The 71,214-nt window shown below is 41.5% G+C and overlaps 3 protein-coding genes across 4 annotated transcripts; 2 read left to right on the top strand and 1 right to left on the bottom strand.

Moving 5' to 3' along the window:
- Positions 1 to 26,112: 26,112 nt before the first annotated feature.
- LOC116334678 (uncharacterized protein C2orf72) lies at positions 26,113 to 28,437 on the top strand. Its single transcript, XM_031758164.2, has 3 exons — positions 26,113 to 26,995; positions 27,540 to 27,653; positions 27,752 to 28,437. Exons 1-3 carry the CDS (start codon positions 26,230 to 26,232, stop codon positions 27,847 to 27,849), a joined length of 978 nt encoding a protein of 325 aa, XP_031614024.1. The 5' UTR covers positions 26,113 to 26,229; the 3' UTR covers positions 27,850 to 28,437.
- A 446-nt stretch (positions 28,438 to 28,883) lies between these two features.
- psmd1 (proteasome 26S subunit, non-ATPase 1) lies at positions 28,884 to 65,975 on the top strand. Its single transcript, XM_031758161.2, has 25 exons — positions 28,884 to 29,076; positions 29,671 to 29,714; positions 29,982 to 30,055; positions 30,357 to 30,526; positions 30,691 to 30,899; positions 31,048 to 31,191; positions 32,096 to 32,322; positions 32,642 to 32,702; positions 33,407 to 33,535; positions 33,679 to 33,767; positions 33,874 to 33,952; positions 34,093 to 34,266; positions 34,426 to 34,537; positions 35,350 to 35,546; positions 35,937 to 36,032; positions 36,484 to 36,548; positions 49,946 to 50,060; positions 52,974 to 53,090; positions 53,960 to 54,062; positions 57,779 to 57,948; positions 59,166 to 59,258; positions 59,667 to 59,753; positions 62,279 to 62,434; positions 64,071 to 64,236; positions 65,771 to 65,975. Exons 1-24 carry the CDS (start codon positions 29,061 to 29,063, stop codon positions 64,215 to 64,217), a joined length of 2,874 nt encoding a protein of 957 aa, XP_031614021.1. The 5' UTR covers positions 28,884 to 29,060; the 3' UTR covers positions 64,218 to 64,236; positions 65,771 to 65,975.
- On the bottom strand, positions 38,580 to 46,793 carry htr2b (5-hydroxytryptamine (serotonin) receptor 2B, G protein-coupled). 2 transcript variants are annotated; one of them, XM_039598872.1, is made up of 5 exons: positions 46,348 to 46,793; positions 45,408 to 45,985; positions 41,439 to 41,639; positions 40,277 to 40,737; positions 39,918 to 40,049 (listed from the first exon to the last, which is right to left on the bottom strand). In XM_039598872.1, the coding sequence occupies exons 2-5, from the start codon at positions 45,682 to 45,684 to the stop codon at positions 40,035 to 40,037; spliced, it is 954 nt and encodes a 317-aa protein (XP_039454806.1). In that variant the 5' UTR covers positions 45,685 to 45,985; positions 46,348 to 46,793; the 3' UTR covers positions 39,918 to 40,034. The 2 variants fall into 2 exon arrangements, with proteins under 2 accessions (XP_031614022.1, XP_039454806.1); XM_031758162.2 differs by having other exon boundaries at positions 38,580 to 40,737.
- Positions 65,976 to 71,214: the final 5,239 nt, after the last annotated feature.

Raw genomic sequence — 71,214 nt, 5'->3', positions numbered from 1 at the left:
CCCCTTGTGACACTCCCGGAATGCTAGAGCCTTTTTTTTCACCAATTTAGATAATTACCGCAGCGGTCACGGTGCTCAGAACAGAGACCGTGACCCTGGGCGGTGCAAAGTGACAGGCTGTGTAGCCGAGGCGGCGCTCTGCTTTGTGCTGCTGAAACCAGACCTGCCGACAAATTCATCACTGACTTCTCTGCGGCAGCCCCTATCTTGTGGGTATAATGCCTCCCGACTGGTGTATTGTGTCGCATCGAGAATACCTAACATTCCCATGGAATGCTGGGTGGATGTGCATTGTGTTAAATGTGAAATATTTCGGCCAGCTTTTTATTCACTGTCTTCTGCTTGGTGTATATTTCTATGACGGGAAGTTTGGAACATTTAATCCTTAATTTGCTCTTTTGGGTTGCTGGGTGGTTCTGATGTTTGTCACACAGTGTCTGACAGTGAAACGTGTTGTGCGTGATTCACAAAGCTGTGAGGACAGCACCAATGACGTCAAACTTGGAAAACCACATATTTATAAAAATATAGGCCGATATATCATTGTTTTCTTCGTGAAGAGCAAAAAATATAAGGTAATTTCAAAATAAAAGCACTGTGCATTGCATTACCAAAATTTTCTTTCCACAACTTTCTGTCAAAATCTCTGAAAATGACTTAATACTCACATGCTAGCAAATGCTGTCTTGTGAGTCCCTCAGAAACAGTTTGTCTATTCAGTCAGTTGTGTGCGGCCCTTGTATTATTCCTACACAGTGCTACGCTGTACAATATGTGGTTGAACAGTTCTGTGTGGTTTTTTCCTCCAGCTATAAACCCCCATAGTAGTTAGATGTATCTTTCACATCTTTGCTGGCTCATCAAGTTCTAAATAAGGCAAGTCTGTTATTTGTTTGTACTTTTTACAGACAGCTGATGTCTTGTTTTTCTGCCCGCTGAAACCAGTTTTAATAAAGGTTGTATAAAATGGAGCAGACTTCATTGACTCCAAGGTGAATGTAGTCTGGATTTGGAGCTTGGACACTACAACAAAAAGAGAAAATTGATTAATATTGTGTGTTTTATAGAGCCGTCCATGGATTAGCACGGTGCTCACTCTCACAGACACTTTGATCAGACTCTAGACAGAGAGGCAGATAAAATTCAGGGTAGATCTAAACCCAGATAAAGGCTGCGGTACACAGGAGGGCTGTGCACTGTGTCAGTGATATCACCCCTACATCCATTGGCACTGACGTTAACCTTATATTAGTCTTGACAACAGCCACCTGTAATAATCTTCAAAGCCGGTGGTGCTGGTATGTCTGGCGTCCAACCGACAGCCTTGCCTCCGACTCCGCGGCGGGTTCTTCAACCCGCCATCTGTGTGAGGTTCAGGTTGCAGTCTGTCCAGTAAAGATCCCATTTCACTGCAGGTGTTCCTTCAAAGTGCTGGCTGGTGCACTTCTGGACTCAGACCCTGGCTCCTTTAAATGCCTGACTGGCTGCAAAGAGCCAGCCAGTGATTAAACTGCACGCGTGTGCCAGGGCATGATGGCGGGGCCTTTTCTGAAGCACATCTGAGCCTCGTGGCCAGAGGTGTCATCTAGGGGATTCACCGAAACTTCCCCGAGGGGCCTCCTCCTTCCTCTTCTCCTCCTTCTCTTCCTTTTTTTTGTTCCCCACTGCTTGTAATTGAAAATGTATTTATTGCAGGGCCAGAGGCTGGACTGGGGAGAGGGAGGCGCTGCAGCTTATGAAGATGTGGCTGAGGTGAGGGCCGCAGGGTTTGGCTCCTCTTCAGCACCACCAACTCACTCACACAGTCAATTTTTTCTTTTCCCTTTCTCTTTTTTGGGCCGCTCTCTTTGTTTACAGCTCTCTCACGTACTTCTCCCCTCTCTGTTTGCTCGTCTTTTCTTTCTGTATTATGCCTTTCATTTTTGCCCTCCTGCCTCTTTTATCTTTTGTCTCTTTTTATCGTCCTTGATTGGGCATGTATGAGGTCCATTTCAAATGCAAATGGTGCTGCTTGGATTGATACAAGTTTTGTGCTGCCTGTAGCAATTTGTTCAAAGGAAAGTTGTTGTTTTTTTCTGTTTTAAATCACATTCTGTCTCGCTGCTGAGTGTCTGTGAAGTTTTTCCTTACTGAAATAGACGAACTCCAATAAAAATGAGATTTAGGTGATTAAGAAGAAACTGAAACCTATTTCATATTATGCACTGCTTTATAATTGCTATGAGGATATCTAGGTTTAATTTCTGTTTATTTGTACTTCTGATTTTGCCTGATTAACCTTATTTTTGCATAAACATGAAATAAACCAGAGGCATGACTTTGTATGCCACCTAGTTTTTATCTTGATTCCAAGAAAACTGCTTATTAAGAGCTCAACAACCCAACACAGAAGCCAGGAGAAATGATTAGGGGGGTTTTAAAGTGTAGGAATTAATGTCATCTGTAAAAACTTTACTCAACATCTATCAGTATTTTCTGGGGGAAACAATATAAAAGCTGCAAATTCAAATCTCTTAATTCGCCTTCTTGTCACTTGGCTCGTGCCTTTGCGTCTCGTATGATATGATATGATACAAAATACTTTGTTTATCCATAATCCTTTTATCACAGCGTTATGTGGATCGGGGTTGTTTAAAACACCTTATGGACTGGTGCAAATAAATATCCAAGATGTTTATATGAAAGACTTTGTCCCTGGTGGCTTGTGTGTAGCAATACTGTGATCTTTGGTAGCCCGAGCACTCCAGTCTCCTGCTCCAAATTACACCAGAGAATAGCTGCAAGACAGAAATGACCTTTCCCTAAGCAGACCACTTGAGGGGCCCTCATAAAGCGTGATTATGTTTTACGAGTTCCTCTCTCATTCCCAGGTCTGGTTCAGTGGGGAGAAAGCAGTGCAGCCACTGGGCCTCCCTGCTTTATCGGAGCTGTGGATGGGGAAGAAGGAGGGGAGTGAGAAGTAAATGAGGTGCTGGGAACTTTCTCTCCCAAATCCTTTTGGTATTTAGGCAGGCTCTAGGTAAAAAACATAATCTGAAGCATATGTCATATGGGCTCTGGTTTAGTGTGCGTCTTATAGATTATGCCCACTGCAGTGTTTCCTTCCTGAATTTGATATTTGCCAAGCTGGAAAACAGCATTTTACATTTGCAGTTCCTTCATTGTGTTTCCACCTCCTCCTGTTCAATGCTGCAGTAAACTCTGACTCATAGATATCCGCTGTTTTATATTTGGCTTTTGATTTTGAGTGCTGTGTTTCTGTGACTGTTATCGTATTGTGTGTAAAGAGTGAAACAGCGGGTGGGCAGACTGCTGCGGCATCATCGGTAATGTGAGCTGACGTGGTCAAGACGGAGCTGAGCTGGAATTTGAAGTGTCTGATTTGCCAGTCGCTCTACGTTCTAACCCACACCTGTGGTCACGAGAACTGGGTAATGGCTGAAAGAGTAAGGTGGCGAATATATGTTGCATATATAATATATGTTTCCTCTAGTGGGTGAAGAGTCAGTTGAGGTGGTACAGACTTCTGCTTCTGGAGGCACATCCACCAAGGGGGAGTCCAAGTATTCACTGGTGAGATTATATATCTCATCTTGCCTAAGAGCTCCTTGGGATCCTTAAGCAGGAACTGGAAAGCGTTGCTGGAGAGAAGGATATTTGTAACGCCTGCTTAGTCTGCTGCCACTGTGATGCCATACCGGTTAAGCTTCAGATGGATGGATGGGTCAAAAGAAATCAAGCAAGGTCATTTTGTTCTTACTTTACAGATTCCAGATATAGATTTAAAATGTACCCTCTTCTGGCAGAAGGTATCCTCTAGGTTTTTTACTTGTGTTGTTGCTACTGGGCCTCATTTTCTCTCCTTCTCTATATCTTTCTATTCTTTCACCTTATCAACAAAACACTGACCAGTTTTTTTCTAAACAAAATTATAGCAAGGTTTTCAGGAGAGGGACTTGGAGGGCTAATGTTGCGTGATGGCCAGAGCGTAACTTGAAATCACCCACACAGAGTTTCAGTAGCCCTTGGCTGTGAACAGCTATCACTGCCTCCAAGATACAAAGGCTTAAGAAAGAGCACTGCTGAAATGAGCAGTCTGGCCCTTGATATGCTGATGAAATTACATTTTAGTACAGCACCTTGAAAGCACAATGGCCACCTAAAAAAATTAAAAAAAAATCCCCCCTGCAGGCACGTGATTGGTAGCTCGCCGCAGCATGACCATGGCGTTTCTAAAATAAGATAGAGAGCCAGCACTACGATGAAATGATGGCCACTAGCATTGTCTGCATAGCAATTCTTTGACTTCCCTATGACGAATCCCAGTAACACAGACACTTGGCAGACCAAAGTGGGACGCTTTGCGCTATAGAGGGCTCCTGCACATGAGAAGCCAAAGGGAACCTTTAAAACGAAGCAAGATGTAATGCAGCTTTTTTATGCTCATTCTGGGCCTGTGATAGCTGCAGCGGCATGGATTTGTATCCCAGCTACACTGAAAGGACCGCTGAACTGGATGAAGCTTTAAAGTGAAGCAAGAAAGCTCTGGAAAATCGGCCCTCAAAGGCACATTTCAACTGGAAAGCATTTCTTTTAAGCTGTCACTCCTTGGTAGTTGACAATCCTATTATGGCACCAACTTATTGTAATTAAGAAGGAGAGGAGATATATGGGCACAAACACATTCATCGCACCATCTAAGATACAAAGAACCTTGTTGTTGCGCCGTGTTTGGGGGGCAAACGAAGTGCTAAGCGGCCAGATCACCTTATTTGCATTGACATTTGAGTGATGTAAACAGTATCCAGAAGCCAAATTTCTTTTCTCTCTCTCATGCGCCGTCCTCCATCCCTTCACTCACGGGCACCACTTTAAAGAGACGTAATGGAAAATAGGTTTTATGGCTTTTCTTCTCTCCCATTTTCAGAGGTCAGAGAAATGGGAGCTTCAAAAGAAAAATCCTGAGGTGGTAACTATCCCTCACCTCATCAACCCCTCTGCTGAAGTCTAAACACATTTTGCAATGAATTGATGGCCAAAGCTCAATATAAAGCAGCTAGGAAAGGATTGTGAGTGGCAAGTCCTTATGCTGCTATTTATTTGTGTGATAATAAGAGGATTGTGTTCCTTTCTTCTCCGCTCGCTCCACAAAGAGCAGCTTTTGAAGCAGGGACAGATGATAGCCGGAGCCATCTAGGGAGTGCCGTTGGCTGCCCTTGTGGTAACTGAGAGATACCCAAAAATGTATGACTGATGACAGAAATACAAAGCCCCATGTGCCCTGTGGGTAAAAAAAAACACAAACGTGCTCATGTGGTTATTCTGCAGATGTTCTCCCTGGGTGCAATGAAGCCTGATCTTTGAACTCGCCACTTCTGTGTTTCTTTGAAACAATAAGAATAATTTTTGAATGAGAATGAAATAAACCAACTTTCAAAACGGGTGTTATCTTTTTATTTCATGTGTAAAAATAAGAGCACAGTGAGGTCACGAGTCACGGTCTTCTAACATGCGTATCTTTGAGCATGATCTCCTTTACTTCTCTGATCTCCATCAGCAGCCCCTCCTGTCTGTGGTGTTGTCTTGTGTTACAAATGGAGGCGCTGAGAGGGTCATCATATCAAGGGCCAGACCGCTGACATACAAATACATATACTCCTTCAGTGATTCTCCACAGGTCCATCCGCTGTGCATCAGGGTTTTCAATCATCATCCAAGAGCCTCTCTGCACAGCTGTGTCACAAAACCCCCTAACATCATCACTTGTCAGCGATGGGTTGTCTGTGCTGTCTTTATTCATTCATATAAATATAAATCACTTTTCTGTGATTTTTCTTTTTTTGGCAATTACACACAAAGAGTTTTTGGACCTGGTTGTTTTTCACCTCATTCATTGTCCTGTTGACATCATTATATGATGTGTGTTGATGTGTATTTTTATTTGGCCAGTCTCACATTTCACAGTTCGAAAGTGATCTCGGACAAGATCTGAGAGGCAGCACAGTTTGCACTTTAAATATTTACAATAATTTATCAGTTTTTCTTATAGGAACCCCAAATTTTTGTTAATCATCAAAAGCTTCACATGTTTATTTTATTAGACTAGCTTTGCATGACTGAGTGTTCAAAATAATCCATATTTGTCTGATACAGTGTCTTGTGCCGGATGCTCACCGCAGCCATCTTGACTTGTTAACTTAGGATTAGTGGGGCTGCTCCAACTTTCCAAGTGGGAAATCTGAGTTGATGGGGTGTTCCAGATGAAAATTTCAACTAGGAACTCGGAAATTCCAGCTTGCGACTTTCTGTGGAATGCGCCATAAGCATAGGTCGAATGCTGATTGGTTGAAAAGTGGGCCAGAACAGAAAAGGGAGCCACAGTGGAGGTCACCACATAGTGTGAATTACCAAAAAAACCCAGAAAAACAACACTTTTGGTTTCAGTATTCAGTTTCATTTCAACTCTTTTTATGTTACAACTTTGCATGTTCTCACTGCTAAACCGTGGGCTCAAAGTGACCATGATAGCATCCTGAGACCCAAGCTCCCGGGAGAGATTCTTCATTTTGTTTTGATTAGATGGACCTGATAAGCATAAAAAGCATCACTTTTGAACAGAAAGGAATATGAGGACACTGTGTTTATTTTACAGCTTCATAGAATAAAGTCAAAGAGCTGAATGAAGTATACAGTGCAGAAAAGCCAAAATGTAATGTCCCCATATGAGCTAGGGTCTGAGGAGGTCAGAGATACCCTTTCTCTATAATGGCACACAGATCCAGTCTGAACCTTGAGCTTCAGGTCCCCCAGGGTTTCCTTTACATGCGCTGACCTTGTTATTTGAAACTTTAGTAATTATTCTGAGCATTAATATGAACGTGTACACCTTTGTAAGGGTAAATATGACTTTAAAAAATGGCAAGCATGATAGGTAAAGCTTAAGCTTGGAACCTCTCCAGAAGCGGAGCACACCCTGCACAGTCGGCGGTCTATCACAGGACTAACACAGAGAGACAGACAAGCACATTCTCACATCCACACCTACAGCCAATTCTTCTGGTTTGTTGAGCCAATGATAGCTCTTTAGCCAATAAGCCTCAAGTGTCCTAAGGGTCCTGCTGTCAGGAGGCTGGAATTTGTAGCAGTGCCTCTACACATGTGCATGAACACGCACTCAAAAAAACAAACACACAGGTAGTATTTCTCACCGGGAGGCTGCGTATCTGGCCCAGCTCCCCCTCTGTCTTGGAGACTTTGGTCTCAGTGATTTACACTGTGTGTGAAAGAGGGGCGGCTGGCTGTGCCTTATTGCAGAGCACCACGAGGGAAGTAGAAGTGGCCCGTAATGAATTGGTGTTAATGAGCTGTTAACTCAGCTCCAACCCAAAGCGCGGCAGTAACCCCTGCCTCCTGGCTTCCAACACTACACAAACATATATATACAGTCTCACACCTTCACACAAAGTGGAATTCATATGTTTGCCTAGAAAGAAAGTAGTCGCATCATCTCGCCCCCCCCTCCACCGCCCCTTGCCATCATAGAAAAACTCACATGCACAAATGCTCACGTTCACACAATTCCAGCACGTACTCAGTCAATCAGCATCTCACTCCTTAGCTAAACGGGCCCCTGGCTCAGAGGCAGTAAATCTTCCTCACGCTGACATGTTCTTGCGGATGGCGTACACCCAGCTGGGTTGCTGAGCAGATCAGAGTCAAATAACATTTGCAAATAATTCTCACTGTTTGTTTTTCCCTAATGGAGTGCCAGGTGCGGGGCTTTACCACATTTCACATAAGGTCAAGTGTCAGACACAAGCAGAAAAGTATTTAAACTTATTTTTTGAAGTCGTATCCTGTGTTCTCTGTAAATCTCCAGTTCGCTTTGGTTCTGTGCAAGTCCAGCACGTATCTCATGCTATAACGATCATCTTCATTTTGTGACATTTACTTGAGAATATTTTGGTTTTATCATACATTTACTTAAGAATCACCTTTTTAGCTGTTTTGCATTTTCGTCATCACGCGTGTCTATTTACTCAATCTATGACCAGCACTGATATATATTCGTACCAATACCTGATGGCATGCCATCTCGTGAAGGCTTAGGTACTTTGGTGGCATTGTTAAAACATTTTGCCTCCCACATTTTCCAGAAAGAGGATAGCAGCGCATCTACTCTGTGTTCATAAGACTTTACAAATGATGTAACCAGGCCTGAAAAGAACAGTGTGCGCCATTCGTTGTCTGTTTATGTCTGCACTAACACAATCGAGATGGATTCCTTTAAATTTTACATGGTAATTAAATGATTTTGACTCTGGGAGCTGGTGGCTGTTGAGACAGGATCCCGGCCTGCCCTCTGCCAGGAGGACAAAGGCTCTCTCTCTGCACCAGCACAACGCTGACTGTGTGCAAATCATCGCAGTGCTGATGCTGAGCCAGATAAGCCTGCTCTACACTTCCTCACACTGTGTCTGCACACACATGCACGCTCATCGTTCTGCCACCCGCTGCCTGCTTCTGCTGTGAAAAGTATGAGGGGGAAGAAAAGGAGATCTGTCTTTGCAGTTTCACTCACCTGAGGGTGTTTGTATGTTTGCAGCTTAATGTGTGAGTGTGAGAGCATTCTGCAGCTCTGAGTTTGCATGTGTACGTTAAATGCGTGCCCCCGCTTTCAGCCTGTTGGAGGCCTATTAATGGAGGATGCTGTTAAGTGATTTTGGAGGCTTCGCTGGAGATTAAGGGGAAGGAAGAAAGATGGCTGCCCGCAAGGTGCTTTAATAGTCCCTAACAGCGTTAGTGCTTTATAGCTAGCAGCTGGTCCAGGTGTTATCCTCTGCCTGAGCGCACATGCATACATGTGCGCATACACACCTCCTGCCTCATTAAGGTCTGTCCTAACAGGAGGGCTCTGCGGTTTAGGACCGAGTCTGACGCAGTGTGTATTTCCAGCCCATGTGAACACACTTTAAACTGCTAGCTGCTTGCCTGGAAGGGAAGGAAGAGAGGAAAGGAGGCGCTGATTGGGTTGGTTGTCATGTTCAGGCATTTAAATTGCCATTTGTTGTGGCATATAAAATAGCCCCAGAAACAACTGCTACATTTGTAGTTTCTCTTCTCAGCATTAGACAGAGTTTTACAGCCCAGTGTTTACAGTCATCACAAACAACAAATTTGTGCTCCTTGTGAAAGTGACCTTTAACTGTATTGGCTCCTTTTCCCCCCTACCTTTGTTCTAAAATTGGATGTAATGCATTAGCAGGAGTATTTGATCAAACAGTACTGGGGACTGTTTCGGGGTAAGTACCCACGAAGAGGCTCTATAAAACCTGAACTTCAGGGGTTATGCTATGTTGTTTACACTTTTTATGATTTGAGTAAATAAATATGCACTTACATCTGGACCAATCACAGCACACCTACAAGACTGCAATAACCTCATTGAACCTAAGTTAACCTAAGCTCCCTTTATCCTAAGAAGGAGCTTACTCCATAATAAGAGCCTATAAAATGAGTTTGAAGAACAGCACTTGACTCCAGTTATTGCAGTGTGGACAAAGAAAAAAGGGATGCTGCACCCACAGTTACTAGAACTGTGAAAAAATTCTCGTTCTGTGAATTTGTTTATGATTTTTACACCATTTACGCGTCACAACTGGAAGTTCACACTCAATAAAAGTTGGACTCGACTGTTGCTCTGCCAAACAAAAAAAAATTCTCTTTAAATAATCTCCTATGAAGTGAAAAAAATCCTGGTGAGTCAGTGTAATTGGTGCAGTTCAAAGAAGCACTGAGTGGATGTGTATTACAGGCGAGCTTTTTTCTAACTGGACCCTAAGATGGTAGGAACACTGGGGGGAGATCTCCACATGCAATAATTGTAATTTGGCTATAAGTAGCTTAACCAACGAGGGTAAGGAAAGGGGGCGGCGTGCTGGAAATAAGGAGCACCGAGGGGGAAGAAATACAAGAGATTATTGGTCTGCAGGGCACATTCTGTCCTACTCTCTTCACCCCCCGCTATGACGTCCGCCTCCACTCACCAAAGCCAACATTCACCTCAGGTCAGCCATATGTAATGTTACCGGACCTTTACTGGCACAGAATTACAGAACAAAGCTGCACTTCCCATTCATGTCTCACGCTCTCTCCCTAGGTGTACTAATGAACATTACAGACTGGTTCACTGAGAAGCTAAAGACGCTATCCACCGGGATTCACACTCCCACCCCCTGCTGTCTCCAAACAGAGTGGCGAACCTCAGAGAAAGTGTTTTCTTTTTGAAATCCTTTCACTTTTTGGAGTGTCCATCCTGTTGTTGCCCATGCCACAGGAAATGGGATGCCTCATTCAAGCGCACATTCCCTTTTTTCATCCCATATGCCACTGATCTGGTGTTTTTTCAATGTGAATTGGGAAATAATGAAGCAGCATTTTCTCAATTTTGACTTCAATTATGTGTTAGCAATCCAGACAGCAATGCATGTTGTATCAGCTTGGAAACCATGTTATGGTCTCTCATTCACTGCAGCTTGTCTTCTGTTATCCAGTCAAGCGTCTTTCAGTAGGAAGGTAACGGAGATAGGATGGCAAAGGGAATAATGTGCCATATATGGAATAAAAAGTGCATGCACATATATGTAGACTTTTGCATTCAGTAAACTAATAGATCTTAATAGAAATAATTATAATAATCTTCATTTATGGAACTCACTTTTTCTTATAATGCAAAATTCTTTACACAAGGAATAGAACAAGAAGCTCATACAGTTTAAAATAAATGAAAGAATAACACAATAATATAACACCAAGGCAATGTGAAATGAAGACATTTGGAGTTGTGTGCTTCCAACAGTTTTGAGCATCTTAATTGATTATTTTTTTATGAATAATTTATTCCCTGAGTGAAAAAAAAATGCTGAGTGTGAACTATGAGCGCTCTGTCTGCTCAGACAGTCTCAGAACTTGGGCTTTGATCTCGGCTTGACTGCGTCTGTTTGTGTCACTTCTAAAACTTATGACAGGAAGTCTAACCAGGGTTATACATATGAGTGAGTTTTCAGGATGTGGGTTTTCTGGGGGAATTAGATCTCAGATGATACAGTTAGCCACAGTCTGTCTTTGTTTGTCGGTAGCCTCGTCTCCTTTGATGGTTTGCAAATGTGTCTTCGCATTCAGACGTGAAACTATACGCTCATCCTGCCGAAGTTGAAAGCCGTTGATGAAATCACAATATTAGTGTAAGATGACCAAAACCATGTGTCGATGAAGAAACAGAAGTCTGGCAGGTCTGCATGCAGTGGCGGTGCAATATAAGCACTTGAGAGCTATTTATGTGTTACTGTACATTGTGATTTGACGAAGAGTCTGCAAAAGAGTATGCGCCCCACACACACACACACACACACACACACAAACACATATACATATATATATGCTTATGCGCTTGTGTGGGCGTGTGTGTATGGAGGAGACGCATGGTTTGGTGAAGCCCTTGCAGACGTGCAGGAACATGACATAGTTGCTCCCTCATATTCTCACAGACCACAAAGAGGCAGCATTAATGATAAGCACCTGGATTACCACAAGCTCCTAGTTAGGTCCAATTGGCAGTAACAGATAAATTGAGATGAGCGGGAGTTAGACGCAGGGGCCTCGGTGAATAAACCCTTTTTACATCGGGATGCAAAAGAGAGCCCAAAAAGAAAGATGAAGAGATCCTTTATGCTGGCAGTGTGTTCACATGAGAGGAGACCACACGCTTCGGAGAGAATGAGACAGAAAAAGAGAGAGAAGGACAGTGTCTTTCCCAGACAACCCACGAGGATCCAATACACTCCCACGCGTCTGGGCTTGTGTGTGGCCTCCGCAAACACACACACACACGCTACATGGGTCCATGTTCATCCCCTCCTTGTAACATCAACCCTTCGCTTTTTCAATCCGGGCCACACTCTCCGCCGACTTTGATGCATTTTTTTGCTTGATGTGTACGACAATAATCTTTTTCACCCCTCCAAAGGAGCGGGCCATGTGAAGAAAGGCCCTTCTCTCGAAGCTTTGCTTCATCTTTTGCCCCGGCTCTCCAGCGAGACAAAATCGTTTCACCGGGACCACAGTGTGGTTCAACTGCAGCTGAAAAGAGAAGGGGACCAAATCCCTCTCATGCACAACAAAACAACACTGTAGCCTTTTCAGTGTGACTGCCCACAAGGAAAGGACCCTTTCTGTCTGTGGCCGACACTGTGTCTGTCTATCCGTTGCCTCCTCACAGATGTTGACACTGTTTGTTGCGGGTTAAGATACTCTGTAAAGACTATTGTGTCTCTTGTATCTTCTCTGTTATTGAGTTTTTCCACTCTTTCCAGGCGAAGGCCGGACATAGATGGGGGGGAAAGCCATGAAAGACCTCCGGATGGCAGTCAGCGCTCCAGGGGGCCTTTCTGCCCAGAGAGACCCCACCAAAGGGCTTCTTTGTGGGTAGCAGCAGGCAGCCACCGCGGGCTGTATGCTGGAAGTATTGTGTTGCTTGATAGACCCAAGTCCCTCTCCAGATCAGGGTCAAAGGTTAGCCCCCCTGTGGGCTGCTCCATACCTGCCCTGTCCCCCCAACCCCTCCACTCTCACAGGCCTCTAGAGACACAGCCACATACAATGGAAACTAGTCAGCACGCTACTAAGGAGACTCTTAAGATTGAGAGGTAACAGAGCGGAGAGACTAATTCAGTCCACTCTCCACTTTTCGATGAATAGGTAATTCGATTAACGGGCTCATGAGAGGGAATAACGAGCAAAGCAGGTCAGAGGCTCCGCTCTGTGATTTACAAGGCCACATCTCAGCACCTCGGCAGGATAAAAATCTTATCGCGGGCTCACAACAAAAGCCCTTTGATGACATCTCAGCTTTCAGCATTGTTGATGGGGGTGTGAGTCATAAGAAGGTGTGTGCATATGCACGGATATGTAAGTAAGCATGCCTTTGGAGGCAAACATTTGGATCTGTGCTGAGCCAGATATCACCCCTATCACCTTATTTTGACACCCCTGTGCATCCAGGGAATGTTTGCTTTCAGGCCTCTGCTCTGTCAGCACCTCAAACTAATCATGAGATGTGAAACTCGAGTTTCTGACAAGCTCATCTTGTTTTTGACATTGATTCATGGGCCTGACTCACGTGCTCAACCTTATTGAATAAAATTATTAATTACTTGAGTATATTTCTACTAATTTACTCAAACTTAGCGAGTTATGTGCGAAACACAGAATTAGCATTAAAATCAATACAAACAGAAGACATTCAGATAATTATCATCCATAAACCTAATCACAGCTGATCAAAGCCACCTGAAATGCCTTTAATGTTATCGTTTTCTTCTCAGCTGTTATCACTTAACACACTTGAGTCAATCAGGGAAGCTGCTGAATAGAGATTGGGTTTTTTTGTTCGTTTACGGAGGTTTTTCTTCTGGACAGAGACCTTAATTCAGCTGTATAGCACCAATGTATGACTTGGTGCTGTCAGTAGTGATGTATGACCGTGAAGGGGCATCTCTGACCCCAGATTAACAGTACATTAACCCTCTCCCTAGGCGAGGCCAGTACGTCTCTTAAAAATCTGACCCGGTCCCTTCAAACTACTGCAGGGGCCCACAGTCACCACTCTCCCCTCTAAACTCTGAAAGATGCCACATTCCCATATTCTGTGCTGCACTATTGTGAGTGGCATTACATATTGTGCATTCTAAGCACACACATTGACTTTCACTACATGCCCAAGGCTGCAGGATCTGTGCTTTAGTGTCTCATTTAAGTGTCATCCCAGAGGGGAGGTTGACCAGCAGCTGCAGGTAGCTTTCATGGTCCCCGGGCAGGCAGGCTGTTTCTCCTGGTGCCCTGCTGCTAGAAATTTGTCGTCCCCCTCTGAGCGTCTCTTTGGGAGTGTCAACCCCGGGCCCCTGATGGGAGATTTGTTGATATGATAACTCGATTAGGCTCCAGGATTGATGACATTTTGGCAGAGAGCCAGTCAGCAGCACCCAGGGAGGCACTGCGTCATCTCTTTAACCTTTATTCACGAGGCAGCAATTAGGAGGTAGTAATTGGAGAATTAGCTATGTTGCTACATGTAGTCCTCACTTCCTAGTCAAGCAGCTGAATACTTGTGCAACAGGCACTTTTACATGAAATATTTTTGTGTCACTCCTTTTAATTCATTGTGCTGTGCGTCATTTCTCCCAACCGTGGGCCTTCTGAAAATACAAAGTGACTGCCCAGATATTTAGTTACTAAAGGGGAAGGTTGGCCATGGTCACTGCCTTTTCTTATTCCTCGCTGACGCCTTTCTTTATGTGACTCTGTGCCGCCAGCTCAGTAGAGATAATTCAATTAACGCGGCCAAGGCCTGCATTTCAAAACCTTTTCATCGGAGAGATTTGCATCATAAAACTCTGTGGCACAGCTGAAGGTCCTGTGACATTTTTTATGCTTTTAAAACTGCAAAATAAAATATATATGTTCTTTTCAGACAAGGCCTTTACCTCAAAAATGACATGTCCTCTTTGTTTTATTATGTAAATTCTTCATAACTGTACAATGTCAGAGTCTGATGGGATTGAAAAGGTGTGCATGTGTGTGTCACCTTTACCTAAAGTTTGTTGAAATCACAGCCGACAGGTAAGAAAGAATGTTTCACATTTAAACAGCTGATAAAAACTCATGTTCAGCGCTGAAATTAAAGCCAATCTGAACCTGGTTCTTGCACTGTTACACCAAGTCTAACTGAATATAAAAATAAGCTTATCTAATCGGTCATTGCAAAGCTGATTGTGTGCAGTTATGTAGTGAAATGTGTGTTTTTATTTCCTGTTCTCGTCCAGCAGCTTCTTTAAGGTTTTTCCAGTGTTTTCCAGTTACAGGAGCAGCATCTCAGAGGTTGGGCTCAGGAAGATCATGCAGACCCTTTCTCTTCTCATTCAATCGGGTTTGTGTGGCTAGTCAACTTTGCTGACCCCCTGACCTGTCACGCACCGTGGGTTTAGTCTGACGTATTCAAGGTGTAGCCATCTGTGCTCCCACCCCCAACCTCTGGTTTCTGTGTGGACAAGTCCTCTGTGTCCAGGCCCACTGGACTGGAAAAGTTGCTTACAGTGGACTGTTTGTTTGGCTAAGCCCAGGAGAAAGGTTGGACGGAGGAGTAGCAGGGCTCCTGGAGGACACTTGCGTTTTCTCTTTTTTTCTTTTCCTTGGTTAACCGAGCTCCAGAGGGCACCTACGATTTAACTTGTAACACAATGACCTTTGACCTCTTTGTGTGTGTTTCTGATTGTTTGATTGGTTTTGTGCAGCGCTAACTCTTTATTTATTTTTTTACTGCAACAGATATTCAGATCTCAAGTGTCAACATATAGTTCACAGGTCAAAAAAGACCCAACAAAGGGTCCAACCAGCAAATGGGCTCCAACCCGCTTGCGGGCATTTGCAAATCTTAAAATTGTGTATTTCTATTTATTTACTTTTTTACTGACTTTTTGTGGCCATATTGACACAGTTACAGTTAAGAACTGACTGCATTATCAGTTCTCGTGGTCCAAACTGTGTAATTTAATCCAAACTAGAGATCTCAGTTGTTGTTAGTTTTATAGCCTTTATACCAACATGCTGCCATACCAGCCTTCGTAACACTCCAAGTAAGGTGGCTAAGACGAGGGGCGATACCAACGGCAGCAGACTGGCTTAATATGGAAATGCTGAGATAGATTTTTGAAAGTGCAGTCATCATTTTGCCGGTTTCAAAATTTCCTTAACTCACTTTTGTGATTTGATTGACATTTAAATGTATTTTCATGGTGGCGTATGGGAATCATTTAAAGAACAAAATGTGATGGCAACATCTGGTAACCAAGACATTTCAAGAGGTTACAACACATTCACAACGATAATGACACGTGTCTGCGCAATAAACCATCCAAAATACACCAATCAGCCACAACTTTAAAACAACCCAATGCTGCGAAAATCCTCCTCATCTCACCATAGAGCTCTGATTTCTTGGTCGTCTTGGGATCAAACTTGTTCTGGTTCATCTCGTGGATGCTAGATAAGATTGCGGATACTCTAGGGGCCATTGGAACGCCTTTGACTCTGTCACTGAGCAGTTTTTGCCATGCAGCGTGGCACAATACTCTGCTGGCAGCAGCCGTTGGGGAGCACTGTTACCAAGGTGTGTACAAATGAAAGTAATATCCACAAAAATGCTACTACCCAAAGTTTTGGGGCAGAGCATCGCAATGTAATGAAATGATAAATATTCACTTCATCTGTCAGTTCTCAGCTTTGTGTTGTAGTAGAATAAGTATTCAGGGCCTTTTAGCAAGTAAAGTAAAAGTTAATAGCATAATTTACACGCAAGTTATCAAAAAGGAAAACGCACTTGTTAAGCACACCACCTGCAATAACATGTCATTATGATGACCAGTGCATTAATGTGTAAGCTATATATTTATGTTGTATTTGGCTGAAGAGTAACTACTTACTTCTTCCTGTCTTGTTGGAAGGTTTAATCCTTAAATATTGTGACATAAGAGACACAGATCAAAAGTTTGCTACGTAAAATCTTAATCTGCAACTGTAAGAATAATGCCAAATAGCACAAATACTTCATGCAGTACAAAAATATTGCACTTTACCCCTGCACCAAGCACTGGGGTGTTTGGTGTCGGGGTGCAGCCTGTAGTTGTTTACGTGTTTTCGTTTTTCCAAAGGACCAAACCAGCTATATGAGCGCAGAGGTGATGTATGATTACCTTTGACAATGCAACTTCTGAGCACAACTCGCAGAAAACGTAAGAGTGCACATCCGCCAGACTCTTTCATTTTTTCAGTCATACGCATGCCTGAAGTTCCCCCCAAACAGCCGCAGCGTTTACTGTCAGCCCGCTGACATGTGAATGACACTTGAGGTAGACCATGAAATTGACAAACGACGTTTGCAGGGAAATCAGTGACGTCTGCGTGGTTTGAATCATATCTGACAATCAGTGTACAAATCAACAGCTTAACCAGCTAAACCGAGTACCAAAGCCCTAACAGATGGTGCGCCGGTGTCCACACACATACACAGCCGGGGTGTTCTCAAAGAGTGATGTGTCATCCTGTAGTAATGACACCGCAAATAAGACGACATGGCTCAGACGCTGAATGTGCATCCCATTTACTCATTCGTTGTATTCATTATTCCTCTACTCCACACAGCTTGTTTTGAGTGACTGAATATTTTGTTCCGCTCTGACATTCATTGAGCAAAACAGCGCGCAATGGTGCTGGTGATATATTTAATGAAATGCAGTACATGATGCTTCTTGGGTGGTAGTTGGCTACCAGAGACTTGGCCAGGCTGTGTATAAAAATATCACCCTTAGTTGTAAAATACTGCCATCTAGTGGACATAAAAAATCCATCCAAAGGCTTTTATTTTTATTTTATTGCCTTCTGCAATTCATCACTGTAACGCTGAAACTGAAACTTGCTCACTGCTGCAGTAAAAATATGCAAAGGTTTCCTCCTTAATTCTGGATAGAAATGCATAAAAGTCATGCTTGTTTTTAAGGTCTAAATTTAGACATATACACATTTTGCCTACAGAGCTGCCCATTACTCTTCATGAAACAGATTCAACAAGGTGCTGGAAACATTCCTCAGAAATTCAGGTCCATAACGACATGATAGCGTCACACAGTTGTTGCCAATTTGTCAGCTGCACATCCATGAGGTAAAATGCCCATTCTATGATGGCTATGAAGGCCGCAGAAGATCACGGTGTTTATGTTCAAGAAACCAGTTGAGATTAAATGATGCTTACTTGGTAATAATGGGCCCAAAGTGTGCCAAGAAAATATCCCCCACATATTACACCACTATACCAACAGGCAGGATTAATCCATGCGTCTATGTTGCTCACATGAAATTCTGATCCTGCCGTTCAAATGTCCTGCTGAAATCAAGACTTGTCAGACAAGGCAGCATTTTTCCACACTTCTAGTGTCCAATTCTGGTGTGATAAATTCTTTAATTAAAAATTATCAGCTATGAATATAAAATTATAAAATTATACCAGTTGGAGGGAGAGGGGTTGAGTTGGACATCAGTGAGCACCTTACGAAAGCTGAAAAAAAGATGATTTGTGCCGCAAAAAAGTATATAGTGGCTATATTCAGTTTGGATTCTTGCCCTATGGTTATGTGATGCGCTGGGGGTGAAGGAAGCCTGAAAATTTTTAGAGCCACTGTATTATATGGGACACTTAAAACACATAACAAGTGACAGATTTTCTTTCTGGCTTTTGATTTTGTCTTTGTAAATGTGAGTATATCCAACTTAGATGTTCACCTGATGGAAAGGCTCATAGGAATCCTGCATCTCTGTCTCTCATGCTCACTGGTCAAATTCTTCATTTTTTTTTCGTTATCCATCCATATCGATGCCATTCAATGTTCAAAGTCACTTAAGGAGAACAGCATCAGTCTGCCAGCAGCATAATAACAATAATGTCAGAGTGTCTTACACTGTCCTTTGGCCTACATTTTGGGGTTCCTGGAGTGCAGTTAGATAAACCAGTTGCTGAAGCAGAAAGAAAGCGGATCTGCGTGCCTGTGTGCATGGCCTGTCGGCTTGTGGACCAAAATGAAACATGAAATCCACCAGGGGGCAGTGAAGCCCAATGTCCAAGTAAAACTGTATGCACTGGAAGTGACAGTTGATGAATAGATGGTAACCACATAGTGTGGTGTGAGAAACACATGTGTATATGTATATATTAAATGTGTCATTTTTGAGCACATTACTACTAGTTACTAGTACCAATAATTCCTTAAAAGGCTGATCATGAGTTCATCATAAATTTGCAGTTTTACAGATTTAAATTTCGTAGATTTGATTCACTAGCCACAATGTGTCAACTCAACCGTCCACATGTTGTAAATGTATTGCTTTTTGATGGCCGAGGCACTGTGACATAAAAGTAGGACTTTTCTTCTTCGTCTTCTTTACCTCTTTTGATTTCAGGCTTTGACAGTGATACTCTTGCCTCCTCAAGAGTGACTTGTTAGATGTTTTAAAGTTTTTTATCTTAATCATGGAAATAATTCTGTCATCATCCATCTGTGGTCTTTTGGGATTTTTGGTGTTACTGAGCTAGTCAGTGCACAATTTTCTACACTCACCAGACTTTTTGCCATATTTCTTTTTGTTTTGTTTTTTAGCCTAACTCTCCTTCACTTGCATTAGCTTATGTTTGCACCTCATATTGAAAGTTTTGGTGAAAAGATACCAAATAACTCACCTGCCCGTTGCGCTGCTTGTCAGTACCCTTGTACCCTGAAAAACAGCCTCTAAAAATGGGGAACTATCTAGAACGAATGGCTGTTAATCCTAAACAGTTAATGCAATAATTTTGTTAATATCTTTGAATTAAAGTTGAAGTTTTCACTTCAATCATATACTGACTGTTTAAAATCCACCGTGGTGGTGCACAGAGAGATGAAAGATGTAAACCTACCACAGTTCAGCTTCATTTAGTTCAGGACTTGCCTATTCAATGAAACCAGATACACACTCACATGTTTAGTACATTGTTATTTTATATTTTGGCTAATAATATCAATAGAAAAAATTTTTTCCCATGCATGGGATCACCACTCCCTCACCTCGCCAGCTTTGTTAAAAACATTGATCAAATCCTCCTTGACATCTAATACCCATTATACCAGATCTGGTCTATTCTGCATTGTTTAAAACTGGGGCAATATAATGTTACTTCCCTGAAACATCTCTCCAGTTCTGCCTTTGCTTTTCAGACAGCTATGACAAAGAGCAAAGTCTGTATTAAAGCTCTGCACTGCAGAGCCTGGACCATTTTTGGTTTGGGTCAGTTGCTGCTGTTGTCAGCAACTGACCCAAAAACTCAAACCACAGTTCTGTGTGACTTTATCAGTTTCTCTCATCCTTGTGGAGTCATTTTGACCCATTCTTCTTATATTGTTTCTTTGGTTCACTGAGGCTTGCAGACGTTTGTTTACAGACAGCTTTCATAAGGTCCTAGAACCAGATTTCAGTCCGGGTGAGGTTTGGATTTTGTCAGGGCCATTGCAACACCCTGATTCTTTTTTATTTTTCAGCCATTCTGTTGTAGATTTTCTGCTGTGCTTGGTATCATTGTTGTGTTGCAAGATACAGTTTCAGCCAAGCTTTATCTGTCAGACAGATGGACTCCAGAATACTTTTGCATACAGAGGAGTTCATCATGGTAGGTGCAAAACAAGCCCAAATCATCACCCCTCCAGCACCGTACTTGACAATTAATATGAGGCATTTGTGCTGATAGGCTGTGTTTGGTTTTCGCCGAACATGCCACTGTGCATTATATAGCTCAACTTTGGTCTCGTCTGTCTAAAGGACATTGTTCCAGAAGTCTTGTGGTTTGTTCAGGTGTAATATTGCTAACCTAAGATGTGCTGCCATGTTCTTTTCAGAGAGGAGAGGCTTTCTCCTGGCAACCCCTCCAAACAGATCATACGTGATTCTAACTGTCATGCACTTTAACATTTAACATGTTAACTGAAGCTTGAGGAATGTGAGATGTAGCTCTTGGGTATTTTGCACTTTCTGACCTTGAGATGAATTTGCTGATGATCAGTTAATCAGGTACATTTAATTAGCAGCACATAGCTTCACTCTTTGCCTTAATTCCTATGGAAACAGTAAGGGTGTACTTAGTTTTTACATGACTGTATTTCTAATTGAAGGGTCAAACAAGATGAGCTGTTTGATAATTAATGTTTCCTAAACCACAAAATAAACTGTAAGTACCTTACTTAAAATGAGAAAAGCTGGAAAAAGAAAGGAAATTATGCAGTTTTTTAAAATTTAAATTCCTGGAATTATTCAGTAACTGTCTCCTAAAACAAAATGCGTCATTGTCATGCTATTCTTCTTATCTGTGTTTTTCTTTCTCCCATTTTAATCTGAAATGTTAAAATTCATACTGTGTTAATTGTAATATGCCTAGTTTGTGGCTAACATTAAACATTTGTCGAGTAACAGGATCAGAGAAGTTTGTAAGTGATATTCTGCTGATTTAAAGTGCATTAAAACAGATTTTGTCATGTGTGGAAATCAGGGCCACGGAGAGGAGCTGCCTCCACATCACTGGATGACTCAACACTCCTGCAGAATTCTTCTTCAACAGGTTATCAGTCTGTCCTTACTTACCTCAAGGAAAACATAGGTCCATATTAGTTAGTATTAGCAAATATTTACAGTTTAGAGTAAGAGCTTGTTTTCTAAAAGTGTTAAAATTGCAACGAAATCTTTTGTCTTCTCTGAAATGTGTCCACAGTATTGCTGGCACCATTGCAGAGTCAATATGAAACCAATGTGACAGAGAATGAAGTCCACAGAGCAAGAAGAAGCTCTACACCTGCTGATGACTCAGTTTTGCCTCCACACATCCTGAACGGCTCTCATCTGTCTTCTCTCAAAGCTTTGGTGTCGGACAAGAAAATCACAGGTTCAAAACAGCACCACACCTCCTCCCAAAACTCATCACAGCATGATTTATTAAATATATAATATAACATCTCCCTCTTGCCCCCTGGGGTGCCGTGTGTGTTCCTCAAGCTTCAATTTCTTGATGTCAGCACCTTCCTCTATCTGTTGAGGGTACGTCCACGCAGGGGCTTGGTCGTCCATGATAGGTCCTCTTCCTGTTCAGCTGCCTGAGGCTTTCTTGAGCAGCTCATCTTGGGCAGGCGTCTTGATGTATTCACAGATGCTTTTTGTTACATCCTGGATTGTGGCTCCGTCTTTCCACTGCTTATAGATCCTAGTACCTGGCTGTGACTCATTGTGCGTCTTTATCACAGTTCCCACTGGCTTGTGGGATACTCAGTTACTTGTAGTTGCCCTGTATATTCTGGCTCCTATCAACAGCTTCAGTCCGGATCATCTTCCCTCTCTTTGCAACCATTCAGCCACACCTAACTTATGTGGATGACATCACATTATCCTCACTTCAAATCTTTGTCAGGTGGATCAGTAAGTTCTCATTCGTGCCATACTTGAGAAACTGACAATCAATTTCTTCAGTTCAATGAATAGTTTAAAATCATTTTTAGCAAATTCACCTGTGACATTCCTCTCTGCTTACTTTGACATTGTTTTTTTAAGAAAATTTTTTAAAGAAAAATTATGCACTGATTATGTTTGTTCTCAAATTCCTGTTAGTGTTATTTTAAGATAAAATTCATACAGCCAAAAAAACCCAAAAAACTCATGAGCACAAACTTTGCACCAAGTAAAACATTTATCCACAAGATGGCGGCAAAAGAAAGACTGTCTTGACTGACCGAAGTAGCATGTCCCCTTTACTGCAAGTCATTAGCCTGCTCACATTCAACTCATATTCTGTCTCTATTGAATAAATCCACTCCAACCCCCATAAAAAAATTCAATTTTCATATTGTGTTTGGAAGAAGAGAAATAAGAAAAACTCCAAAGTTTCTAATTACATGATTAAAAAATAATTAAAAAAAAAATCACAAGAAGAAATGTTGCAGGATAAGTGTGTTCTTTCAGAGGAAAAATGCTTTCAAAGAGCAGCTGTGGTCAGAGTGCAGAAAGAGTGAAGTCTTAGTCATTGTTTATCACTGGTTTATTATTACTAGAAAAAGCATCATGTTCTTGTGAAATGAGTGACCTGACTTGAGTCAGTAAGCTGGAATGAAAAGCTGTTGATTTTTTTCATTTTTAAGAAAATGTGTTGAAGAGTTACAGTGAGGCATGTAAAAAGAAGAGTAAATAAACAGGCTTATTTTTAATATCTAATAACCAGATGCACTCATTTGTCTATCCAGGTATGCTTTTACTGCATTTGCAGCGTGTTTGGCATCATTTTGCAAATGGTCTCATCTGCAAATGGTTACTGGACTTCCTGACCAACCGCCCCCAACATGTCCGGCTGGATAACCACTGCTCATCTACCATCACAATGAACACCGGTGTACCACAAGGCTGTGTGATGAGCCCTTTCCTCTACTCCCTCTTCACCCACGACTGCAGACCTGCTGATGGTTCCAACACCATCATTAAGTTTGCAGATGACACCACGGTGATTGGCCTCATCAGTGACAACGATGAGGCCGCCTACAGGGAGGAGGTGGATCATCTGGCTGAGTGGTGCGACACAAACAACCTGCTGCTTAACACCGAGAAGACCAAGGAGCTCATCGTGGACTACAGGAGGAATGCTGACTCACATCCACCCATCCACATTAAGGGGATGGCTGTGGAGCGTGTGAGCAGCTTCAAGTTCCTGGGAGTCCACATCTCCGAGGATCTCACCTGGACGACCAACTGCTCCAAGCTGGTCAAGAAGGCTCACCAGCGCCTCTTCTTCTTGAGGACTCTGAGGAAGAACCACCTGTCCTCAGACATCCTGGTGAACTTCTATCGCTGCACCATCGAGAGCATCCTGACCAACTGTATAACAGTCTGGTACGGGAACTGCTCTGCCTCGGACTGGAAGGCGTTGCAGAGGGTCGTGAAAACTGCCCAGCGCATCGCCGGAGCACCACTTCCTGCCATAAAAGACATCTACAGGAAGCGGTGTCTGAAAAGGGCTGGGAAAATCATCAGAGACCCCAGTCACCCATCACATGGACTCTTCACCCTCCTGCCCTCTGGGAGGCGCTACAGGAGCCTCCGGACTAAGACCACCAGGTACCGGAACAGCTTCTTCCCCACAGCTGTCAGACTCCTGAACTCTGCCTCCTGACATCTGACCCACGTTAACACATGGACTGAACATACACACACCCACAATGGACAACCGTACCCTCAAACACACAATAATAACATGGACTGAACCACCACTCACAACCACTAGCACTTATACAGCCTCTGTAGAAATTATCCACACCCTCACTTATCTTAACTGCACTACTGTATAGCTCTGTGTAAATAATCATTCTGTACATACAATAATTTTTAACCTTACAACTGTTTACAACTTGCATAGTTCCCATTTCTGTATAACTGTATATCTCAGATTTCTGTAAAGTTATTTATTTCATATTCTGTATAGTTTTTCATATTTATATCCTGTTCATAGCCTGTACATAGCTTGTACTCACTACAGCCTGTACATACCTATAGTTATAGAATATTCACAACATACTTCATACCGTGTACATTATAACATACCACAATAGACCCATTTCTGTAATATACTTGCATATCTATATTATTGCTAATATATATTGTAATATATCTATATCACTAAAGCACTTCTGGATGGATGCAAACTGCATTTCGTTGCCCTGTACCTGTGCATGTGCAATGACAATAAAGTTGAATTCTATTCTATTCTATTCTATTCTATTCTATTCTATTTTCCTGCTGAAACATGAAGTTGCTGCCAGTCAGATGTTTTCTAGATTGTATTGAATGGTGGATCAAAATCTGATGGTACTTTTCTTTATTCATAATTCCATCAATTTTGACAAGATCCCCATGACAGAGCCTCCACTGTGTTTTACTGGTGCCCTTGGTCCTCTGACCTCCTCCATGCATACTGATGATGATTTGACTCCATAAGGCATGTTGCCACTGATTTTCAGTTCAGTTCTTGTGTATTTTGGCATTTGTTTTTTTCTTATTTCTTAAGGGCATTTCAAATGCTTTAATCTGTTGTAGATATTTTTTTAGATGTTCAGCGTCTTCTTTGGTCCTTCGCCTTTCCAGTTTCCTCAGACTAATCAAACTGTGTTATCACTGCCATTTTAGAAATTTAGAAAGCCTGATGAGGGATGGCTCGAGACTTCTGCACAGAACTTATCTGGAAATGAGGCTTTTTTCAACAATATGTAAAAAGTGCAGAAAAATTGATGCAACTTTTCAAGGGTGATAACAGTGCAATTTCTTGTTTTGAACTTCGCTTTGGACTTCATGTTATTGCAGTTCACCTGGGTCTCCGTGTCTGTCTCTCTGGTCAAAGTGGGCGTCCTGACCCCGAGTCTCTCTTTTCATAGTTTGAAAAGGTCAGTAGACTGACTCCAGCATACACAACAAAAGTAGTGTGGGAACTGTCCAAAGTGTTGAAATGTACGCAAGACGACGATGATCACAAATGTGAGCTTGAATTTGCTGGGAGAGAAATGTTGGTGGTTGTGCTATAAGCATAAAAAGTAACAGTATCGTGTGTATTTTGTACATAACAGGTTTTAACTAAAAAATGCTTAAAGCTGTACTGTTCAGTTACACTGCAAAGACATGACGAAGCAAGTGCACCACTCACCTAATCAGTGTTCAGCCAGTCTAAAGGTCAAAGGCTGAAACCTCTGCATTGATTTTGGTCCGACTCTATAGTTTATTATCCATCAGTAAACAATCTCACACAAACTCAGCAGCTGAAGTTATTCCACTTGGATTTCAGTTAATGAACTCAATGGCATTTTAGGTTGACAGCACCTTTTAATTTGAGGAACAAGCGTGGGTGGATTAAAGGATTAGTCTGAAGTACTCATGAGCTTGTTGAAGTAGAGAGGAGTTTGAGTGTGAAAGTCATTTTTTGATCTCATAATGAAGTCAAATACTTCCAGACGTGCTATTTTAACAAAAGTGGGTCAGACAAATAAACTTTTGTGCTCTCTGTCATTTCTTTTTTTCCACTTAGATAAGAATCTATGACTCTGGAGAGAAGTCGGGACTGTTTTCCATGCGAATAGTGGGAATAAAGAAAGTGAAGTCTACACCCTGAGGTTTAAATATCCACCATTTACCCCACAACCTTTAAATACTTATAAGGAATTCTTAGAAGAAAAAAAAACTGAACTATTTTTCCCCTTTGAGCCCCTCTGACTGCTGTTAAATGATATTCTTGGATAATTGGTAGTAATGTATTTCCAATATGTATTTCTGTCTAGTTATCCATTAAAGATTAACTTCATTATCAAGCCACTGTTGTTTGGTTATTGACGTTTAGCCACGCCCACTAAAAGGATCAGCCAATACAAATGCGAATAGATCCCACCCACCCTCCTCCTCCTCTTCACACACACACACACACACCCTTCCCGCTGATGACCGTGAGCAAGTTTCACCGGTTCACTCTCCGGCAATGGATTTACGATTCATGTAAATAAAACAGATCGGCGCAGCTTAAATTGCGCAAGGATGGCGGACGAGGAGTCACTGAAGGACACGCTACCGGACGAGGAGAGGCAGTTCCAGAACACTATAGCGAAAATTGGAGGTAGAGAGAGGCTTTATTTGGTGAGTGATGTCTGCAGAAGTAAAGATTTGGACGGGGATGACGCCGAAATATTGCAGGAGTTCGTACGCGACATGTTTCACAACGGCAGCCTGGTGGCAAACGGCCATGGTGGCCCCCAGTCAAGTCCGGCAAGCGATCATGGCGGTAAAGCAAGTACAAACCACGTTTCCAGCGAGGCGGAGACTGGAAAGGGCAATGAAAATTCTCTAAAAGCGAGGCCCAAGGACTTGGAATTGGGAGAGGACAGAGAGAAAAAGAGACGACCAGCGGGTAGTAGCAATGCTCAGAGGACAGCAACGAGGAGGGCGAACATCCACAGCCTGAAGCGAGCGATAGACTCCCCTGTCATCATATTCATCTTCAGACAGACTTTCATCGGCCGAGTTCCAAACGAGGTGTGCTTAAAAGAGATCCTCAAGGATGTAAAGGCACGCACGAAACGCGCTACAATCGCTCGGCCAGCTCTGATTGGATTAATCCGCACAACCGACGAGAACGCCGAGACGCGCCGGTGCGCCCAGCTTCTGGAGCGTCTGATCCGCTCGGTGTTCCACAAACATGCATCAGAGGCGATATGGGTCGGCTGCTTCATCCCGAAAACAGACACCCGAATGCTCAGCATCAAGAAAAACGTCTGCAGAGTTATACATTCATCTCAAGCAGCAGGTGTACACACATTCCACTTGTAGCAAAACCTCAGAAAAGCCTATTTATTTCATGCCGTGTTGGGGAAAAAAAACAAACAAACATGTTTTAGTGTGACCATCTGCCACAGCCGCACACACCCATGTCAGCAGGACACATGCTTGTAAACATGAAGTTTGAACCTTGGCACATTTAACCAGGCCAGTATAGGAAAATTGTACAATGTACAGCATATTAGATCACCAAGAGGCAAGCAGCATAATTTGTCCAAGATATAATATGTTAACTATTATACTGAAGCCTCCACTACTCATAATATGATTGTTGTATGCTCACCAAAGAGCACTACTTCAATTCAAGTCCATAAAGGACATACTTTAATGTACTTTAATGAGAGAGCTCACTCTGTTGTGTAGGCCACTTCATGACACTCACAAGACCACACTGCACACATTTTTCTTCCCAGGCATGGCTGCAAAGGCCAGGGAACAATGAGAGCATTCACAAAACGGTCACCCCCTTAGAAAAGCTGCCACATTGTTAAACGCTTATTATCGCCTTTCAGATAATACTAGGGGTGAAGGGAACCCAGTTTTCTGGCCATTGCAACGTTGGTTCAGCCACTGGAGAAGAGAAGACCGAGGTCCAAACAGCAAATCATCAAGCAGCGGGCAAAGAGGTAGCTGCAAAGTAACTTCAGCAGAGAAATGCCTGAACTGCACCACAGTCCTGCAGTCACTTATTTTCACTGCAAGTTCACAAGTTGTCTTTTTTCAGGTGACGCTGAAAGTGCAGAAGAGGGCATCCCTCTGAAAACCCGTGCCTTGTCTACTGGACCAACTCTGAATGGAGAACCATCTGGAGGAGACGGCTAATGTAACCTGTGTGCTTTTTAGACTGTGAAAAGATAAGCCGGTCTCAGTGCTTTGCTAGTGTTACAATTTTTCTTTGTGATGCTCAGGGACCCATTTCTTATGAGCCAGCATGTTTCTTGTCATGTCAAAGCCACCCAAAGACTGTCAGGTTGGAAACATGCATTAGTTTGTTACGTGTTGAGAAAGCATTAGACGGCTTACAGCATAAGTACTCTTATAAAATGATACAGGACTTGATTACTGGCTCACTGTTTGTCAGGGGACTTCTGTATGTCAAATACAGGGAATTAAAGAACAAAATCAACTGACATGATAAAAGCCTTAAAATGTGAAATCTCACACAGTTTACCTGAATCCAGGTCACGTTCTCGCCAAGAAAAACTGCACTAATTTTCCGGAAAACTGTATTAATTGGATCACAGGGATCCTGGGTGTTTTACTTAAGAATTTATTTTTCATTTTCATTAGGATTTTGTGTCTTAGAGACAACTTTTAGGACCACCAATATTTGTAACAGGATTTATGTCACTTGTATTTATGTAGCCTACTGACTTATTCATCCCTTTAAATAAACGTCATTGGACTTGCCTGAGTGTTCAGCTTTGTTTTAAAACACATACTCCTTGACTATTCTTTCAATAAAGTAAAAACTGCGTGGGTGACAACTAGTAGTCATTGAAAGCTGTATTGTCATATCACTTTGCATGAAAAACACGCCGCCCTTGGCTTCCTCGACCTCAATTTAATTGCCAGATGTGCTTATTTGCTGTTTGTAAGCGACTTGCCTTGTCTTGACAGAAAGGTAGAAGAGCTGCTGGGCTGGCAGGTCGCTATTTGAGGTGCCAGTGTAAAAATCGGATACATTCAACTACAATTAGAAATTCCCCACATTTTTTCAAATATTATTTATGTTATATTTATGCTAATTAGTTATAAAACTGGTATATGTTGGTCCAACTGATGAGTCCAGCATGAATCTTATACATTTTTTTACGTTTTTAATCAGGCATAGTAAAAGCCGGCCAACCCGAGGGTCCTTCAGACAGGGACTTGCGGTGTTGAACAAAAAGAAGTTAGCAGCGGCTGCGTTCAGTTCGGTGGTTAAACATATCCAAATATTGCAAATCTTTTCTTTAACTTCCCGCAAATCACACGAAATTTCGCCGTCAAACTAGGATAAGCGGGGCCGAGGAGGGACCGAAGAGCCAATCATGATAACATCTGCCGGTAAGTAGTTGAAGGTAGCTTTATTTTGTTAGCCGTTGCCATTGATTTAGCTGAGTCACACGGCTAATACTTGGCAGCCCACCATAGACCGTTGATCACATATAAAACCACTAAAGTAGTTATAGTAAGGAGAAACACATTTCATTGTGGATTTTCCCGTGCTTCCGAAACGGTTTTAATCACTGCAAGACTGTTTAAATGGAGGAAGTGGAAATAAATTACAGTAATGGCAACGTTAGCAGTCAGCATGGATCGTTATAGATAAACATGTTCATTTTTGCTTTCATCTGAGACGTAATTTCCGAGGACGTTATGTGTTTGAATACATCCTAAATGCTGCTGTCATCGTGGTATTGCTAAAAACAATCTTCAAATTGCCGGATTTTGGGCTGACATTATATTTTATCCTCAATAGAAAACAATATTTTAGGCTTCTGTATCTCCTCAGGCTGTATTGTAATCTAATGTATTCTTAAAAGTTCTTGTCTTTGATTTGCAAATGTATTTAATATTTGAAATGACCGTTGGATGAACAGAAAAGTATTTGGATTTTATGAAGTAAACATCCATTTCATAATTTCTTTTGTTTTCTAGCTGGAATTATTTCTCTCCTTGATGAGGATGAGCCCCAGCTTAAGGTAAGAGTTGGCTGTAGGGTAGTCGATTGAATATTCGGGTAACGAGAGATTTTAATGTCTTGTTATCTCACCACAAGAGATACAGTGGCAGAGATAAAGTCTCTTGACTTTTGTAAATTGTCAGTGTGACCCATCAAGTTTTGCTTAGAGATCTCAGTGTTTTATTTCTCTACGTGACATAAATGTAAACTCATTTGGAGTATGCAGTATTACATAAAAGTGAATAAAAAGATGAATATTTAAACAACACGTCTGTTTTTCTTGCAGGAGTTTGCTCTGCACAAGCTAGATGCCATTGTGAATGACTTTTGGGCTGAGATTTCAGGATCCGTGGATAAGATGTAAGTAGCGAAGAGCTTATATTGTAGTTATTACAGTACTGTAACATAAGTCAGCAGGAACTTAAGCTCATAGTTTATTTCTATGGGGTTAAAGATTTAACTGACTCTCCCTGTACACTGTTGTTGATACACTGACAACAGTATTTACTCTCCCTCAAAGCTCCCTCATAGTCCAGTAACAAATGCAAAACTGAATGATTTTGATCATCTCTGATCTGATCTACAATTTACACTCAATGGTGATTAGAAAAATGGCTCCTGCCAGTTTTGTTTTATGTAACTAGTTGTTGTCTCCTCACAGTGAAGTCCTATATGAGGATGAGTCTTTCCGGAGTAGAGAATTTGCAGCCTTGGTGGCCTCCAAGGTTTTCTACCATCTTGGAGCCTTTGAAGAGTCTCTAAATTATGCTCTTGGTGCGGGAGATCTTTTCAGTGTCACAGATGACTCAGAATATGTGGAGACCATCATTGGTGAGTGGGGGGGCTTCTTCTTCTCTTCTTACCAGTGCAAAGTAAAGCAAAAATGTAATGTTAGACTTAAGGTTTATCCTCCATTGCTTTCTAATGAAAAGTATGTATGAAATAAATATATTAACCTACATAACTTGTTATCTTTGTTTGTTATTCGGATGCAGCCAAATGCATCGACCATTACACCAAGCTGCGGGTGGAGAATACTGAGCTCCCAGAGGGCGAAGAGAAGAAAACCATAGACCCCCGTCTCGAGGGCATTGTCAACAAAATGTTCCTGCGTTGCCTAGACGATCACAAGTATAAACAGGCCATTGGCATCGCCCTGGAAACAAGACGTCTGGACATGTTTGAGAAAACCATCTTAGAATCAGTCAGTGCAGTTCTCTGCTAACTTGAGATTATTTTGGATCTTTATAACAAGTTTTAATAAGATTTACACTTTGGTTACTGCTGTCGATTGTTCAAGGTTATTAATGTTTCATCTTAAGAATTTTTTTTTCTTTTCACTTCCCTTCCAGAATGATGTGAGTGGCCTCCTTGCCTACAGCTTGAAGGTGTGCATGTCCCTGATGCAGAACAAGAAGTTCCGTAACGACGTGCTGAGGGTGCTGGTCAAACTCTACATGAACCTGGAAAAACCCGATTTCATCAATGTCTGTCAGGTAACAAATGGATTGTTCTAACACCCTAGCCAAGGAAACTGGCGCGGGTGATCGTGATTTCACTTCTTTTTTTCCCCCCCTCCAATCTTTTATTCATTGATTTGTTGTTTGCGACAGCATACACAAACACAGAAAAGAAATAAAAGGCTTTCAGGCACGAAAACGTACAGAGGGAATTGAAGACAGTGCGACTCTCGAAGTTCTCAAACATGAAGAAAACCTGTCAAGAATATAACAAAAATATATAAAAAACATTTTTGCATCTAATGGGGCCGAGAAAAAAGTAAAGATCACAGCTTGTAAGAGATAATATGGTATTATTGAAGAAAAGGCCCTCATCTCCTATTAAATCTCCCCTGAATATCTGGTTTACACATGCATGATTCTTCCAGTTGTAGAGAAGATAACATCCTTAATCTAGTTTCGTAGAAGAGGTATTCCAATTTATACGTTTCTTGGCAAGCACAATTCCTTGATACAGATGAATCTGGATGCCAGGTGAAAACCCAAGGGTTTCTACGGAGCATCCAAGATCGCCAAGTTATTGTTAGGTTTAATGTCTCTGGAGAAGGCTGCTGAAAGCCACTAAAATGATGTTATGAGAAATGAAAACTCCAAATGATAAAATCAAAATTTATATGTAATCACAATCCTCATGATTCAAAAGAGTTCACTTTAAGGCACGCATTATAGCAGGTATTTTTTTGTTAGATAAGAATCTCTAACGATCAATCAACCAAACCAACATCTGCCCTGAGTCATGCTGAGAGTTATTTGTGTGATTTTTAAAATAGTTGACAGTACTGCTATATGTTGATCACATGTACAGCTTTAATTTCATAGATTTTCCAAAACTATTTCAAACTAACATCCCCCTCCACTTATCTCTCTCTCCCCATGCCAGTGCCTGATATTCCTGGATGACCCGCAGGCTGTGAGTGATATCCTGGAGAAGCTGGTGAAGGAGGACAACCTGCTAATGGCCTACCAAATCTGTTTTGACCTCTATGAGAGTGCCAGCCAGCAGTTTCTGTCCTCTGTCATTCAGAACCTGCGTACCGTTGGGACACCTATTCCTGCAGTCCCTGGTTCCACAAATACAGGCACTGTGCCCACGCCAGACAAAGAGAGGTAGGCAGGGACAAAGAGTGACTAATTCTGAAGCACTTTGTCTCGGTTCATGTTTACAGGGTCTTAGGCTTTTTCAGAGATAGTGGCTCTGATTTAAGGCATTCCTCTGCTGAAGAGTACTTGTAAAATGCTGTATGGTGGGAAAAGCTTTTCACCCTTTGTCAGTGAGAATAAAGCCTACTAAGTTTCTGGTGGGCATCTTAAACCTTCTGAAATGAACCAAACTAAAGTAAAGGAATACAAAAGATTGAGTCTGAATTGAGTCTAATACACACACATCTTACAGACTGAAACTTGTTGTCTCTTGTATGTTTTATAGTGATGCAATGGAGACCGATGACAAAGCTGGCAGCTCCCCTGCTGGAAAGCCTGCAGAAACGGTTAGCAGTTTGGATTTTTGGGGGGTTTAACTGCAGTATATCTTTAATAACTGGAGCCTGCACTACAAAGCATGTTCACCATAACCAGTACAGCTTAGTCATCTGATCAAGGCTAACAATCACAGTCACGCTAAGCAGTTTGTATACATGCACATAAAACTGGTTGCGTTGGCATCAGCTGGAAAAGTCTAGGGCCACACAGTTCTCACAGGAATAACAAAAAGTAATCCTGAAACATGATGAGGAATTCTAAAATATACTGCAAGTTAAAAGGAGTTCATCAGAGTCAGAATCCTGTTTGCCAAGTATATATATAGCAGTGTAGTCTAGTTAAGCATTCAAAGTCGAGAAGAAAAGTTCAAAGAAAAAAATGCAGATTGCGCATCATCAGTACTACCTTACTAAATATTAATACTAACTCAGTGTGGCCTTTAGCTGGAGTCTTGATAGTGTTATTGAATGCTGGGAGGGAAGAATGAATATAAAACTTTAACTTAAAGTTGAAAGTAGAAAGAAGAAAATTAATTGGACAGTAGTTTTTTTTTTGCCGGGGGGGGGGTGTTTTTAAATAAATACACTCTGATTTGTTGCCTCTAATATAGCCTAAGTGGATAACAATGCTTTGTAGTGCAGTAACTAAAAAGAGCAGCTTGGTTGTATCCTCAGCAGCAGCAGTATCACATTGTCCTTCTGTCTTTTTACAGAAAGATGAGTCCAAAGACCAGAATGCAAAGATGATCAAGATCCTGAGTGGGGAGATGGCCATTGAGCTTCACCTACAATTCTTAATCCGAAATAACAATACAGATCTAATGATTCTGAAAAACACAAAGGTAACGTTCGCTACCAGTGTAATGTGTAGTTTTGAATAAGATTGTTTACAACCAAATGAACTGCATTTTGCTTGAGGTCACTTAATGTGCCATAGCGACCACTTCCTGAAATTCCCCGATTTTTGTGCCTCCTTTTACTCCAGGACGCGGTTCGAAATTCAGTGTGCCACACAGCTACGGTTATAGCCAACTCCTTCATGCACACGGGGACCACAAGTGACCAGTTCCTCAGGTAACTGTGCTGGCAGGATGATAAAACACTGAAAAGATTACAGAGGGAAATTGATAAATGTGTCGTCTTCAAGTGACTATAACCCAAGTGTTTTTTGTTCTTGTAGAGAAAACTTAGAATGGCTGGCAAGAGCAACAAACTGGGCAAAATTCACAGCGACAGCAAGTCTGGGTGTCATCCACAAGGTAGAGTTCTGGCACAATGATGGTAATACTAAGAAAACCAGAAATGTTATGCTTTTCTAGTCTTACTGCCTGCTCAGAATGTTTTAGACAAAGATTAAAGTGTTTCCATTGTTCAAAATGTTGAAAATGCTTTCTTTCAGGGTCATGAAAAAGAGGCGCTCCAGTTAATGGCCACCTACTTGCCCAAAGATACCTCCCCTGGCTCTGCCTACCAGGAAGGAGGCGGGCTGTATGCCCTGGGCCTCATTCATGCCAACCATGGCGGGGACATCATTGACTACCTGCTCAGTCAACTCAAGAACGCCAGCAATGATGTGAGTTTTTAGGTTTGGTTTCATGCTTGGTTGTCAAATGCCCTGTAAATGTTACAATTGTGCCCCAGCTAAAGCTTTTTAGAGAGCAGGAGCTAGTTTAAGTCTCTGTGTCAGTTTTATGCTCTCATCGATGGTGTGCTTTCTGTTCCATGGTCACAGATTGTCCGTCATGGTGGTGCTCTTGGTCTGGGCTTGGCTGCATTGGGCACGGCTAGGCAGGATGTTTACGATCTGCTCAAGTCGAACCTCTACCAGGATGATGCTGTCACTGGTATGTAGGCCCTGTCAGTAAAGGGGCTTTTAGAATTTAAATGGGGGGCTTTCCAGTTTGCTTTTTGCTATTCTGCTTACTAATAATGTTTCTACAAATATGACAAAGAATTATTTGTTATTTAATTGTGTTTGGTTTGTTTTGAGCATCTCTGCTACATCCCTTATTAGAGTAGTGTAGAACTTTCAAATGTATAAAATATGTGTTTGTTTGTTGTTGTTGTTTTTTAATTGTATGTGGACAAAAAAAAAGGGGGGGGGTTGTTTGTTTGTTTGTTTTTAATCCTGTGTGATGTGTTATGGAAATTTAATTAACAAAGCCTACAAACACAGTGAGCAGTAGGCTAACAACTTTTAACAATAAACACAAGCATGCTTGGAGAGATCTGCCATCGCGTGGCACTGACAGCAGTCTCTCTACCGATGAACAGCACAGCCCTGGTTTACATACAGTCAGACAAAAGTACTTTCACAGCTGTTGTCCAGACTCTTAACCCTCTCCAGAAGGGGGGAGATTTTTTACAACCTTAACTCCTCTTACAGTGATTGCCCCTTGTTTCTTCCCCCATCCTAAAAAAAACAGAACAAAAGGCTTCACACCTGTGGAATTTCTCCCACTGGGTGTCACCCCCTTTCTCAGAGGCCTAGCTGTGTGTTAAAGTTAGAGCTGAATGCTCTTCCACATATGTACCATTGAAATGACCCAAAAGTGACATGACTAAAAAATTATGACCAATACATCAAATAAAAGAAATTCCATTATAGATGTCCAACTGTTTTGTTTTGTTTTTTTCTGCTCCTGTGACCTCCCAGGTGAAGCTGCAGGGTTGGCTCTTGGTCTCGTCATGCTGGGCTCCAAGTCGGCTCAGGCGATCGAGGACATGGTGGGCTACGCTCAGGAGACGCAGCACGAGAAGATCTTGCGTGGCCTGGCAGTAGGAATTGCCATGGTCATGTATGGACGTATGGAGGAGGCTGATGCCCTCATTGAAAGCCTCTGTAGAGACAAGGTATGACTGAAAAACACTCAAAAATCAAATTATGTACACCATCAGGTTGAAACTTCTGTCAAAAAAAAGTGATGATAGTCTTTGACATAGGCTCAACTTACCAATATGTAGAAAATAATAGAAGTTTGATTCTTTCATGGAAAGAATCTGTCTGTTTCATAAAGGTCACTACTCTCTGTAAAGCTCACAATTCACTGTGCCGATATTTGATGTATCAAATCTCGTCTGCACTTACTGAACCTCAGGTTGTGTGTATTTCCCATCATATGTGAGACTCTTCCTCTGTACTTTGTGCCAAGATCTAGATGTGGGAAATTACTCAAATTATGTTGATCTTAGTTGTGTATCCAGACACGGTCTTAAAGCTCTGCTTTCTTTCACTGTCGGTAGGACCCCATCCTGCGGCGCTCTGGTATGTACACTGTGGCAATGGCATACTGTGGGTCTGGGAACAACAAGGCCATCCGACGCCTGCTACATGTCGCTGTGAGTGCTTCCTTTTTTCCTTCTTTACAACACTGTCACTGAAGGGAGTGCAGGTTTATAATGATGGCACTGAAGCGGATGGAAGATCCACTAATGGCCGGCCTCATAATAGCTGCTAGTCATAATATTGTCAAAAGTATGATTGTTTATTTTCTCCCTTAATCTGTCTTTTTGTTTTCAAAGCTTTAGTAGCTGATGTTATTAAACTAGTGCCAGTTATTTAAAGCACTGTATTATTTCAGGGATGATCTTGCAAAACTAACTTTGCTAACAGAAATCACTGCAGAGGTGTGAACTACTTTTGTCCTGTAGGTGGCACTTGGTGCTAACTAAATCTATTAGACAGCTTCATAGTAGAGCATATTTCTTTTACTCTGAGTTGTAAGGGATGTGCATTTTTAAGATTAAATCAAGTCCCGTTTAATTGACTGCCTTTCTTTTGTCTATTAAGGTGAGTGATGTGAATGATGATGTCAGACGGGCTGCTGTTGAGTCCATTGGCTTCATCTTGTTCAGGTAAGCCAGACCCCATTCCTTAAACTATGCACACTGTTTTGGTTTTTTCCACATGCACCAAAGGCCTTTCTCTTTAAAACCTCAATACTTGTGCCAAAATTCCAGTTTTATGCAAAACACAACTTTTGAACAAAGACGTACTTATTTGAGCAGACCAAATCATGCATCTGGTAAAAGGAAGGTATTCTGAAGGGTTTTCTAAATATCATTGTTATTACAAATGGTGCTTCTTTATGTTAATCTTTTGAAGAGTTTAAAAAAGTTATAATGAAAACCAACCAGTGTTCAGTTTGCTGTCCGTCCGTTTATTTTAAACAGTTGCACAGTTATCTTTGTTTGCTGAGGGGAGGTAGAATTAAAGCTAGATGGTTTATGGTTGTTGATTTCAGTGTGTGTCATATCTGCCGCTAACTGGCTGTCTATCTTAAATGCAGCTGGCACACGAACAACAACCTCCACAAATGGCCTGGTAAATGGCCTGTATTTGTATAGCGCTTTACTAGTCCCTAAGGACCCCAAAGCGCTTTACACATCCAGTCATCCACCCATTCACGCACACATTCACACACTGGTGATGGCAAGCTACGTTGTAGCCACAGCCACCCTGGGGCGCACTGACAGAGGCGACAACCTCCACAAAGAGGCACGTGCATTATAGTAGAAACTCAGTATGATTTTAGATTCTTGTTATATGTAAATTAATAAATAAACATTATTACCTTAAAAAAAAAGACTTGCAGAATCCTTACAGCAGAAGAAAATGGCACAACCCCAGCCATCCGTATTAAAGTTAATAGCGTTAGCTGCCACAGTAACTTTATAAAGCCGATACCTGTGGCACCTGTGGATGCTCTGGTGGCCCCCACAAACTAGAAGGAGAACAGGGAGTTTACCAGTTTTTCATCATTACAAGCAGCTGATCTCTTGGTTACTTGTGAGAGTTTTATTTAGCTTTACTACAGTTAGCTTGCTTGGGATTTTAACTTGTGAAGTGAAGTGTTGTTGGTTGATTGGCTAACACAAACGAGTTAATGTAGCACCTGGCAAATGAATGAAACCAGTGAATGTCATTTCCATGCAGATTTCCTGGAGCTTAGTTGGCTTTGACCAGTTTGGTTCTTGTTATTCACAACATCACTACCGACACAGAAACAGTTTGATTTTCTTTCTTTTTTGCTTTAGTTTTCCTGGCTGACCTTTATGTTTTTTATATTTTGTGGTAATAAGTTGTCAAAATTTAGTTTAGTAGTAGTTACTGGTCTTCATGAATAATCTTCCTCTGTCAGACAATGACACCACTGAGTTCCTTATCACTCTAACTGTCTTCTCCAGTTATTTACAGGCATTTATCCCACTAACATCAGTGTTTACCCACCATAGAGCAGGGCTCGTGCTAAACAGACCGCCTGGCCACTTCACAAACATCAGGGTGTGCATTTTTAAGCCCAAAAAGGCCATGTGATATCCTGTGATCAATCGGCCGCTACATAAACCTTGTGTAAATTTTCTCTGTGTTTAGAAAGACTTGTGAACCAGAGCTATTTAGTTTGCCTGCTCTTCTCTGATTTCCCACCCTAATGGCTTAAGAATAACTGCATGCACTCCGCCTCACAAGAAGAGCCAAGTTTGAATGCCTTACATTTCAGCTTTTTCATACTAAATCAGCAGAGTTCCAGTTTGTTTGTTTGTCTTTTGTTTAACAGTGACACAGTCTATACAGAAATATAACTAATTAGGATTTTAGTTTAGTTGAATTTTGCTATTTTCTTGGATATTTTTAAACAGAGAAATCAGGAATTGCTCCTTAAATATGCTGTTGTTACAGTATTCGTATTTTTCTTTTTTAGTGTAAATAGCAGTGGGTTTATTGCCAAACTCTGTTGTTTTGTTTTGTTTGTCTTACTATGGCTGTTATGCTGTGTTTTGTTTTGCCCAGCCCTTATTTATGATAGAGGCCATTTTTTCTTACATTTCAGTAACATATAAATGTGGAGATCAACAGTATAACACACAGATGATTAGAATTTGGCCTTTTTATCAGGAACACAGGAAATATTTTATTAAACACATGTAGATTTCCATTTAAAGTGAACATTTTCTATGTACAGTCTTTTTAAGTGGAAATCTTTTTAACATGTCAAAACAGCAGGCTGCGATACACGTACAAGAGTGCTTTTCAAAGGTCCAGCAAATACATTAAGTATTGTTTAAAGAGTGCGAGGCGTTTATGTCTGTCTGTGTTGTCTTGACAAAATATAAGCATGTAGATGGTTTACAGCATATTTAGACAGCAAGAGTTAAAAAGCATCAGAATAGGAAATGTACTGTATACTGCATTCAGGGAGTTTCAAGGTCATCATAATGTCCTGAACTTTGTGGATGTAGTGTTCATAGTTGAAAATAGATCCTTGTGTAACTGATGTAAACAAACATTAGCGATCACTTACTAGTTTCTAAGTGAGGTCACCACCTTGAACCCTGGAGGGCAAAACAAGCCTTCCTTAGACTTCATGTGCTTTACTTTCACCAGGGTTATTAAGCCAAAATGCCAGCTAATGTTCACAAGCCGCTCAGTTGTTTACAGCTGCTGGGCAAGTAAAGATAATGGCACTAAATACTAACACACCTCTCCTGAGGCTGCCGTACAAATACAGCTGCCAAATCACACCAATGGCTACATTATATTACATTATTATAAGCTTAACAGATGAGTTTCACCTTCCAAAAGTGGCATTATTGACCCATCTCAATCAAAAATAGATAGACCTGCCCCTACTCTTGTTTTTGTTTTGTTTTTTTGTGTATGTGCTGGTGGCAGTGTAAGTGCACTGGGGGGATTTTGTTACATATTGCAAATATTGCCAAATGGACTGCAGCTTGTGCAATGTACATTTTACTAGTATGGAAAAACATGCAGTATTTTAAATATCAGTGTTTTTGAACGTTGACCTGAACATTTGCAGCTTGTAACATATTAAAAAATGAGTTCTCTAGTGCCCTGATCCTCTGAGTTAGCCAGCATTTTGGTGTTTTGCCCTCTAGGTGTGTGCTACAGAAAATTATGAACAGTTTGGGGTTTGTTGTTTTGCCATTAAATGTATCCAATTGACAGAAACATCTGTTTGTGACAAGCCTTTGTCTTGAAAGAACTAAAATTTGCAACATAAATTTTATCCACTTTAAGTAACCCCTCCTCCGATTTATATTCATTTGCTTTGCGTGTCCATAGTCTATACACAGCTAACATGTTCCTCCTGCTTATCATCTTCATTTTCAGTCAGAAGTATTGTGTCTAGCACAACACCACTAGATGACTGTACAGGTGGTTGCCGACACCTCAGCGGACTTTGGTAGGCCACAGCTCCAATGCCGTTCTTCATTCCCCGTTTCATGAATAGCTTAGAGTTCTCTGCCATGGAAGATTTGATTGAAATCCTTGTTAGAGTCCACTCTGCAGTTGATGGCCTCAGATGTCCTCCTGACAGGTTACTGGCACAGCTGCTGTAATTACAGGTGATGTAACGTGTGAACGCCTGCCTGAAAGTTTTGTTGAATAGGGTGTAGACCAGCGGGTTAATACCCGATGACACATAACCCACCCAAACAAAGATCTCCATGAGCCGGGCAATGACGTTGGGATCACACCCTTCGCATAGCACTGAAGTGATATTTGTAATAAAGAAAGGGCACCACATGACTACAAACAGGAGGAAGACTATGCCCAGTACCTTGGAGGCACGCTGCTCATTGCTCAGAGTCTGCATGGACTTCTTGCCCATTGTTGACATCCTGCGAAAGGACTGTTCGTATGGCGTGTGAGCGATCGTGGTGCCTGCATTTGGCTTTTCCTGCATCCGGGGAAGTCTGCTGTCCAGCACATTCATTTGCTCTGCTTCAGTTGAAGCCATAGACTGTTCCCTTTGAAAAACTGTGGACACCGCCGGAGAGCTAAAACGCTGAGTGACCTTTGACCTGAGCAAATAAACCTTTTTGCGCAACACATGGACAGTGAGTAGATAGATGACCATCATGATAGTCAAAGGGATGAAGAATGCTGACAAAGAGCCAAATATGATAAAATCCCAGAAGGTGGTTGGTTTCAGCAGGCACGTGTGGTTGCTGTTGAAGGTGATGTTGTTGGGAAGGTGGTAGTTCTTAAGGCCCCTAATAGGAATTGGAATTGCAATACCTAGAAAAACGACAACAACATTAAATACTGGAAAACACTGGTTGTTATTACCACACTCATTTGATGAACAGCTTACTGACTTGCATTTGTTTTGTTTTTTTCCTGCAAATGCAGTAATTTTTCATTTGAGAGAAAGAGCTGCTTTTACTGAAATGTGTCTCCAATAACAAGGCAAGACTGATTGCAGCATCTTTGTGTTTACAAAATCTAGTAAACTAATCATTCCTGGCTTGCCGTCACCCCCCTCAAAATAAGCCATGGTGTACAGTAAGCTTTAAAAGTTTAAATAAAGCCACACCTGACAGCCCAAGTGACTGTTCCCTTAGTGGTGTGAGTACTGAGCTGTAACGCCTCAGTGAATTTGGCCAAATATTTTACACTCTAGAGCTGAACATGGTGACCTGATGCTGTAAAGTTGTTTTCATGTATTTAACCTAAGTTTTTCAGATGCAGCTGATTTTACCTTTTATTTTGAAACTTGGAATTTTGGCCCTTTTTAGTCTTCACATTTATGTATCCACCATCACAGTGGGCTTTAAATCACATGAGTGCTGTTTATATATATGTTGCTGTTTTATGTCATCCAGCATGCATTTCTGAGTGTAAACCAGGTCTCGTTGAGGCTTTTATGTTTTGAGTTTTGACTTTAAAGACTGCTGTAGAGCTGTGTAAAATTTGCATAAAGAAACTGACATACTTACAAATGGATATGAGCCACACCAGCGCGATCTTGACCAACGCTTTGGCTCTGGATTTGTACTGGCTGTGTTGAATCGGCTTCTTGATGGCAATGTAGCGATCCAGTGAAATGGCACAAAGGTGCATGATGGATGCAGTAGAAAAAAGCACATCAAGGAAGAGCCAGATGGGGCAGAGAAACTCAGGAAGAGGCCATCCAGAGTCTAAAGAGAAGATGAGATGGAAATTGGAGTTAGCAGATAGTTTAATATACATGTGGTGTAACTCGTTTTCTTGCCAAAAAGAATGCGGTCATACTCTCTGCCCGTTAGGGTAGATATCAGACAATGGCAACGGGTTTGAAGTAGCACTCATGCAAATGATTGCTGTTTGTTTATCTGTGAGGAATCACTTTACTGGAAAAAGGAGGGTTCGCCGAGTGTTTATGGAGCTCGAAGCTCTTTATGTAGATGTGGCAGAGACTGCGCTCAACAGTAGTGTTTATTTTGAGTTCTGGGTATAAAACTGGCAAGTAGTTGTTCTGGCTTTTGTCTCGTCATCCATTAACATAGTAAAAGACAGTTGTTGGAATTTTCCTGTGTTATGCCCGTCTCCTCCGCCTCCTTACTGCGCTGCTTTCTCGTACTCTGTTTTGATTAAGTTTGACGTGGAAGCTTCTCTCCCCCCCAAATGACAAATGATTCCCGCTTTTGGGAAGTGTTTATTTGTTGTATTAGTTTTACAATGTTACCAAAGCAATCCTGCCCTTGTAAGCTTATTTTTTTTAAATAGTTTTTTGTTTTATGGTTGCCTTTGAAAACATCCTAGTTCCACCACGTGGCAGCCCATAAAAACTTGGAGCATAAAGCAGACCTCTCCTGTAGTTTGTAGTTATACAAGGCTCGTGTCAGCACCTCAAAGTAATTTGCAGTGTTTTTTCTTTTGTTTTTGTTTATAAGGATTACAAAACTGCTATTTGAACAGATGTGGGTGTCTAAGAGTCTAGAGTGCGGGATTTTTATTAAAAAAAAATAGGGATGAAGTGTTATTACTTGTGTTTATAGCACATTGCACAGTACAAACAGCTACAATATCCACAGATCTTTAAATAAAAAAAAACCATATAGAATAGAGGAATTCAGAAAATCTAATGTATTAAATTACCACATTATTGGTTAGTAGAGAGCTGGCTTCTCACTTAGGCTTTTCTTTTTTGGCTACAAGTTGGTTTATTTTAAGTTTACAAGAGTTTCTGTTCACATAGCTCATATTTTAAACAAGAGGACCTCTTACATTTTCCAGGTGTCTGTATACTTCTGCTCAGCAGATGTGGAAGAGTGGCTGAATACTAGAAGCATTTTCTGGAAGGGTGTGTTGCATCATCTTGTCTTTAAAACCTATATATTTTAATTCAAAGTAAAGTAGGTTTCTCTGCCAGCTGCAGCCAGCTCTACCTGCCCTTCTACTTTACTCCACAAGCAAGTCTCTGAACGGATGATCAAAGATAAAAGGAGGTTATAGCGATTTGACTGGAGACACTTTGGTTAATAGAGAAATCTAATTTTTTTATAGGTGATTGGATCGCTAAGGGTAAAGGCCTAATAATTATGGTGACATGATATAGAGCTGAAAAGAAAAAGAAATGTAACTAACTAACAAACTTCAAAGGACTAGCTCTTAGCCTCTCTGCACCTTCCTCACCTGTTATTAGATTATAAGAAGGGGGATAAAGGTTAAAAAGATACATTGGACTTCAACCACATTCATTATTTGCACAGGGCTACAAAGCAAACACCTCTGGACACCCGACCAGCACATCTCTAGCCTTAATTAACAATGATAGCAGTCTTAATTTACACAACACACGAACAGCTTTATTAGTCTGTCAGCTTACGTGTGTTTTTATTATTTCTTATTATTTCAAGCTGAGCAAAGCTCAAGTTCCCTCATCGGCTCCACCTTACAGTTGTATCACTGATTTCACTGAAATATTTAGTTTTGTTGGATTGAGCATCAGGTGACATTTGTGGTATTAGTGTACCAGTGTACTATAACCTTGTCGATGTGACTTTGTTTATCTCACTAAAGGTTGTTGGCACAGCATGACTGTCCGCACCGTCGTTAGCTATCCTTCACACTAACACACTGTTTCTGTCTGTGTCCTCATGACCTCTTCCAGTTCACCTAAGTGCTTCATCTCTCTCTAAATAGGAGGGGATGACAGCTGCCTGGGTCTTAAAATGTATTTCACAAAAGGAGAGCATATTTTAGGAGTCTGTTTTTTGTTTTTGCAGTCCTTTGTAATATTTTAGCAGATAGAAATACTGCTGGAAAAATTAAAGAAATACATTTTAATCATGGTTGTGTTTTTCTCAGTTATGTGACTGGACTAGTTCTTAGGACTAAATATTTTTGGCCTAGATAAATTGCTTCAGAGGTTCCCGTATTTAAGTGATGGTTTGAACAAAGAAAAAAGGAATCAATACCCTTTCTGATTCTTTTATGTCTCAAAGCCAGCTGCTTTTAGCTCAATACCCAGGTTTTTCATGGATCAAAATGGGCCTTTCAGTGTCTACTGAAGCGCGCATACAAAAATGAATGATATGAAAGGACTAAATCTGCATAGGCTTATTGAACAGAAATCTGTGAGTTTTGTTGTTATATCTGGCTGTTTGATAAATTAAAATGTTTATTATGCTTGGGTAAATGAACCCAAAATAAATCTGGTTTAAAATACTAATTTTACTGATGATTTCCCCTTTGGCAGTGACTAAAACTTCTTTGGAGGGTTTACTGGATGACTTTTGGGCTCAGTGTGCTCAATTAAAGCAATGTGAAAGGGGATTAAGCTTCCTGGTAGACTGATGAACAGGCTTTATATGTTCCTAATGTGGAGAGTGATGTAAAACCCTTATAGCTGGTATCCTTTTCAATCCAGCGATCCATTCAGAATTTAAATAGCATGTTTCCAGACACAGATTTGTTACAGAAATAGATGCAATGGCAGATTAATTGTAAGACCCTTCTTTAATTAGCTTCTGTATTAAGGTAAGCGCTTAAGCAGCATCTCTGAGCAACCTTACTTGGGCAGCTTTCAGTGTGACACATCCACATCTGCGCTCTTGTGTGTTAGGCATAATTATAATCCAGCTAATTATCCTTCAATTGAACTAATGGAGAATAATGCGTAGCTTTGCCGTAGCTCTGTATTTTGTTGTGGTATGAAGAGAAAAAAAGATGATACAAGTCTAAATCAGTTCCTGTGCAGCTGTATTTGCACAACACTATTAATGGAATTAATGGAAACATGGCTTTCCATTGGTAATAGTCCCAGAGGCAAGTCGTTCAGTCCAAGCTCTGGACCTGGCGCCAAAGCTTTGCCAGAGAACGTAGACTGTTCACCGTCCACTATCTCTTGTTATATTTCATCTAGAATAATTTGTTTAGAGATTGTCTTGATTGGATCTAATACTGCCTCTCAAATTGTTTTTCTCCTCTTCTGTTATCCCCAAGTCTTCTGGTCGTTATGTAGATATTAACGCCTAATAAAGGTTTAATACAAGTTTGCTGTGAATTAGGGGGACATTCTTCATTAAATCACTCCGCTCACTCCTGAACTCACTTTAAAAGATTGTTTTGTATATTTGTTGGTGGTTTGGACATCAATTTCCAGTATTCTTCTGGATATTAAAGGAAGAAATATAATCATTCCGATGCTTTGTTCAGAGTCAGACCTTAAACATGGGTGAGGTAATGTTGGCAGTTGTTTGCTGGGGGAGCGTCTGGGGTTTAAACTGCATACTGTTTATTCTGTATGCATAATAAAATATATTGTGACTTTATTAAGATAAATGTAAAAAATAAGAAATGTTATGCTTGGGTTTCTAGGATTTTTACTTGTGCAGCTTTAATACTACCCATATAATGTAAAAAAGCATATGCAGTATATGTGCTATGAAGCTGTCAAAGCCAAAGCTCCATGCTAAACTTACTGTAGAGAACAGTGACCAATGCAATGGGCATCACTAGGAGTCCCACCAGCAGATCGGCTACAGCAAGTGACATTAGAAAGTAGTTGGTAGCATTCTGCAGCTTTTTCTCCAGCGACACAGCGAGAATGACCAGGATGTTTCCTCCGATGGTGGGGATGATGACCATGACAATGAGCAAGGCAGCCCATTTCAGCTGAATCTCAGACACTTTGCCTGCGTGTGAGCTGTTAGCCTCGAGCTGTGCCATGACTGGCTGAGACAGGGTGCTGCTGAGCATACAGCGGGCTTGAGTGTAGGTCGGGGCTCTGATCTTTCTGGTCTGGGAGACTCGGTCAGCATGGTCACTGGGTCCCACAGGCAAGGACAAAGGGTAGGCTGAGACAGTTCAGGGGCAGCACACAAGATCCTGCATCCCGTACAAGCCAAACTAAGATGATCTTTGTTCTTATAAAATCCAAACCTGGCAATAATCCCACCACGATTAGTAGCTCCACAGTGCAATGTTCCGCAAGTGAGCAGGGTCCTCACTTTCCCAGGCAGCTGACACTCTTGACATCCACTTCAAAGAAGAAATAGGTCTGTTAAAGGAATAGTGATTAGTCATTTTCTTCAATTTGCCCGAATAATGACAAAATACAGCAATGGTAAGTAATAAATAGAGTAAAGACAGATCATGAATTATGTGAATGCCAAGCTGGGAAAACAGAGTAATGGCTTAAAAGCTTTTAAAATTTATTCTGTTATACAGTTAAAGGTTAATAAAAGATGGAAGATGTTTGTACATGGTGTTTCAGATTATATTTTTTGATTAAAATTAGTAGATGAATGTGTAGGGTTTTGAATTTATATACCTTGCAAAGCAATGGTTTAAATGATGTCGAAACCCATTTTCAAATAAAAAATAAACTAGTATTGTGATAGTTTTGCAAAAGTTTCTTACCTGTTTCCCAAGGTAATGTTAGCTGCATTTCTTTGTCCTTCTCCTTTTGTGTTTTCAGCTCTTTAAGTCTTTTCCCAAACCTTTATGTCTTAGCGCTCTTGAACACTAAAACAGTATTCTGAGCTGGGAAAAGAGAGCCGCTTGACACCCCGTGCATTACACTCTTTGCACACCTTGTAAGGTGGGACAGCAGTCTCTTTTAATGTCTCCTATCTCATCTTTAAATTTCTTCCCTTCCCATATAAGAATGTGACAGAGAACGCCCTCCCTCAGCAGCGAATCCTAAATCTGTCTTAGTCTGAAGCGGTCCGTGATGTGGAATTTATTTGCTTCCACATGTTGGAGGAACTTCCAGTCTCGCCGCGCGTCACCTACCGCGATCACAGGTTTAAAACTTTCAGATGTTGTTGCTCCTCTGCTGCTCTCCCGTTCTCACTCGTTGCCTCTCGTTCGCAGCCTGCGATCAACTCACGCTCTCGCTCTCTCTCTCTCTCGTCCCCTCCCTCCCCCTTCTGCTTGCAAGTGACTCAGACTCTATACAAAACAGATGAATGTCTTCATGATGGCAACATGCCAGTTGTTCTGGGAGGTAATTTCCTTCAACACCGCCATCCCACTGTTTATATTTGTCACTTTCTGTTCACTCCTCTGCTCGAAGAAGAGGGGAGGTAGGAGCACTGTATGGGGGGAACCTTTTGTGTAGAGGTACATGCTTAAAAATTTACTTATACTACATAGCTGTTAAAGCCTTTTGTCCTCAGTGAGCTCACATTGAGAAAATCTTAGGAAACCTGTTTTTTGGGGGGGGGTTTTATAGATGATATATATTTTAAGAAATTATCCCCCATTTTTGTATATTTTTGTTTTCTCTAGATTTTTTTGCTTTCTAGTCATGATGTTGCTTTGCTTTTTTGCTTTTAAAAGCAGATTTATTTATTGTGAGGTGTTCAGAGTGTACCCTTGGATATTTTAGATGATCCATGCTCCTTGTTTCTGTCAAGGTGGTAGTACATGCATAAGATAATCTGCTCTTTTACTTTGCTTATCCTTTAATGAAGTTTAATCTCTTCAGTCCCAGAAGTTTAAAATTTTTTAAATGCTTAAATCATCACATTAGGTGTAGCACTGTGATTAGAGGCAGCATCTATCTCTTCAAAAGCTGCTTTTGCCCGAACATGTTTTCAGTATGATAACTAATCTTATTTCTTGGGATCTGCATGTTTACCAACTTTAAACTGCTGCAACATAAAAGGAAAAAAAACGTTATGTACCATTAGACGTGACACTTTTTTTTTCTCCCACTGTAAGCAGTTTAACAAGTTAACAGTCTACACTTGGCAGCTGCTTATCACTTATTATTATAGCAGTATACTCACACGTGTTTGTTTTGTTTACTCTTTGGATGAATTTTGATTACCTTTTAGCGTAAACTATAAAAGCCACATGACCTCATGTCTAAAATTAACATTGTCCAGGTGTTTTTCATCATGTATTTTACAACTGCTTCCTGTAACAGACAGGAAGCGACCGAATGTGATCTGCAGTCATACAGCAAGACCACATCAATGACTGCCAGTCACATGTCATGCGGAAAAATTACATGTTTTTTTTCTTTGCTCTACACCTGCAAGTTTAAAGACTTTGAGTGGAGTCATAAACTTGGTGCTCCGTTTTTTTTTTTCTCATCTCTTTCCTTTGAGTTAATCCTGAGGTTTTTAAGTCCATCACGCATTACCAGGATATTGAACTTTAAGTCGAATTCCAGACGTCACAGCTTCACAGGCTTTTCATGTGAAACAAATGCTGAATATTGATTTCTTCTCTCCATCTCACTTCTTCTATTTTGATGGTGGCTGAAGGTAATCTTTTACTGAAAAAAGCTGAAAAGGCTTCAGATTGAGTTATTCTGATAACCAATCGCCAAAGTTTTCTCAAGGTGTGCCTCAAGCTATTGTGCAGTCAGTTTCAAAAAAGCATCATAAATATTTTTATTTAACCTAAATGTTTAGTCTGTGTGAGCACTTTACAGTTTGGCTCTCACCCAAATGTAGATTGAAGGGCACCGTCCGTCAGTCTACCAGAATAGAAAAGAAAACCTCTGGAGGTGACACTGAAATCTGATCCAAATCTCGCAGTGATTGCCACTTGTGATCTCGCTAAATCCTAATATAATGGTCGAGCTGAGCTTTTAATTCCAGACAGACCAGTGCAGATTACTCACTGCGGACATGCCTCCATATTGATGGACAGTTTAAGAGTTTGTGGCTTTTTTTTGTGTGTGTGTGTGTTAATCTTATTATGACATAGTTTTCTGAAGGGGCAACTTATTAATTCCAAGATGCAGTTTTTCCACTCTATAGTGTTTTTGTACTTCTGTTGTATAGGTTATATATTCTCTGCATTACCGCAACTGTTTTTAATGATGAGTAAAAAGACGGATTCAAACATTTCTTTCTATACTTTATAGTTGTAAGGCTCATAACTATGTGATTATAGCTTCAGTTATTGGACCCAGTGTAGTTCATCCAGTCAGTAGTGAAGTAAGTCATCTTTGTGAAGCTTTAAAGCTTCCAAGACTGTTTTTACTGAACTTATGCCATAATTTTCATATAATTTGTGGACACATTTGTAGAATAATTCAGCATATACACAAACACAGTTTAAAGCCTTTTTTTTTTTTTTTTTTTTTTTTTTTTTAAACCAACTAGAATCCAATAAGCACCACTGTTTTATTCTTCTGCTCTTCTATTTCTTCTGTGGATCATTGAGCTTTTAGTTTTATGTGAGAAACAGGGACAGCCTCTTTATTTCCACTGTAGTGCTGCTGGGTCAGTTAGTTACACGCGGCCGTTTTCTGTGATCCTTGTGTCACTGATTGGCATCTGTTTGCAGTTTAAAGCAGACCAACGCTTCATGCAAAATTCTGCATAATCTCACCAATCAGCCTACCAATTCAAGCCCGGGCAGAGCCGTTGTTATCACAAGTGAATTATCAGATAATGTTCAATGTCATGTTTTTGTTTTTTTTCCTCCTCTTTTGTGCGTGTGCGTGTGCCCATGCATATTTTGCTTCAAAGTGGTTTTTGTTTTTTTGTTTTTTTAACTAAGATCATTTTTACTCAGAAAACACTAACGACTGTCACCTACTGAGCTAAATTTTGATATGATCTTGCAGGTTGTGCCTGTATGACTAAAGCGGTGCTGGTGAAATGTGTTTATTTAGCACATTCCTTCACATTTGTCAGAATTTGTAATGTTTTTAACATGTGGTAATATTGTACAATTTACCCAAACCATTTGGTTAGGTTAAGCGGCTAGGGTTAGCATTATGTCAATTAAATGTCCTCACTAAGATATGAAAAGTGTGTGTGTCTTTGTGTGTGTGTGTATACATCATTTTTTTTAATCCAAGTGAGAACCAAATGTAAAGATTTGGGGAAGTTTGTGAGAGTTTCTGAAATTTTTCTTTGATAAATCACAGCATCCAGAAAGCTGCGATTAGTCCAACAGCAATCTGAACTGATTAATGACATTTGTCATGCTTACTGTATGTGATTAACTTCAAGTGCCTCTTCTTTCTACCCCTTTGTCTCTCCAGGACCCCTGAGCAGTGTCCCAGTGTGGTTTCTCTCTTGTCAGAAAGTTACAACCCTCATGTACGCTGTGGGGCTGCCATGGCTCTGGGCATCTGCTGTGCAGGGACAGGCAACAAGGTCAGTGTCTTTTCCTTCTTTTGCTCCAAAAATCTTTTATGTCTTGTTTCTGAGCAGCTGCTAACAACACGTACTGCAGTACTCCAAAATAAAGAACTGACAGGAAACATTAGATTTTGCTAGCCGGACTTAGACTAAAATATAGATTAAAATGTTATCAACAGCATGTTTTTTTTTTTTTTTAAAAAGAGGAAAATATCTTACAAAGGTGTCGCTGGTTTTCTCTTTACTAGAGGTTAATAGAGGGCCTTTTACAAATTGTCCCATCTTCCAGCTGTGTCTTTGCAGTTATAAAAGTGGTGAACTATATTGATTTAAGCATAGAACTAGACCTGAACTTTTTTTCTCTTTTAAATATGTCTTTACATAGCAGTTACTCCTCCTGGAGTCAGTAATCATAGCTAAAATTAATATTTTTTTAAAACTATGTGTCAAAGAAAAGCTTACATAGCATTTCCTTTACCACAAACACAGCATTACACCTGCTGACTTCATTTATCCCACGCGGCTTCTTTCTCCTCTTGGCGTATTGTGCATCAGCGATGCAAAGATTATCTATGCTGAATGAACAGTTTCTCTTTAAATTGATAGCTTCCCTGTGAGGCTGGGAAGTACAGACTGACGTCTGTAACCTCTGCAGGAGCATCTACAAGAGGTTGTCTGCTTTCTTATGTCACACAGAATGATGGCATAAGAAGAAATGCTAAAATTTATGGCACTGTCAAAAAACAAATTACATTTGAACTTCATCTGTTTCAAGAGTGCAGTAATGTCCTGCCACAATTTCCTTGCATTGCTTTGTAGATACTCCTATTCAGCACAGAGGGGAAAGGGTTAATTGCAGATGAGTTAGCATGCATTTTGTTTGGCTTCTCCAAAAAGAGGGAGGGAAGAGGACAGAAGACAGGAGTGCTGCCGCTCCCTGAGATGTTGACTGCTCAGTCTTGGGTGACGCAGCCACAGCAGAATCATAGCATCCTCTTTGCACCCTCTTCCTCACTGAGACTCGAGCGTTAAGGAGAATATTTTGGACCAAGTCAGCCCAGAGGGGTGCTGCAGACGTGATCGGCTCCGAAGCTCCACTGCTCGGTTTTTCCCTCGAATAAGAACTCGAGTACGTTAGAGGAGTGATGATGTTGTGACCAAAGAACTGGGTCACCTATTTAGAGGAAGCACATTTCTTTGCTGTCATTTACAGCTTGGGGTTTGATCATATTTACTGGGCTGCTGCTCCTGATCTGTTTATATACTTGAAGGAGGAGATGTGAACTGGAAAGTTGAGGAATGTTTTAACCGAGGCTGTTTGTGATTTTCTTTAAAAAAAAAAAAAAAAGTTCATTTTGTTTGGTGGACCTGTTGTAAACACCGTTCACCAAAAAAAAAAAAAAAATGTGTGGAAATGTAATCTTAACACCAAGCAGACTAACGAGACGTGTCATGTGATACTTTTTTATAAGTGTGTAATAAACTGGAAATTACGTGGTGTTAGACCGTGTTCTGCGCTGCTCTGTTTATTTGCACAAGCCTGCAGACAGTTATTAGCAGAGCTCAAATGAATCTAATTTAAAGACTGAGCCACACTGAAGCTCAAACCTGAAGAAAACCCTGGATATGGATTAACGTGATCTTAAGTAACCAGTCCGCTGCACTTGATTGGATCTGACAGTAAATACTTTTAATTACCCCGCCTCCACCCCACCACTATGTCCTTCCAACAACATATCATGGGCAGGATGTGGTGGACTAGTGTTGGCTTTCCACTCTTAACATATCATCCTGGTGCACGAGTGTCTCACCCAGCTGAGCTGAAGACATTCACGAAACATGGTTTATTTTACCTCCACTGTCATCATCCTAGTTTGTTTCTCTTTCCTCGGTGGAGCTGAAGCCTCCTTCTGAGCCTGCTGGTGTAGGTTACAGTCATTTCTGTTCAGGAGAAATAAAAGTAACAATGATAGACTGTCTGAAAAACACAGGGGAGAGCAGAAAGAAGGAGGCAGCGAGGTGGTCCTGCCTCACTTATTCATTCACAGTAATCATGGGAGGAGACTGATTGTTGGACAGTTGTCAAGGACAACCAGATATGGATGACACTAATGTCATTAATTTGCAAGGTCTGGTTGCCTCTGTTGATAATTGCCTTTCCCGTATTTGACCAAACAGAAATATCCCTGTTGCACTGATCTTTCCTGTTAGGAATTTTTCCCTTTTTCATAATAAAATACATTTAAAGTTTTTTAAGAAAAAGTTGCATGCTTTTTTTTTTTTTTTTTTTTTTTTGAAAGAAATCAGAGAGGTGATTTTATTGTTGTTGGTTTTTTTCTGGAAAAGAAAGAAATACTGCATAAATGATGTCACAGGAGTTCTCTAAATTGTTTTAGGAAACATCGCTCATTTTTTCCTTGTAAATATTTGATGTCATCTCCTAGCTTGTTAACAAAATCACTGTATTTACTCCTCTTTGTGTTTGTAAGAGTTGTGAAAAATGATATACTTAAAGTTTACGACATGAAAATATGCTGATTGTTTGGGCTTTAACAGATAAATGAGGCATTTTCAGCCTGATGACCAGTCCTAAAACTTACTGTAAGATTCTACAGATCATTCTGTGCAAGAGACTGAATTATAAAAGACCTTCAAGATTATGAAGGCTCGGTCCATTGATTTTTTTTTTTTTTTTTTAAATTGCCTTATTATTTTATAGAAGCAAAACTGTCACATCTGTCTTAACAGTCTAATCTTCAGTACCAATCTTCGAGAAATGCTTAAAGCTCCTCTAAAATCATTTTATTATTTAAATCATGATTTTGAGTTAAATATGAAGGAATAATTCTCAGGCCTGCAGTTTGAAAAAAGTGAAAATGTTCTATATTTAAACCAATGTTTCCTACTCTTCTGTGTTTCTCGTCACAGGAGGCCATCAATCTCTTGGAGCCCATGACCAACGACCCTGTAAATTATGTGAGACAAGGCGCCCTCATCGCCTCAGCCCTCATCATGATCCAACAGACTGAAGTCACCTGTCCCAAGGTAAGTGAGCAGGTGTAATAGGCAGCACCAGCATTCAGTGAGACTGTCTGCACTCTTCAGTATACCTATAAAACAGAGGAACTTCCTTTTGGATGTAAAATGTGCACGAGTAGAAAAACAAAACTGCCCTGTTATTGCACGTCGGTCTTGGCTGATTCATAATACGATACCAATGAGACAGAGGTTTTGCTGAATAAACCGTGAGAAGAAAGAAAGGTGAGAAGATTTGACTGAAAGCAGAAAGTATTAGAGTTGTGAACGCAGAAGGAAAAAGGTCTGTGCCATGGAAGACTGAAGAGTGACTAGTCCCAGCATAACTGCACGCACTCACCCTTGAATCAGCGCATACTTTGTCATAGACGGTTAAGAAATACCAGATGCATTTTCAAAGAGTCTTCATCTGCACAGCAAAGGTCTATAAGCCTCGAGGCAGTATGCGGGATTTTGCAAGAGGTAGTTGTTTATTTTATTTTATTTTTTTTTTAGCAGCTGAATATCTATGACAACCTCCCACCATTGTAATTTCCAGCTCTGCTGTAGAGTTGTACACAGGCCAATCGTTTGCGGGTGGTAAAATTAGGCCAAATATGTTGAAAACAACCCAGCAGAACATTTACTTAAAGTTTTGTTTTTGCTAATGAGCTATGTTGTTGATACTGGAACTCTGACAGGTACATCATCATCACTGCAGGTGTCACCAAGCTGATGTCCTGTAAATATTCTGCAGATACCGAGTGAATCTGATGAATGCGTTAAAGGCTGCGACGACTGCGTTTCAAATCTTTGCTTTTTCCTTTATATGTGGAGCACCTCCTGCTTTATTGCAGTGTATTTTTAAATTAATTTTCCTAATTTCATCTTAACTCTAGGTGAACCAGTTCAGGCAGCTTTACGCAAAGGTGATCAACGACAAGCACGATGACGTCATGGCCAAGTTCGGCGCCATCCTGGCCCAGGGAATCCTCGATGCAGGTCGGTCTCCAAACAGAGTTGCCGTGGGTTTATCCATGTCAGTCACTGAGTGAGAGAATGAATGGATATGCGGTCCTGCCTGCCTTACATGCCTTCACCACTTAGTGGAGTACAAAAAGATGTGTAATTCTTAATTACACGGTAAAACAAGTGAACGGCTCTAAATGTTAGGTGGGTTTGTGGTTTTGTGTGCGCCTTAATTTGAGTTCCTTTGCACTCGAGCAAACACAGTAACCCCCTCCTTTGGCTGACCACCCGTGCACTGCGTTTCTGGAACAGATCATGCTAAAGGTGCATTAGCGCCTGGCAGCCCGTACCTCAACTCCGCTCTGCTTGCAGCCATATGGCCCGTCGGTCTCCCCATGGTAATTATTGTTTGTCTGATAGTCTCTGTGTTTGTGTGTCTGCGCGGCTGTTTGTGGACACGAGCAAGCAGCTTGTGTGTGTGTGTGTGTGTGTGTGTGTGTGTGTGTGTGTGTGTGTGTGTGTGTGTGTGTGTGTGTGTGTGTGTGTGTGTGTGTGTGTGTGTGTGTGTGTGTGTGTGTGTGTGTGTGTGTGTGTGTGTGTGTGTGTGTGTGTGTGTGTGTGTGAAGTCCTAGAGAGCTGCATATCATCACATGGAGAGCTATACATACACTCATATGTGTGCAAAAAGAAAACCCCAGTGTAGGGGTTGCATGTAAATACAAGCATGTGTGTTTTAATAGCAGGAAACACTGAATACACTCTCAGGTGTTGCATTCTTCACAAAGTGAACCCGAGCACCTTCACATGATACTTTTTTCTTTTCTTCATTAAGCACAGCATTGGCTCGCTGTTAACGCGGCCCCTCTTGCTCTCTGATTAACGGTCATTTTGTTCTGGGTAGATTATCCATGTTGATGACCAACAGGATTTCCATCATGCTTCAGATCAGGCGCAATAAATTCAGGCCAGGATGTCCCTGCGTGAGACCAAAATCCCTGATTCTTCCCACTCTCAGCTCTCTTTCCTGCACACTTGGTGCTTAGCCCTGTTTTCAGTGCAGTTCAAACACATTCAGGCAGAATATACACTACTCCCGTTTGAATGTCAGACATGCTCAGGCTCATGCGGTACGAATGTTTAAGTATTCTCGTCCTTCCAGGGCCAGGAGTGTTTGAGGTGCAGGGGTAATTGTATTTAATTTGACTGGCGGAAGCGATTAGAGCTCACTTTCATGATAACTTGTGCTCATTACCCTGAAAAACGTCAGTCTCCTGCTTCTCCTCTCTCACTTTGCGTCCACGTCTTTTCCTCACGCCTGCATTTTCAGGCTTTCTCCCAGTATTTGATGCAGTCTGTTAATCAAGTGTAATTAGCTTTTGCATTCTTGTAAAAGAAGAAAAATCAAATCATGCCACGTCTTGTTGTTTTTATTCGATTGAGCTGTTTCTTCACACCCAAACACGCAGGCTGGCTGTTGATGTAGTCACGTTACACCTTTTTGAGGGATCGCAGTGGATCCACGCACCTCCCTCACCAATTCCTTGGAATGAAAATTGGCCCACCAAGCTGAGAGTTGGCAAAAACAGCGGGTGGGGGAGAACCTGTTACTGAAGTGCACTCAAGCTCTTCTAAGTATTTAAGAGACTCTCAAGCACACGCTCGTGTTGCGTCGAGCTAGCCTCGTTACTCATTCTGGCCAACGTTGAGCCCGTGGGACTGGAATGTCTCGTACACCGGCTCAGATTTGAAGATAAGGCCCCGTAATTAAATCATCCGAGTGACCTCAGGTTAGAGTCGCTGCAGGAGAAGAGGACAGCAGATGATTTAAGTGCTATTGTTTAGGCTGATATCACTATTAGTTGGAAGGGCTACTCCCTAGTAACCTTGTCTTCAAAAAAAAAAAAGAGGCGGTTTTCTTTTTATCTCTATAGAAATGATGAATTCATCCTGGTTGCTCTTCCTCTTCCTTCTCTTTCTGTCTTCTGCCATCCCTCCCTTCTGCTTATCCAAGAATTACTTGGGTGGGCTGTTATTCTTTTGCTCTTTCAAGTTACACCCTTGACCCCTGTTAATCACCCTTCTAGCCATCTTCATAGATAAAAATAAAATACGATATAAATAGATGTCTTTTTGTTGAAGTCAGCAGAACATCTTCTTGATATTTTTGAACCTTCAAGCTGAGATACATTGCCTGGACAAATACAAAATTAATATTTCCTTTCAGTGTTGCTTTATTTTTTGTTGCCAAGTTGTTGTATTATTGATGCGAGGGTAGGACCTCTGAAATCTCCTCCAGAACAATGCAAAAGATTCTCAGTGGGGTTAAGGTGTGGGCTCTGTGGTGACCGGTCCATGTTTGGAAATTATTTCTCATGCTCTTTCGCATTTTGAGTGTGATGAAACCTGGCGTGAGGAAAAACCTGGTCATTCACCACATTCGGGCAGTCAGCTGACCTTGTTTTTCGGCACACAGTGATGCTGTTTAGTCTTTGCATTTTACGTGACCCTGCTAGAACAAATCACATCTTTTCCACCTCCTTGGGAGATGTCTTCCAACATGGCTGTTTAATAAATGAGAAGCTGCTTGCTGCATGAGATAATAATCATTGTAGTAATTACTCAGGGGAAGGCTCTTAACTTTTTGCTTCTTTAAATTTTATCTTTTAAGATATTTGGTGAACATCAAACTGAAAAGGAGCTGTGTATAAACTGTAACTGCTCAGATGTAGATGGAAAAGGCATTCGGGATCTTTTCAGGATGGCAGACACACCTCTTTGGATGTAGATCACTTATTAATGCCCTGTCCTGTTCAAATCTGATGATAATGAATGAGGCCTGTCATGCAGGATGCTTTAGACAATGCATTCCTGGATGTAATTATCTTGCCATGCACATCCTCGTATTTTATATTCTGCCCTGAGATCAACAGATCACACAGAATGAAGCCAGAAGGACAAACCTCCTTTGGGTGGTGAACATCCTGGTCTGTACCCCTGTTAACCTCTTACTCCCTCATCATCTGATTACTCTGCCAAGTCTCAAATAATGTGTTTCACTATCAACTGTAACTGTGTCACATGAAAGAAAAAAGCTGTTTTAGCCATCAGCATTCTGGTTATTGTTCAGTTTCCTTTTCTTTTCCTTTTTCCCCTCAAGTTAGCCTGTGACCTGGGTTTCAGTCTGTTTATGTTAGGTGTCGATGGCCAGCGGAGCTCAGCATTTCATTTGTATCATTGCGGCTTACTTGAGGTTTGCTGCTTTTCAGCGCTCTCCTTGTTTTCAGTTTTTCAGATATTATGCAAGAGCCTGTAATTTAGACAAGAGTTCCCTCTCATCAGTGGTTAGCACATAAAGCAGAAGTAGTTTCAATAATAAATGAGTGTGTCCTTTATGTTGTGGACACCGACAAACGGGGTCTTTTTGGAATTGTACGACCGATAATTTTGGAATTAGCACTAGGCTATGATGGTAGCAAATTGTATCCAGTGCTGCATACCATGTTATCTTTGGCCCATAAGAAACATTAGAGATGATTGTAAACACGTGGGTCCGTCTGAAGATCAAAAAAGAACCAGCAGCTTAAAAACGTATTAACTCTAACATAGAGAAACATCGGAGTCCAAACCAGCTAAATCAGTGTTAACATAATCAGGGGTTCTTCTTTAGGGGGTCAAAGGTGACAGAAAATTTGAGAACCTGCCATCATGGTCTGAAATGCTCTCTAACCTTTGTGCTTTCTGTCGTCCAGGTGGACGTAACGTGTCCATCTTCCTGCAGTCCAGGACGGGTCACACTCACATGCCGTCAGTGGTCGGCCTGCTGGTCTTCACTCAGTTCTGGTTCTGGTTCCCTCTTTCCCACTTCCTGTCCTTGGCCTTCACACCAACCGCTATAATCGGCCTCAACAAAGACCTCAAGGTACCGAAGCATTTCATTATTTACAAACATCAACCACAACATGTTTAAAGTGGGTTATTGTGTCTGGTAGATTAGTCCCACCTATGTGTCTATTACGTGTTTATAGGTGAGCTTTGTTTTGTATGTAGGAAACAGCAACATGAGGTCTAAAATATGGCTGCTGAGCTTGTATTTATTGCTGCATGTCGTGCAGGAAATATTTAGCCTCTCGTCTTGGGAACAACTGTAACCAGCAGCCGACTCTTAACAAGGCTCTCCTGACTTTTTGCCTGTTCTGGCCGCCTGCCACTCGCACTCTGGTGCCAAGGGATCAGCGTGAGATATTGTGGTGTTAAACTGGCATTAGATGAGCTTAAGCTCTTCTGTCCTACCCGAATCAGCAGCACCTGACACCTGGGACACTGACACCCTTTTGAGGTTTTGTGAATTCCCAACGTTACAAAGCACTAGAGAATATACTTGGTGTAAATCCCTGAATAACCAGGGCTGGGGACAGCGGGGTATAACAGACTCGCCGCACCCCGGAGAGGTTTGTCAGGTCGAGTTCTACTGCACAGCACAAGCCTTCACAGACGTTGAGCCTTACCATCGGTGAAAAGAACATCCTTGTCACTTGCCCTGTGTTTTTTAAAGGCTGCAGGGGTGCTCTGTTGGACCATCGAGACAGTTTAAATCATTTAGTTTCAGTGAGCTGTTATAATGTGAAGGCTTACACTGAACAGAAGGCACCTGGTGCTGCTGTGGCTGGAGATCTTCTTTAATGTTTGTCTAGGTAAATCTGACAGAGCAGTTCTTCATTTTTACTTAAGGTTCAGTCTGCAGCTATTAGGAGGAAAGCATTCTCACAAGCAACCCCCTCTTGTGTAACTGGTCAAGTATTCAAGTGGGTTCAGACGGAGCTAATGTAAGCCAGGCTTTCTCCAGCTTCAACCTTTCTGCAAGCATTTTTCTTCCGGTAACAGAGGATTCCCTTGCTTAAAGGTGTCTGTTTGGAAGTAACTGAAGGAATAGGAAGTGCCAAGTCAATGAACATCATTCAGGAAGGATTATAAAATACAGCCTGTAATAGATGACGCTAAGTGGCTGTCTCTTAGAGGGTGCTTCGAACAGGTGCTCTGTACTGTAGCGAGAACGTCAGTCAGCTGATTTTAAGTTACACTGTGAACATATGAAACATCTTTACAAAGTTTTTCTTTATTCTCCTCTCTCTTTTTCAGATGCCCAAGGTGCAGTACCGCTCCAACTGTAAGCCCTCCACCTTCGCCTACCCACCAGCTCTGGAGGTTCCCAAAGAGAAGGAGAAGGAGAAGGTGAGCATTGAGGCGCCGCAGCACATCAGCTTGTTTTGCTTTCCCTTTTTCTGAAATTATTAGTTCAGGAAAGCTGATCCCGCTCCGTATTGATTTGCAAATAATTTCGAACCCTCCCTGTAAAGACTCATAATTTTCCTGCCCGTCGTGTTTATTATTGTAGAATCTCTGGTCTTTTTTTTTTTTTCTCAGTTGCTTATTTCACAATCCAGTCCAATCCATTACATTCTGCCCTTGGAGAATGTAATGAAAGACATTTATTTTGTGGTTCACTAGTTTTGTACATTTTAAGCCATGTTTGTAGATGGTCTTAATGTCTGTGGTAATGTCTGACGTTGTGAAAATGTCTGTGCTCTCTCCCTCTCTCTCTCGCTCTCTCTCTTTCTCTCTTTCTCTCTCTCATGCCAGGTATCCACCGCTGTTCTCTCCATCACAGCCAAAGCCAAGAAGAAGGAGAAGGAAAAGAAAGAGAAGGAGGAGGAGAAGATGGAAGTGGTGAGTGTGGAAAACAACCCAACTTTCCTGATTCATTGCTAATAATGATATTGTGTTTATTTTTCCTGTTCCATATTAATTTTTAAAGATATTATTATTTTTTGTAGTTGTTTTGTTTATTATTAGAGAAAGCAGCTTTACCTCCAGGAATGGAAAAATCCCAAAAAAATTGAACCCTAACGACGCTGAGGTTGCTTTTCTTAAATGAAAACAGAAGGATGGTTGTTGGTACTCAGGTCCTTCATTCCTGCGTTTGAAGTTAAAGCATTTATTATATTTTATAATTGTGAAACTTTTCAGCTGTAGAGAGATGTGCTGCACCCGCTGTCCACCTTTTTAGGTATACCTGTTCAGCTGCTTGTAAAAAAGCTAATCAGCCAATCAGATGGCTTGTAGACATGGTTAAGATGAAATGCTGAAGTTCAAACCAACCATCAGAATGAGGAAGAAAATGATTTAAGTGACTTTGAACGTGGCATGGTTGTTGTGCCAGGCAGGCTGGTCTGAAGCTTATTTACAGAATCTATTTGGATTTTTCTGCTCAACCATCTTTAGGTTTTATAGATGATTCTGGAAAAAGTGAAAATGGGTGAAAATGCCTTGTTTATGTCGGAGGAGAAAGGCCAGAGTGGAGCTGATAGGAAGGCAATAAACTCATTACACCTGAGGCATGCAGAAGAGCATCTCTGAACACACCACACGTTGACCCTTGAAGCAGATGGGCTGCAGCTGCAGAAGACCGCACCAGGTCCCACTCCTGTCAGTTGGGAGCAGCAAACTGAGGCTACTGAGGCTTGTCAAGTTTAAAAATATGGCCGGGACTGAGTCTCAATTTCTGCTGCCACATTCAAATGGTAGGGTCAGAATTTGTTGTAAACAACATGAAAGCATAGCCAAGATGCTGAACTCCAGGTTGCCCTCCGATATGTTAATCAGAGTGTGACTGTTAGAAAGCATGTAGGTGTAGGAAAAAGTGCTTGTAATTGACGGGGTGATTGAGGCATGGTGTATGAAGCACTGTTCTACTTGAGCACTCAGTTATGCCAACGGTTCAGGTTGGTGCTGGTGGTGTAAGGGTGTGGAGGATATTTTCTTGTCACACTTCAGGCCCCTGAGCATCATTTAAACACCATAGCTGAATGTTGTTGCTAACCGTGTCTATTGTTTTATGACCACAGTTCGTCCATCTCCTGATGGTTCCAGCAGGTAGATCCAGTCATCTCAAAGTGGTTTCTTAGTGAGTTCACTGTACGCAAATGGCCTGCAGCATCTATGTGGTGCTATGATGTCAGCATGGACAAAAATCTATGAAAAACCAAGCTCTTTGTTGAATCTTTGCCACCAAGAATTAGGCAGCTGTGAAGGAACAAGCCTGGTCCTAGCAAGGTGTACCTACTAAAGTGGCCAGTGAGCATATAATGGTAAATGGCCTGTATTTGTATAGCGCTTTACTAGTCCCTAAGGACCCCAAAGCGCTTTACACAACCAGTCATCCACCCATTCACACACTGGTGATGGCAAGCTACATTGTAGCCACAGCCACTCTGGGGCGCACTGACAGAGGCGAGGCTGCCGGACACTGGCGCCACCGGGCCCTCTGACCACCACCAGTAGGCAACGGGTGAAGTGTCTTGCCCAAGGACACAACGACCGAGACTGTCCAAGCCGGGGCTCGAACCGGCAACCTTCCGATTACAAGGCGAACTCCCAACTCTTGAGCCACGATCGCCCCGAAGTGTCTGTCTTTGCTTTTCGCCTTTGGCTTCAGTCGCCACGCAGCAGTCCATCTTTTCTACTAGTGTTTTTCCCACTTAAAGTATTTGTGCTTTTTTTTTTTTTCTCCTGTAGCTTTTGTTGCCATCAAACAAATGAACTTCCCTGTTAGTCAAATCAAATGACAGCTGTATGGAAAATGAATGGAGGACTGCAGCTTACACCCAGTTGTTTCTTTTCTTAAAGTCTCTTGAGCTTTTCACTCATCCACAGCCAGCGTTCAGACACCCCAGTCAGTAAAGAGCCAGTATAACTTTCATTGGGATTTTCTCTGAGTGTAAGCCGTGTGTTTGATCCTCTCTGCCACGCTACATCTCAGCTCTGGTGCTGAGAGATGAGCCTGGAAACGTCCTACACGCTCACATCTCAGGCTTTTGATTTTATTTGGCTTAACTCGAAGATGGCGGTTGAAGGAAAGGTACCCACTAAAACTGGGGTCAGACGGTTCATTTGCTTATTCATAATCCATCAGTACTCGTTGTGCCTCGTTCGTAGTTTTCCAGCATTTGCTGAGCAGCCCGACAATTCATTTGCCATCAGCGGTGCCAGAGCAGGAAGAGCAGGCTGATTCACAGAAATGGAAAGATGGAGGGGGGGAGGGTAGAATTTATTACCCATGACACCTCAATAATGTCCAATTCACAGTAGAAACAAATTATTCCAAGTCAGGAACTAGATCTGTTCAGACAAAGCAGGAAATGAACATACTGTAAGTACTTCTAGTGGCCCTGATGCTCATTCTTCCTTCGCAGGAGGTCCAAGAAGGTGAGAAAGAGAAGAAGGATGAAGAGAAGAAAAAGGAGGTGGAGCCAAATTTCCAGCTCCTGGAGAACCCAGCCAGAGTGATGCCAGCTCAGCTCAAAGTCCTCACGATGCCAGAGACCTGCCGCTACCAGCCCTTCAAACCGGTAACAAACTCAAAATCAACCAGATGTGGACTGAGATCCACATTTTCTGTTTTTTATGAACTTGATTGTTCAGATTTTACATGACGTGCTTCAGAAAACAAACAAAACAAATCTAAGGTCAAAGCCTCTTCGGTCTATCACTCCTGTTAATATCTGAGTCATTTGGTTTTAGGCCCCTTTCAGAAAATATGAACATTTTTATATTTTCTCATAGTTTCTTTTACTGATAAAGTCAGCAAAGTCATTATTTTCACGTACAGATTACACCAAAATTTAATCCAGTATAATAATATGAGGTCTCCACCACAACACAGCACCCAAATAGATTGTTGAATGTACTTATTCTGCTTATTTTTCATTGTTTATAGCATCGGTGCTTCTGTGACGTCTCAGACGTCCCCTGAGTTACAGCATTTACCCGTGATATTTCTAAATGAGTGCTAAGCATCAGAGAGCAGAACTTAACAGTGTAACAGTATCTCTGATTATTTTCCTCTAATATAAATCATTCAAATTAAGATCCAGGCCGCAGGTTGATTTTGGCCTCGTTCGATTAAAAAGTGCAGAATCTCCCTCGTCCAGGCCCATAAACCAGAGCTCTGCAGTTCTCCTGTAAACGCTGACAGTTTTCCACAGTAAATGGCAGGACAGCGTGCACTCACCCCAGTCCTGTAAAGAGGAAGTACTGTTTGATTTTTATGTCCAGCGAGCGAAGCTCCTTGTACTACACTGTACATGTGTCCCTGCTTGTCTAAAGTTTTGGTAATGCTGCTTTCCTTTTAAGGGTTTGTTTTAGGTTCCAAAAGCAGGTTTAGGAAGTGAAGGGAGGTTTACAGGACTTATCTTGAAATCTGCTCAGTGTTAAGAGGCCTATTATATGGAAATTAATCCAAGGCTTCCTGTCTTTGGGTCTCTGTTTGGCTTATGTGTAATCTTTTACTTTTTTGGGCGCATATGTAAACCTTTAATTTGAATTATGCAAATCCTCAAAAGTACTGCTTATTTAGAAATACTTCTAATTTACCTACACTTCTGTTATAGATATACTGTTACACTCAATTTAAATATTTTATTAAATGTGTCTTCTCTCTTTTGGACAGTATCTTGAAGAGAATTTAAAATACATTTCTGTGTCTGACCCTCTGTTTGAACTGGACGCACATCTTTAATTGTAATATGGACTTGCATACATAACTGTGGGACTCTGTCATGTACTGGGGTCCTGAATTTAAAGACAAAAAATATTTAAAAGTGTATTAAGTACATATAATAAACCACATGCACAAAAGTACTGGGTCACATATATATAACCTTGATACAGGAACTGCTCGGTCATGGAAGCCAGTGCCATGAAGCTCCCAGCAGGTTTTGAGCAGCCGGGAATCAAACCACCAACCTTCCAATTAGTAGATGACCCGCTCTACCCCAAATGCTAGATGAGTTTTGGAGCTCTGCATTTATTCAGTAGCTACGCTCCTTGCAATGGTAGCATCCTATTTGAGTTTGAATTCACTGAGCTTGACCCATTCTTCAATCTTTATTAAGAGCTGTGACCCAATATTTTGTCCATAAAGTGTATACAAACCTTAAACCAGTTACTCCAGACTTGTGCTAATTTCCCTCCGTATGTCACCAGCTCCATACAGGCGGGATCATCATCATGAAGGACACCAGCGAGGAGGAGGAGGAGCTGGTGGAGCCCGTCTCAGCTCACGGCCCCAAAATTGAAGAGGAAGAGCAGGAGCCTGAGCCGCCCGAGCCTTTCGAGTACATTGACGAGTAGAAACGCTCCCAAACTGACGGTATGCTGATCATTTCTGAGCTTTGCCAGTCATTCTTTAACGCTCGAAAAGTTCCAAAGTTGGCTTTAAATGATTTTAATATACGATACGTGCAAAGTCAATGTCTACGTTAACTGGAAGTAGGGGTTGTGATGTTGGTGGTGCTGCACTGGGTTCCCCCCCCCGCTGCCTGCAGTGAGTTTTGGTTCTCCCAGAAGTGTGTGATAGATGTTCCACTGGCTCACCAGCGTGGTCTGTCACTTCAAGTATGTGGAGATTGGTCTTGACCTAATCTGTGTAGCATTTCTTTCTTCCCAATGCGGGTGACATATCCCACCTATCAAAGTTAAGGCAAAGTTGCCGGTTGACTCAGTGATGTGGTCCTGACATTGGAGTTCTGGTATGGAGCGATGGCCTGCATCCATGGACACAAGTGTGTGAGGGTGAGACAAACACAGGTACCTGTTTGGTGACTTCCTTAAAGTCCAGTTTCCTCCTATTAAAAGGGAGTTTTTCCTTCCCTCGGTCACCAAGTGCTTGCTCATAGGGGGGCATCTGATTGTAGGGTTTTTATTTTACAACATCTTGGGGCAGCTGTTGTTGTGATTTGGGGTTATATAAATAAAGCCTTGAAGCTCTTTTCTAAACTGAGTGGTTTCTGTCATATTTCAGACCTGCTTAAAGAATAAAATGATTGTTTGCATCAAAGTTTTCAGGAAAACCCTGAAACTATTCTAATGGTGGTCAAACCACATCTTGAATAAAAACTGAGGTGTCGAAACTCGTCTTTAAGGGTACAGTGGAGGTCATTGAATGTCCTCTTTATGGGCGAAAGAGTTAAAACTGCAAAAAGAGACTGAAATCGTCTCTTATTTCTAATTATGTTGAACGTTTGAACATGGACGTGTATGGAGATGCACTCTACACCTTTGGTTCCACCCTCATGTGGCCATTCACTGTGCTTTGTAAGCAGTCAGAGGTCTTAAAGGCCATCTCAAGTGTAGAATTCTCCCTCACGAACGTTTGGTTCCACGTGTTTGTCGTCATTCTGAAATTCGTCATTTGAATAGGCACGATCCGATTGGGTCCGGTCCTACACACATCTGTCTCACAGATGTTTTATATCATATACTATTGTTGCTGACAGTGTGTTGAGCCCATCACATATTATTTATCATCAATCTCATCAACTCTCCACACTGGATACAGTTGTTCTGAACCCAAATGTAAAGGATACGCTGTTTATTGTGTATTTATCCCTCACGACAAGCACCGGAGCTGTTCAGTGATGTGAACATTCGCCTGTTGTAAACACGGGAATCTTTTCAGTCTGCGTGTGATATGATTGCAGTATCAGCTCTCTGCAGCTCCACGGGGAGAGCGTGGGGCAGTGGTGTCATTCCTTACTGCTTTTATGGATTAAATGACTTCAGCTCAATTAATAAAGCCCTGAATTGTCTTTGATTGTCTAACGTTGTTTTATTAATCAGAGGACGGGGGGCGGGGGCATTATTGTGACGTTATGGTAATGGCTTTTTTTTTCCTTCCTCCTCAGGCATCAGAAGAACTGAGATCCCAGCATGTTGGTCTAGCGTCTCCCCTCCACATCCACGTATCCATCCACCTCTCCGCTCAACTGCTTCTTTGACACGTTCCTTTCCTGTTCTAGCTCCTCATTTGCCACCCGAGGAATGTTTTACATTCTTGTATTGTATAATTTTCAGTCCTTACAATAAAAATAACATATATATCGAATGCTGGAGAGCGTGTGTTTGAGCCTGTATTTCACTCGGGGCTTGCGTCTAGGGACTAGGCTAATCCCATACATTAAAACTGGTTTACATTTTGTGCACTCAGCAGCTGCCACTACAGTCTGTCTGCTGTGCAAATGTTAAACTCGAGCTGAGAGTGAAGAAGTGTGCTTTCAGGCAAAAATTAGCTGCTGCCATATTTTGTATGATAGTGTTTAGCAGGGAAGGCAAAACAATAACGCCCTTAGTCATGCGCTGTATTATAGTGTTGCCCCACTGGTTTATGTCCCCTAATAACACTTTTGGGGGGGTTTATTTGTTTGTTTGTTTTAAATTAAATCAGTGTAACTGCTTGATTGGTTGACAAACCTGAAATTTTGTGTGTCCCTAAACATCCGTAACAATCACACTGATCCACGGATCAGCTGCTAACCTCAGGAATGCGTTCCTTTCCACAGCCCAGAGACTTGGAGACAGTCGGTGATGTTTTCAGGTTTATGAAAAGAGAAAGACAAGATACACCATCAATCAATCAAGTACAGAGTCATTTAATTATATTCCCTCCGGAAATCTGATTCAGAAGGCTGAAATAGAAATGTAGAATAGACATCTGTTAGACATTTTCAGCCTCACGTGTTTATTCTTGGACTCTGCTAAAGTAGCTTTACACGATTCACAGTTCAGAATAATCATTATTTATACTAGGCCTCAGTGCAGCCCCTGAAACAAGCTGTGTTAGCTCCTCTCCCTTTAAGCAAACATTTTTCTAATTGGCTGCCCCTCGCAAACAGAAGGCTTAAGCAGCAGGTGGGTGGAGCTTTGTGTCTGAGGTGACCACATATTTTGTTTTGTTCTTTTTAAACTGCAAGGGTTTAGAGAACCCTTTTCTCTTAAGTCTGTGAAGGTTCTCAGTCATCCAGGTCATGGTAGTCTAAAGAGTTCGGAAAGAAAAGCGTCTGGACTTCTTTAAGTTGCTTGAAGACGTTTCACCTCACATCCAACTCCCTAAGATCCAACCATCAAATAAAAACAAGTTCTGCAGCTGTCTTCCTAGGCAGACTCGAGACTGGAGAAAACACTATTAGGTACAAATGTGCAGCTGATTGTTGATCCAAATATCTAATCAGCCAATCACGTGGCAGTAATGCAGTTTAGGAATGTAGACATGGTCAAGATGACCTGCTGAAGCTCAAACTGAGCATCACAGTGGGGAAGAAATGTGATTTAAATGATTGTAAACATGGCTGGTCTGAATCATTCAGAAACTGCGGATCTACTGGGATTTTCCCCACGCAGCCATCTCTAGTGTTTACAAAGAACCATCTGAAAAAGAGAAAACGTCCAGTGAGCGGCAGTTCTCTGGGTGAAAATACCTTGTTGATGCCAGAGGTCAGATGGGAAGGCAAGAGTAACTCAAATAACCACTCGTTTCAACCAAAATATGCAGAAGGGCATCTCTAAGTCTACAGCAGCAGAAGACCATGTCACGTGCCACTGTCATGTCAGCTAAGAACAGGAAACTGAGGCTACAGTTCACACTTTCACCAAAATGAGACAACAGAAGATTGGGAACTGATGTGAGGAACTGATTTATACTGCAAAATTCAGGTGACACATTTTGGCCCAGTGGTAGCAACTAAATGCCACAACCCACATGAGAGCTGTGGCTGATAATGCCCATTCCTTTATTGGCACAGTGTACCTATCTTTGACACTAATGGCCTCCACAGTCACCAGATCTCAATGCAATCGAGCGCCTTTGGGATGTGCAGCCGACAAAGTTTCCAGCACTTTGTTGAATCTGTGAGGCAGTTCTGAAGATTGCTGACACTGTGTACTTAATAAAGAGGCCACTGAGTTTATATTTCATTTTATGGTGCCTTTTGTTCTCGAGATGTCCAGTTTCGCCAGTGTGATTGTGTTTGGTAAATGAAGCTTTGTGTGGAAAGTGGTTTGGGAATCCTCCGGGAAATGATAGCGCAGGCAGTTGTTTTCTGCATGAAGTCTGTTGGAATTCCACTCTTTTGACTCAGAGTGTGTAAGACTGGTGGATGGGAAAAAAATGTATCCATCAGATATGATTTGCTGCTTGTCCACTCCCATCAGAGCCTATGTACATTCTGGCAAGACATTTAGTCTAATCAGTTCCTCCTCTCACATTCCCAGATACTTTGTCACAGGGGGCTGTTTAACAAGTTTCCATGCGGTTTCCCAATCTTTCCTCGCGCTGAGGTCTAATTTTGACCTTAACCACCAAATCCATCATCGCGTCACTCGGCATGTGAGCTGGATGCAGAGCTCGACCTGCTCCATCACATCCACAGCTTTCTATTAGAGGATTGCGTTCCTGAAGATGCGGTACAAGGAGAGAACGATTAGTCACACTGCACGCCCTTCCCCCACTTTTCCACCCCAAACCTCTTCTCTTTTTTTTTTTCCAGCAAAGACGAGATGAGGTCTGCTGCTGCGTTCACTTTCCGTATGTCCTGGTGAAGCACAGGTGGGATGAGATTTATGTCAGTTTGTGCGTGGAACATATGCCCCTCTTCAACGCCACACTTCATTCTTCTCATACCTTTTCTTCGATGCAGGCACTTCCTCCTCATTCCTCGGGTTCTTTTCCTTAAAATCTAACAGCCGATTCAAATCATTTTCTCACCTACACGGGAATACTCCGAAGCTTCCCGTCATCTTTAGCTGTTCCCGATGGAAATATTCTTAAGTTTTCAAAGTGCTGGAAGTCAGTAAAAAGCATGGAAACTGGCACACTGTGAGGGACACAAAGTCTGCGCTCTCATCAGGACATTAGCAGGTCTTCAAATCAGGTATACACAACCTCAGAAGAACTACAAAACATAAAAATATTATATCATGCCTTTAGTTTTAGTTAATGAAAGGCAAAAAAAGGCAAATCATTTTCCACTTCCCACATTATGATTAGGAGGTGTGGGCTGTATTATAAAGTATTCAAACCTCCCGTCTTACATTGTATTCACATCAGATCAGAGAAACTTTATTAATCCCAGAGGGGAAATTGAGTTGTCATAGCAGCATGCATGCAACAGAAGAATAAAAACAAGTGTCGAAATAGAGATACAGAAAGATTCATTCAAAAAGAGATATAAATATATAAAAACACTAGTACTGGGATATTAGCAGGTATTAAAGGTGTACAGGTGAGCAACTTAATGATGGAAAAAAATATATACAAGATATTCAAAAACTGCAAGCTAAGAACGGGAGGTTCTTTTAATACAGGCTTCACCTCTAACACTGCTGTGTAATTACAACGTGAGAAGAGAGAACATTGTTTGTTCTCTCCACTTAAATAAATGGTAAATGGCCTGCATTTGTATAGCGCTTTACTCAGTCCCTAAGGACCCCAAAGCGCTTTACACTACATTCAGTCACACACACATTCACACACTGGCAATGGCAAGCTACATTGTAGCCACAGCTGCCCTGGGGCGCACTGACAGAGGCGAGGCTGCCGGACACTGGCGCCACCGGGCCCTCTGACCACCGCCTAAATAAATAAAAAACCCAAAGGTAGTCATTACATGTTGTTACATAAAAAATATTCAAAGCATCATTTATGTCTGATTTCAATTAAAATACTGGGTTTTTATTACTCAACAATACAGTATGATTTATTTCTTGCTTCCTATAATAATAGTAATAATTCCTCCAGTTTTTACTCGCTTGTTTAACTGTACGTGTAGTTTAGGTATTACTTAGAACTGGTAAATTAGACCTAAAGTTAGAAAAGTAACAGCATGAATTTTGGAAAATCTCACAAATGCAGGCTGTATTGTAAAGTGCTTTAACAGAGTTCCAATCAAAAGTTTAAGACGACTTGAAAAATGGCAAAAAAAACAAAATCATATTTTGCATGTTTGGATCTTAACAAGGTTCCAAGTAGAGCTTCAACATGCAACAAGAAGAAATAGAAGTGAGACAAAAAAAAAATGATTATGCAATTTACTGAAAACAAGCTTAAACTGAAACAAGCTGTTTGACAGCTGATCAAAAGTTTAGGACCACACCTCCAAAAAAACCCCTGTAAAGCCCTCAAAACAGAAATCAAAGTTCCAAACATGAACTCAGTAATGAGCAATTTCACCGTTATTGTAGATCACTTCAAAAATTTGTTGGGGCAGTGGGAACATTTCTCCAAGTGGTGAATTGGATTTAGATCAGGGGAACATGCGGGATCAAAGTTACATTTTTTCTCATCAGAGAATAAAACTTTCTTCCACCTGTCAATGTCACATGTTTGGTGCTCTCTTGTCCAAACGGTCGGTTCTGTGGCGTTCAAGGAGACGAGGCCTTTGAAGACGTTTTTTGTTTTTGAAGCCCTTCAGTCTGTGATGCCGTCTGATGGTTACGGGGCTGCAGTCTGCACCAGTAACGGCCTTAATATGGGTTGAGGATCGTCCAGTGTCTTGAAGGCTCAGTGCTGGTGAAATTTTGGGGGTCTTCCACTTGACTTTTTTGTTCCATAACCCTTTAAGATCATTTAAGAAATTCCAAGTGACTGTCTTACTGCGTCCTACCTCAGCAGCGATGGCGTGCTGTGAGAGACGCTGCTTATGCAGTCCAACAACCCGCCTACATTCAAAAAGGTAACGTTTTCCATAAATTGCATGCTCAAAAAATGTTGTGTTTCACTCCCATTTCTTGTTGAAGCTCGACTTGGAACCTTGTTAAGATTCAACCATGCAAAATGTGATTTTTTGCCATTTTTCAAATGGTCTTAAACTTTTATCTGGGCTGTACTTATCATTATATATTTTTTTACTTGAATCTAAAACCGGTCATTGTGAGGCTCAAACCTTTGACTTTGTGCTTACAAAACAACAACAACAAAAATTTCCTCTGACCTCTGGGAAAATGTGGAATAAAGTCTGGAGCTCTGAATTCCTCGATGAGCACAACTACAAAGAACCATACAAGGAAAAAGTGATCCCCATTCATGCTGTCCAAGTTAATGTCTGTCAGCGAACTGGTAAACCAGCTGCTGAGGAAGAGGAGAAGAGTGAGCAGACGGAGCATGAAGTCACCGTCTGTGGATGCAGTGATGGTGACTGCTGATGAAAGGATGCAGGGTTAGCAAGCTGTTAAAGCAAACAAGCAGACCCACCGGAGAGAGCTCGTCGGTCTGGTCTGTGAGCGGACGGGATCGAGGTACCACACAGTTCTTGGCTGGACTAAATGGCCAGCGAGTGATGTGCCGGTGGTCCATGAT

Source organism: Oreochromis aureus, linkage group 15 (assembly GCF_013358895.1).
Source record: "Oreochromis aureus strain Israel breed Guangdong linkage group 15, ZZ_aureus, whole genome shotgun sequence".
Classification (NCBI taxonomy): Eukaryota; Metazoa; Chordata; class Actinopteri; order Cichliformes; family Cichlidae; genus Oreochromis; species Oreochromis aureus.
Note: the sequence above shows the minus strand (reverse complement) of the source record. Positions and strands in the feature narration are given on the sequence as shown.

What these genes read in the sequence shown, in the direction of transcription:
- LOC116334678 (XM_031758164.2), top strand. Translation starts at nt 26,230, where the DNA reads ATGGCGGACGAGGAGTCACTGAAGGACACGCTACCGGACGAGGAGAGG. An exon ending in ACATTCATCTCAAGCAGCAG is followed by an intron (nt 26,996 to 27,539) that starts GTGTACACACAT and finishes ATCGCCTTTCAG; the next exon opens with ATAATACTAGGGGTGAAGGG. An exon ending in ATCAAGCAGCGGGCAAAGAG is followed by an intron (nt 27,654 to 27,751) that starts GTAGCTGCAAAG and finishes GTCTTTTTTCAG; the next exon opens with GTGACGCTGAAAGTGCAGAA.
- psmd1 (XM_031758161.2), top strand. An exon ending in GTGCAGGGACAGGCAACAAG is followed by an intron (nt 50,061 to 52,973) that starts GTCAGTGTCTTT and finishes TTCTCGTCACAG; the next exon opens with GAGGCCATCAATCTCTTGGA. An exon ending in AGGAGGAGAAGATGGAAGTG is followed by an intron (nt 59,754 to 62,278) that starts GTGAGTGTGGAA and finishes CTTCCTTCGCAG; the next exon opens with GAGGTCCAAGAAGGTGAGAA.
- htr2b (XM_031758162.2), bottom strand. Translation starts at nt 45,684, where the DNA reads ATGCTCAGCAGCACCCTGTCTCAGCCAGTCATGGCACAGCTCGAGGCT. An exon ending in ATTGGTCACTGTTCTCTACA is followed by an intron (nt 41,640 to 45,407) that starts GTAAGTTTAGCA and finishes TCTTCTCTTTAG; the next exon opens with ACTCTGGATGGCCTCTTCCT. An exon ending in GGTGTGGCTCATATCCATTT is followed by an intron (nt 40,738 to 41,438) that starts GTAAGTATGTCA and finishes TCGTTTTTCTAG; the next exon opens with GTATTGCAATTCCAATTCCT.